Source organism: Opisthocomus hoazin, chromosome 11 (genome assembly GCF_030867145.1).
Source record: "Opisthocomus hoazin isolate bOpiHoa1 chromosome 11, bOpiHoa1.hap1, whole genome shotgun sequence".
Classification (NCBI taxonomy): domain Eukaryota; kingdom Metazoa; phylum Chordata; class Aves; order Opisthocomiformes; family Opisthocomidae; genus Opisthocomus; species Opisthocomus hoazin.
The window spans coordinates 849,284-918,794 of NC_134424.1; the positions used below are offsets into that span (position 1 = coordinate 849,284).

General features: G+C 49.5%; 1 protein-coding gene across 5 annotated transcripts; it reads left to right on the forward strand.

Moving 5' to 3' along the window:
• Positions 1-1,368: 1,368 nt before the first annotated feature.
• On the forward strand, positions 1,369-58,135 carry RAD18 (RAD18 E3 ubiquitin protein ligase). Of its 5 annotated transcripts, none has more exons than XM_075432990.1 (13): positions 1,369-1,475; positions 1,712-1,793; positions 6,143-6,204; positions 7,817-7,887; positions 16,488-16,843; positions 18,949-19,048; positions 21,775-21,959; positions 26,245-26,321; positions 27,014-27,074; positions 34,497-34,631; positions 37,833-37,989; positions 51,629-51,685; positions 57,580-58,135. In XM_075432990.1, exons 1-13 carry the CDS (start codon positions 1,416-1,418, stop codon positions 57,680-57,682), a joined length of 1,506 nt encoding a protein of 501 aa, XP_075289105.1. In that variant the 5' UTR covers positions 1,369-1,415; the 3' UTR covers positions 57,683-58,135. The 5 variants fall into 5 exon arrangements, with proteins under 5 accessions (XP_075289105.1, XP_075289101.1, XP_075289102.1 ...); XM_075432986.1 differs by having other exon boundaries at positions 1,371-1,475; positions 57,583-58,135; XM_075432987.1 differs by lacking the exon at positions 34,497-34,631 and having other exon boundaries at positions 1,371-1,475.
• The last annotated feature ends 11,376 nt before the right edge of the window (positions 58,136-69,511 follow it).

Below are 69,511 nucleotides of genomic sequence, written 5' to 3' on the forward strand. Positions count from 1 at the left end.
AAGTGCTTAAAGCAAACCTGGGAAATGAAGGAAGCCAAGTGAGGCATCACTGTTATGCAGGACGATATACAGAATAGTTAAATACACTTTGTGTGTGCAAGAACCTCTGCTGCAACAAGTTTAATGAACAGGAATACCGGTAAGAGCGTGGAGTGAAGCGTACCAGTGTGTTGCAGCGGGCCATCTGCGAGGGGACCGATGCCGTTCCCCTTCAGCGTGCCCAGGGTCCATGGGCCCTGCACGAGCACCTCGGCACAGCCTGGCTGAGGCCCCAGGGAATGGCTGGTGTCTGGAACCTGAACTGTGCCCAGACAGGGCCAGCTGTTCTGTGACTTTATCCCACGCGACTCTGGCAATGTGCTCATTCCCCGAACTCCCAGGCACTTCTTACACCTTCTCAGGCCACCCTGGCAGTACCCAGCCGCCATCGCTGCTACCCGCTTCTGTTTTTCCTCCGTGAGGCCACGTATTTTTAGCCTGGGTTTTGTGATGTCCCCTCTGCGGAAATCAAAGAGCCAGACCTGGCCATGCTGGGGACAGAGGTGATGGTGATGATGCCCGTTTCCACGGCAACCCCGCGCAGCCCTGTGCCCTGTGTCCCTGCAGAAGGTCGTTCCCATAGCAAAGGGCTGACGCACACCTGCACGGAGAAGCAGAGAAGGGGGCTGACGGTGAGCAGCGGGACAGGCTGGCTGCCGGAGGGGAGGGAGCCAGGGCTCCTGCTCCCCAAGCCTCACCGACGCGGGGCATGTGATGTTTTTTAAATGTACATCATCTGGGCGCTGCGGGCCTAGGCCCTCCCGTGCGGCCTGCGGGATCCCTCAGGGCCACATCTCCTTTGCCCCCCCCAGCGAACAGCTCGTCCCCGCGGCTGAGGACTGCGCCCGCGGGAGGCCGACCAGACCAGCGCCGCCATTCCGGGGGCTCTGGGGGTGCCTCTGCTGCGAGGCGGCTGCCGCGGGCGCGCTGAAACGGGCGGGAGGGCACCGCAAGTGCCTGGCGGCTGATGCCCTGCGTGCTGAAAAATCGCCTCACGCTGCCCTGGGTGATGAAAATTCGCTTCAGCCCACGCGCACCCTCGGGATTTTAGAATTTCCCAGGCGGGGGTTCGATGAAACGCCAGCGGGACAGGCAATGGCGCGTCCGCCAGCCGTCCCCCGGGCGGCTCGGAGGGCTCCTTGCTCGCTGGGGCTCGGCGCCCGTCAGCGGGGCCGCGCCTGAGGCGCCGCGGAGCCCGCGCGGCCCCGCGAGGCGGCAGGCCCCGCCCCCGCACTGCAGCTCCCGGCAGCCGCGGCGCCGCCGGAAGCGCGGCCCGGGCGCGGCGCGCGGGGCGCAGCGCGGGGGATTTGGAGTGGCCGCGGGCCGCGCCGGGCCGGGCCGGGCGTGAGGCGAGGCGGGGGTGGGGCCGTGCCGCCATGGCCCTGGCGCTGCCGCTGCCCGAGCCGCCGTGGCCGGCCAGCCTGTCCCCGCTGAAGGTGCGTGAGGCGAGGCGGGAGCCCGGGAGAGATGGCGGATGGGGTGTCGGCGGGGCGGGGGAGGCCCTGGGCGGCTCTTGCCGGCGGCGGGCCCGGGGCCCGGGCCGCTCCTCCGGGCCTCGTCGTGCGGCCCAGCCCGGCCCCGGTGCTGTCGGTCGTACCCCCCCCCGGCACCGCGGGCGGGACGCCCAGAGCTGGGCCGTGCCCCGCCGGCTGACCTGGGCTTCCCGTTGCAGGCGGTGGACGACTTGCTGCGCTGCGGGATCTGCTTCGACTACTTCAGCATCGCCGTGATGATTCCGCAGTGTTCGCACAACTGTGAGTACGGCTCGGAGCAGGGCCTCTGCTCGCGCTCGGCCTGCCGGGCTCTCGGGGCCCGTCCCCTGCCCCTGGCTGCCGGGCTGACTGCGCCAGCTCACCGCGGGCAGCGCAGCACTGCTGCTCCCTGCTCGTCGTGACGCTGTGCCGCCTGCCCCGGGGTGAACGTGTTTTGTGGGGTGTCAGCTAACGCGTCGCTATTGGCTCTAAACTAGAAGAGGGCAGATTTAGATGAGATATTAGGGAGAAATTCTTCCCCATGAGGGTGGTGAGGCCCTGGCCCAGGCTGCCCAGAGAAGCTGTGGCTGCCCCCTCCCTGGCAGGGTTCAAGGCCAGGTTGGATGGGGCTCTGAGCACCCTGGGCTGGTGGAAGGGGTCCCTGCTCATGGCAGGGGGGTTGGAACCAGATGAGCTTTCAGGTCCCTTCCAACCCAAACCATTCCGTGATTCTATGACTCGGTGGTTGCAGTTGAAATTTACTTGAGTTTTAGTAAAAGTTGCAGAGAAACAGCAGTTTTAATAAAAATTGCTGGAGTAGGAGCCGAGGTAAATGGGGTGTTTGTGGCAAGTCAGTAGAGGGGTGGTGAGGTCGTTCTGCCCTCTGTCCTGCGACTTTGTGGCATTTGGAATTAACATATTTCACCATGAGTGCACCTTGCTGCGCGTTCCAGGTGGCTGCAGTGGGAGTGTGCTTGGCCCTGTGGCTCCGTTTAAGCCTGACTTGTCATTCAGTTGAGAGGTGAAGGCAAGCAGGTAAGGCCGAAGGAGGTGAAATTTTGAGTGAATGATTTGGTCTTTGTACATCTTTCCGAGGAAGCATAAGACTGGAGAATTACCTCGTGGGCCCGATGGGCTGGCAAAATCCTCTTGCACCTTGGCCGAGTGACAGAAAACTATTGAAAAATGTCCTCAGAGAAGAGTCTTCTTCTTTAGTCCTTCAGAGACAAGTCATCATTTGAGCATTGATTATTTACTGGCATGTAGAGCAGAGATTACCAGTCCTTTACTTCCTTTAGCAAACATGTAGCTCTTCCACTCGCAGCTTAGCCAGCAAGGACGTTTGCCTCTGAGGAGCTGTGCTGAAAGCTGTGAAGCAGCCAGCAACCTTTCCTTGTGCAGCTGCAGAATCACAGGGGTTGGAAGGGACCTCTGTGCATCATCTAGTCCAACAACACAACAAGGCTGCAACCTTCTGACAACACAAACACGTGTCGTCTGGATTAAACCACTGAAACGCCACCTATTCCTATAATTCTTCATTTAAATATCTTTCCTAACATTTTGAGGGTGGAACAAAATGGAGAGCTGTATGGCAGAGAGCATTAAGTGTTATGAGCTAAAATTTTCTGTGCTGCTCTGTCTGCCTCGGGCTGATATGTGCAGGAATGTGGTAGCAAAGCAGTTTACTGGAAGTCAGATTCGGGGGAAGTACGTTGCCTTTTCTCACGTTAAAAATAAGTGCTTATAATTGTTTCGTTCAGAAACTATAGCACTTCCCCTTCCTTACATGAAGGAGGACGGTGTAGTCTGGCAGTGAAATTTAGTTTAGCTTGGCAAAACTCTCACCGTTGAAAACAGCATATTTCTGGTGGGACGCACTGGAAATTTTCTAGCATGGGTGGTGTTACAGCCTACCTGTGACACAGCTGGGTTCAGAGGCCCTTAACTTTGAAAGGAATCTGTCTACCAGCTTTTTGTAATGGCTTACACATTTAAATTCCCCTTGCAAACTGCAGAAAGCCTGTTTTCTACAATAAATCAGGATTTCTTGAAGTGTTTTCTGCTCGGTTGTCTCTGTGTAATCTCTTCAGTCCATTGAGACTGTACAATTGGAGCAAAAAGCCCTCTGCCACTAATGAGTGATTATCTGTGAAGAGATGAAAGTAAAATACATTCGCTTGCAAATTTTTTTTCTGTTTCTCTGAATGATCTATTACAGCTCTTCTAGACATCTCTGTAATCTGTTTGCACCTATAGCCACTTAAAATTCCTCCTCTGCTCATTCTTGGGTGACTGGTAGCATTCAGTAGCTCTCTTGACAGTAGCTGTTTAACTTTCACAGTGCTTCGGGTTGTATCTTTAGTGACAGAATAGATGTGCCATTCGTATTTCTTTCACATAATAAGAGCATCTGAAGATGAAGGTCTTCTCTAATCTGGACACCTCACCGGGACAGAGTGAGTGTGGCCCTGAGATTTATTGCTCTTTCAGTCTAAGAGGACAGACTCGGTCCGTTCACGCTGAGGTGGGTGAGAGACTGAGCTGCCAGCGCTGCTGCTCGTGGGCACGGCTGCTGGCCCGGGCCGTTACAGCGTGCCGCTCTCCCGGGGCACCCGGGCGCTGGAACTGGCCAGGGGCTGGCGGCAGGCGGTGGCTGAGCTCTGCACGCTGTGGCCTCTGCCACCCTCCAGCAAGGGACGGAGCCGGTGCTGGGAGCAGCCGCCAGCCCCGGTGACCCTGCAGCGTGCCACGGTCGGAGCCTGTATCCCAAGCACAGCTCAGTGAGTGCGGCTGTGCAGCCCTGGCCTGGGGCCAGCATAGCTTGGAAGGTGGGCACGGGAGCCTGGGTCCATTTGACTTATTCATACAGAAGTTGCTGTAGCTGTTGGAGGGAGATCTTTCTTGTCAGGCAGGATTTTCCTTTCTTTAAATCTGCATTGAAATCACTACTATGCTGCCAGCCTAGCAGGTTTCAGAGTGGCTTGCTCACTTGAAAAACCACCTGTGGTCTTCGATGTGTGGTGTGTCAGTTATGGCACTGCTGGCTTTTCTCGTGTCAAGCTTGTCTTATTCCTCTTTCTTATCACAACCTTGCTACCTCCAGTTTAAACCCAACAGAGATGGTTATTTGCTGGCAGAGACTTGTATACTTTTGTTGTGTCATTGTCATTAAGCATCCAGTCATGGTTGTCAGCCTAAATTCATACTTTGGGATTCTCTCCTGCATCCTGAAATACAGTGCTGCAGCTGAGTCTTATAATGAGTTGGGTAGACGTGGTTTTATGGGTGGGTTTGGTCTGTTGGTGCTGATGGAAGTGAACTTTGTGGCACCATTTAATTCTTGGTGTACGTGCCATCTACACCAGACAGAGACCTGTTTTGTTACCCCAGGGGTGGCAGGCTGAGACCTGAGCCATGGTGGGGCTGTTTCTCCCGTAGGAAGAGTAGGCGAGCGGGAGGGAAGGGGCTGGGGACAGAGAATGGTGAGGCTGTTGTCCTCTCTGCATGGGCCCAGAGCCACCCCTAGGCATGGACGTTAAGACTAAGGGCTTGTGTGATTTATTGTCCTTGAACATGCTTCAGCTGCCCTGGCTGTGAGTAGTGGAGGCTGCAAACATAGGTCGCGTTGCTCACTGAAGGTGACTGGCTGTCGGATGTTGGCAGGCTGGATCTGTAAGCTGATTCATGTTCATGCAGTTAAAATTTGTTTCTTTTTTTTTTTATGGATTCCTTCCCCCATATCATATCTTACTACATAATGTAATTTTTGAGTATTTGGATGGATTTGCAGTTTTAAGTGTTGAATGAGTGCATCAATGTTCCTGCTGCTTTTCGGACTCCCTCACAGAGAGTCTTTGAAACCCATCTGCTTAGGTAGCTGTTGCTGAATGGGTGAAGTGCTGAGACTGCCCGATAATGATCTCATAAGTGGATGTCTTTTGCTGGAGAGTGATGAAACTTTTTATATATTGAAGTGGTTATGAAAGCTTACAGATAAGTAGAGAAAGTAGGATAATTTCAGGGATTTACTGTGACAAAATGAAGCTCATGGCATATTTCAGCAAGGAGTCTACTGAAGCAGCCTGTGATGATGATACGTCTTGCTTTTCCTAGGAAACATTTAAGCTGCCTCTCGGTGTTCAGTGCTGTTTCCCGTCCTTTTTAGCCTTCTCTCCTCAAGGACAGGTTGGCATTGTTTTGGAAAGGGGAAGAAGCACCTGGGGAAAAAGAGGGGATAGAGAGTTTGTCTGGGGCTCTGCAGGAAGTTGAAAGCAATCTAACATTAGTCACCACAAAAAAAGCGGTGGTGGGGGAGCGAGCAGTGCAAACACATGGCGTTTAGTAGTGGTAGCAGACTAAGGTTTTCTTCTCTTGCATTAAAGAAGCAAAAGTAAACAACTGCTTTAGACAGAGGGACTGAGATTAAGTGTTGAAAGGTGCTTGCATAAAATACAGAACTGTTTTGCTACAGTGGTATTATTAATTCTGTGGAAAAAAGGTGTACTTTCAATATTGGTCTGTTGTGGAATAGTTTGCATACATTGCACAAAGCGAAAATATACTACTAAGGATGCTGAACTGCGGTTGGAAGAATGTCTGTCTAAAAATAACGTATTTCCTTTTTCCAGATTGTTCCCTTTGTATACGCAAGTTTTTGTCCTACAAAACTCAGTGTCCAACGTGCTGTGTGGTAAGTGTTTTGCTTTTCCTCAGCTTGTTTTTTTGTTTATTCTTTGGCGAATCTCAGGACTGTTTCCCTTTGGACTGTGCAAAATAATTAATTCAGGTCATATATTGCCACCTTTCCTCTTGGTCAGCAGCTCTTTGGGCAAAGTGGAGTGCTCTTACAACTGGAATTCTCCTATTTCAGAGCTACACTTCTGTCAGCATAGGCAGAAGTAGATGGAACATCAAACCTGGGTTTTGGCTCAGAGCTGTGTATATAATCTGTTGTGAAACATTGAACGTTGCCTCCTCATTTGTTAAAGCACACTGTCATTTCATAGAATCATGGAAAGGTTTGGGTTGGAGGGGACCTTAAAGATCATCTGGTTCCAACCCCCTGCCATGAGCAGGGACATCTTCCACCAGACCAGGCTGCTCAGAGCTCCATCCAACCTGGCCTTGAACACTGCCAGGGAGGTTATTTAAAACATGAGTGCTGAAATTTAAGCACTTAAATTTTCTGTGCTTGGGTGGTCTTGCTTCGTCTTTCAGGGAGTCTTTAGAAATGTCCCCAGACCAGCTAGTCCTGAAACTCCCTGACTCTACTGTGTAGCCTTTTTGGGGGTGAGGGGACTATGTTACGCACCAGGGAGAGGAGGTGTTTGCCATGAGAATTCAGCTGAATGTGAAAAGCACCAGAGGCAGGTTCAGCCTGCTCTGCAGGTGGGTGATTATTATGATCTGAGTTGAAGGTGTTTTTTGATTAAAGAACACAGAGTGCAGTTTATTCTAGGTCTTAATCTAACATTTAATCTTAAGCCTATTGGGCTTTATTGAACTCCTGAAAATGGTAGGCTGCCTAAAAACAATAAATGGTGCTTCAGGAATATTGGCAAAATGGAAGTGATTTTCCTCTGTGTTTCTAAAGCGTGAACCAGACTGGACTTTTCAAGACTGGAGAACAGATCTATTTGTAGCTTTGCCAGTTTTTAAACATTCAAACAAGTGCAGACTACTTGATGGAGTACATTTTACTGCTGCCTTCGTAAAAATCACAGGTATTGATATGAGCAAGACTAATAAAATCTTTGTAAAAAAGAAGAGCAGAGAGAGACAGCCAGCGAAATAAAAATCAGAGATTGTTTAAAAAGAATGACTTGAATGTACAAAGCCATCTCATAATTCCTATTTTCGTTCCATAATCATTCAAAAGATTAACATTTCCCTTCATCGGTTTTCATGCCTTGTTGCTTAAGGTTCTTATCACGTTCATGGGATCCTTGGTTTGGTTTTCAGAATAATGAGAACCGGGCTACAATAAAGCATTGTTGAAGACTGGGTACGCTGGATTTTGCTGCTTTAGCTTTATGCTTCATTTCTGTCTATTACCTATTATTTCCCAGATTTACAGTTCTTGGGCAGTTATTTTAGTTTGAGATATTTTTCATGAAAAAATGTTTACACTTTATGCATCTTCATTCACATAGCAATTTAGTGGGGGATGGCTGAGGCATTGATCCAAGAAATAAATTATTGATCACTTGAATGTTTTCTGGGTATTTGTTTTCACTGCATTTGAATGTGTGTTATTTTTCTTTCTTTTTTTCTCCCCTTGTCTGTCTTTCTTTTTTTAATAGGCAGTCTCGGAATCTGACCTGAAAAATAACCGGACATTAGATGAACTAGTAAAGAGCTTTAATTCTGCAAGGTATACTGTAATTTTATTAATACAATCTCTGGTTTGGAAAGGCAGATGTGACTTTGACCATGTCAGGAGTCCTTGTAGAGGAGTGGAGCAAGGAGCAGTGTGAGGACTGAGCAAAAAAAATTGTGGTGTCACAGAAATGTTGTCAGAAATGAACATTTACGTTTTTAGGAAGATCCTTCAAATTCCTGGCTGGAGGTTGCTGTGTGCTCAGGTGGTGTGTTGGGGTTGTGTAAGTTTATTTTGGTTTTGCTTCTGGTTAGCTGCTCTGTAAGTTACAGTCTCTTCCAACATGTAGGAAGTTAAGCGTATGTGTCAGGATTCTACAGGGAAAATAATGCTCATGAAGATTTTCTTCCAAGATCCTCCCTATGTGTGCAGGGGAAATTCTGAACAGAGATTTTGTCCAGTGGTAATGGTCAACTTGCAAGAGAATTATCTTGGTGAAGTCACTGGATGGGGAAAACGTAGGTATTGAGGGACCACAAATGTGAATTTTCCTGGATAAGAGAAGTAATGGAGTACTGTGCTTTCACCTGGATTTCTCATCTGCTTTTCTGTTCATTTTTAATTCATTTTTGATCTCCTCATCCTGTTGAAAGACAGGAACAACAGAATAAGCATGACTTGGTAAGCCCTTGCCACATTAGATGCATGAGATTTCTCGTGTTATCTCTCTGCTTTCTTTTGATTAGAAGCAGCTCAGTGGCTTGCTAGGTATTTTGTAGGTATTCCTGTGTCTATGGGAGACAAATACGCTATCATCTTTTTCTCTGAAATGAACTTGGAGCTTGAAGTCAATGAGATTCTTGGCTTCATAAGTGATAGGAAGCATAGTTCAGTTTACAGCTTTGTTTCTTGAGAGAGTTTTTGTGTGATGAAGATCTAATCTTCTGTATGTTCACTATTAGATTGAATTTATTTTATTTGAAGAATTGAAATTCTATGGTTCCATAATTTTAGCTTGAACTCTGTCTTTGGTGTTTCCTAGTGATAAATGGATTACTTTTTATTTGGTAATGTCTTAATTTTGTAGGGAACAAGTAGTGCTGACTTGGATCCATTATGATATTGAATCTTAGCGTTAATTTTTTTTGACTGCTTTAATGGATCAGTATAAATCTTACCAGTCAGAGCAGGTTAATGATCTTTCCTTTTGTGACTTGGAGTTCAGTCAATTTCCCAACATAAGTTAGATCAATAAGGCAAAAACTGTAGTGTCCTGTTCCGCACCGGGTCGGGGGTACGGTGGGAGAGAGCCAGTGCAGGCTGCTTTCTGGGTGTCGGTAGGGAAGGCACGATGACAAATGGCTAGGAGAACTGCTTTAATAAGGCAGAGGAGTAAGAGGAATACAGATAGCGAGTAAATCTTGTGTTGCTTCAGCTGCTGGGCAGCCGGCGTTCGTGCCTCTCTCAGCGTGGGATTGCGTTTACTCTGTGGTGGTCCTGAGTTCGAGGGGAACACCACTTGCCTGCAGAGTGTTACGAGCATCATGAAGTCGTAAGAGCATTGTTGGCTTCTGCCCTGGCGATGTTGGTGCAGGACAAGTTTTTGGTCTCCTTCCCCTGCTTCCGCAGGTTTCCTCCCCAAAACAAATCCAAAGTCCAGGCGCTGTTTTTGAAACCTGCTTAGCTCTTCAGGTCCGTCCTGCCTTGACTTTGAGCCTCGGGTAGTTTAGGGCTTAGGAAAATTGGGTCTTGAATCTTTTCAGTATTTCACAAAATGCGAACACTTCTTAAGTCAGGCCTGTAGGGAAGAAAAATGTTAATGTTGGTAGTACTTAGCAAAGTAAAAGCTGTGCTACAAGGTCAGTGCGTGCGTGGAATGGAAATCATTCTAAACAGCCCTGAGTGCTGATCCCATTGATATTTCTGCTCAGCATTTAGCTTGTGCACAAGTGTTTGCAGAATTGGAGCCTCCGTGATCGTTTGTGCTCAGTCACTGGTGTCCTGGGAGCAGTCCTGCAGAGGCGGTGGAGTCCGACGTTTCCCAGTAAAAGCGAAGATGATGTCGTTCGTTGCGGCCCAGTGACGTTATACCCTGTGTGGCAGGGCAGAGGAGCAGTTCTGAACAGGCCTCAGTCGGTCTGAATTCTGACTGCCCTGTGCTGAGGGGTGCAGGCAGCTCGGGAGCAGTGCAGGAGTCGAGGGAGTGCGTTGCTCCGGTCAGTTATGCCCGTGGGCTCCTGGCAGGGAGAGCGCAGCCTTCGCTCGGCTTGCTCGCTGCTGCTTGTGCTGTGCTTTGCAGGCAGAGTTGATCCCCTGGCCAGGTCAGGAGAGCCAGGCAGGGAGTGCCGTTTGTGCCATCGTCCCTTTATGGACTATATTTTTATCAGTTGCAGCGAGGCCAGTGTCCTCAAAAATAAATGTAAGGTTTTGGGGTTGTTTTGAAATCAATTTAGTTGTTCTCTAATAAAGACATTATTTTGGTAAATAAAGTCATTTTCTGCATCACCTAGTTAGGAAATTTAGCAATAGAAATGACAATTACACTTACACAGGTAGAAAACTAGTCCTTCCTGAAAGTGATCTGTGCTATTTTTGATACATAGGGAAGAAAAAAAAAATTTTACTTTCAAGTTTGTATCTTAGTTTTCTAATTGAGGTTACTTGACAGCTAGTGAGTCAGAGGAACAAACACATCCACTCCGAGTGCTTGAGAGAGGAGGTACTGTCATTTCTAACACACGGATTAAACTTCCAGGAGGAGTGCAGGAGGAATTTCAAGGAGAGAATTTGTCACTTAGTACAGCTAGGACTGTCCTGTGTGAGCTCTTCCTAGGAAGATTCACGACCCCGTCTCTTCTCCAGAATTTATTGATGTGGAAGCACTAGATTCCCACCTACTTTCTCTGCTTCATAGCTGCTTTGGCAAGGGAGAAGAAAACAGACCATAAAATGGCAACCAGGATGTTGATGAAGGAGGACTTCGAAATTTTTTTTGCAGGTCTGCAGGAAAAAAAGATCGCAAGATGTTTATACTGTTATTAAAGCATGCCTGGCAGAGAGAGGATGCTGTGCACAGTGTGTTAAGATGGCTGTCCATTTTTAGTTAAACTGAAAGAAGCGTAACTCCCTGCCCTAGCCCAAGCCAGGGATTAAAGAGGGTGGGTCTCAGAGGAGGATTTGGGTAGTGGTTATAGCAGTGGGTGCTGGGACTCACTAACACCTTGTTGATTCGTCTTTCAGCCTTTAGAGGCTGCTGCTTGTGCTCTTAAACTGAGGTCTGTCGGCTGTGTCTGCTAAAACCTTTCAGAGCTGACAGTAGTCTGTGGTAAATTCTTCAGAGTGTAACAGATAATGTTGAAAACCGCATCCAAAACGCAGAGTTTTTTGAAAATAGTGTTGTCCCGAGGTTTCCCAGTAGAATCCGTATCTAGGTGAGCTGGACAGTCTGTCTGGCAACGGGCACAAACTGAAGCAGAGGAAGCTCCAGCTGAACCCGAGGAAGAACTTCTTCCCTCTGAGGGTGCCGGAGCCCTGGCCCAGGCTGCCCAGGGAGGCTGTGGAGTCTCCTTCTCTGGAGATATTCCAGACCCCCCTGGACGCGGTGCTGTGCAGCCTGCTCTGGGTGACCCTGCTTGGGCAGGGGGTTGGGCTGGGTGACCCACAGAGGGCCCTGCCAACCCCTGCCATGCTGGGATTCTGGGATTCTGTGATGGTAGGGGGTGGAACTCTCCATCAGCTGCATGCTTTCTCTTGACTCTGCTGGCTGTCTTTGAATGACGGACGAATCTTCCAGTCTAGTCATGCTTGTCTGAACCGCTCCAATAACTATCATTTTCTGTGAATAACGAGAAGTTTGAGTAGTTTGCTCTGGGGTTGAGGGAGGGGAGCGGCAGTTGATAAAGGTACCGTTGGTGAGCCCAGGGCTGTGCGAGGAGTGCCCGTGGTGCTCCGGCTCTTCTGTCCCAGGGTGCCTGGCTTTGGGGTGCCCGGCTTTGGGGTGTCCATCTGGCAGGGCCACTAGATGTCATCACATGGCCAGTGAAGCTGCTCAGCGGGCCCAAAGTACCACGTTCTGGGAAAAGCCAGGCTGGGGCTGTTCTCTCCTCTTTTGAATTTAGTACTAGCATTTTCTGTATTTTCCCACCAAAAAAAAAGGCATACAGAGATTTCATGTGTGTTTTGGCAAACAAGTTCTCATATTCTCGTCCTAGTGTTCTTTCCATTGATTCTGTGCCAAAGTCAGATCCCTTCGGAAAGTCTGTTCATAAGTCTCTGTCCTTCAGTATGAGGAAAAACTCCGTGTGATTGTTTGTAGACCAATGGTGTGATTAAAGCAACCTTTCTTATCGAGTGATTGTTAGGGTAGATTTTGGGTTTTGTATTGCTTTTCCAGTTTCTCTCTCTGTTTCATACCAGATCATATTATATTGAGACAACTGCTATTACAGACCCTGAAATTTCTGTTCAGAAGATTTCTCTGTTCTCGCTGCCTTCCTGCAAATACAAACAACTTGTGTTTGAAGTGAGGTGGTCTTCTATGTCAGCAGTCCGCTCTGCCAGCTCCCGAGCAACCCTCCCGCGTTCAGCAGTCCGTCCTTCCGTACGGGATGCAGTGTGAAAATGCTGATCTCTGCACTCTGAGCCTTCTGCTGTGTGTCTGCCGCTGCTGGCCTCGGAGCTGCCTTCCTCCCTCCGCCTTCATCAGCATTCAGAATAGCTCTGCTGCCCCGTGCTCGGGTTTGCAGCCCGTCTCGGGTCCAGGCTCAGCTCCAAACACGCGCTCTGGCCTGGTCGCCTTGCTGAGGGGCAGATCGGACTACTGACGTCTCTGCGTCGGAGAGTTCGGGGCACTGTAAGCTGTGCTATTGTGGTACTTCTGAGAAAGCAGTGCTGAGAAAAAGGTACAGGAGGCAGTTGTAAGTCTGGTGAAAAGATCCAACTGACGTGAAGCCTGAATTTTAGGAGTGCTGTCAGCTAACGTGAACACACTGGGAAATACATTTTAGCTAGTGAGTGCATGTTGTGGAAAAATAAACAGACGTAATTGGTGGTTACAAATAGTAGAATGTGTTGCTTTGGCAAGAGGATGAGCTCTCAGAAGCAACAGAAAATACACTGAAAAGATGAGGGAGATCGGTTGTGTTCTCTAGATGAAGTCAATGAATATAGGCAACTGGCTGATTGTTCAGGTATTTTTGCGTTTTGGTGCGTCATTATTTTATGGGAGAACTGAACTGATATGATGCCAAATGATTGCATTAATGGATCTGTTTTATGTTATCTGAGCCATGCAGAATTTAGCTTGCTGGAGCATAGGATGCTGGGCTTTTGTGTAAGAATGGTTGCTTAACAGCCAAAAGAATAATATGATAATACTACGTGTTGACTTTGATTAGCTACTGTAATGGCAGGCTGCCTGTATGGAAATCTGGAGGAGTCTGAAGAAATAGATGTTTTTCACGTAACCAGAAAATAAATAGCTTGTTCAAAAAGGGGATAAAACATTAAAAAAAGGTACATCTCTGGTAGAACACCCAGCTGCATCCTTTTAAGGATTAAACTTTGCCTAAGTGTGTTAGGAATAAAAGGCAACTAGCTTGTTGGCTTTTGAACCCGACTGTGGAGTGTAACCATCTGCGGTGTGACAAGGCTTCTCAGCCTATGGTTTGTTACCTTTAAGCTGAAGAATGCTGGGCATTTATGGGCAGTAAGATGAGATACTTTGTCTGCCAGTTACTGCTGCTAACGGCGATGCGCTGTCAGACCTTTCCAGTAGTGCTGGGTGAAATATACCCCTTGTACCCAGCAAAGGTGAAGCCGCAGTGGGACAGGGCTGTGGGAAGGCCCCCTGTTTGTCCTCCCATCAGCTAGCTCCCGAGCTCCCCGTGAGGCCGGTCCTACGCCAGCAGCAGCTAGGCCACTGTGTCATGTCAGCCGGGGAGTTAACCTCCTGCGAAACTTCCAGTCCATATCTAGGCATGAGCAGACAGAAAAACATAGTTTTGCTGCCACGCTTAATTGCACTTGTTTGCAGAAAGTCGGAGAGTCTTGGGACAGATGTGAATTCCCACTGACAGATGTGGTCGTGACATCCAGTAATCCAGGAAACTTAAACCCCAAATGGGGCTCCTGAAACTGGGCTGGCTATAACCAGTGCGGAGCCGGTGGTTGTGGTGGGTCACCAAGAACGTATCTTAAACTGGGAGAACTGTGGGGTTACCTGGTGACTTGAATGAGCTTGTTTTTAAAAGATATATGTACAGATGGTTCTTAACTACTTGTTTTTCTTAGACACGAAAAATCTTTACCTTAAAAGACTGGAAAGTTTTCTAAGTAGTTACCCTACACTGAAACATCTTCAACTGTAAAACCTGAGAGCGTAGCTGCACTTTGGGCTTCTTACGGGCCTTAGGTTTGCCTGGAAGTGCTGTCAGGAATAATTCAGCGGCAGCGCGCATTCCGTAGCTACCTCACCCAGTGTCCGTCCCCCTCTCCCTCCCCTGGTTTTACAGAAAAGGGATAGTGACCCAAATTATTTCGGCTGTTCCTTATTCTTCCTGAGTTAAAAACTTTGCAGGTTGAAGACCCGCAGCTGTTCTGCTGTCACAGGCGTTGTCACCTCGGGTGCAGTGAGCTGCCCAGTCGAAGGTGTAAAGCCATGGCATGTAAATAAAGAGCGTGCACGTGCTGCGCAACGGCAGTAGCAAAAGTCCTAGCACTTGGAGAAGTCAGCGTGCTGCAGATGGGAAGGAGGAGGGCTCTCTGGTGTTACAGACTTGCTTGCAGTCTGCTGGGGCCAGGCCTTCGTGTCTGAGGGACGCTTGGTGTGAGCCAAGATCGGGCTTGTCTCTGGAAGGCGCTGGCACCATCGCCGTGCCCTGAGCGCAGAGCCGCGGCTCGGGGAGGTGGAGGGACAGCGTGCCTTGCCATCTGGAGGTGCTCGGACTCCTCGGCGTCCTCGAAAGCTACCGCTGTTGCCATCCCTCCCTCTCGTGTTACCCTGCTAGAGAGAGGGGCGAGGGGAAGGGGCTCCCCACCCCGCTCAGCACCGGGGGACAGGGTGTCTCTTGGGGGTGAACCTGCTCCCTCCGTTCGTCGCTAGAGAGATGTGGCCATTCCTTTTGGGATCTTGCATTTTTTGTAAGCTGTCCCAGTTTGTCAGAGCTTGTAGATGGTAGGTTTTTTTTTTTTAATTTGCGATTGCCTCTTTTTTTGGGTGGGGTGCTGGGGCTTGGCGAGTGGTGGTGGTGAGAGCGGCAGCAGGTCGGGGGGAGCCGGGGGGCTGCTGGGCAGGCCTTGCACTGCTGGAGGGCTCGCGAGGGAGCGCAGAGCAGGTTGCCAAGGGACGGCGGAGCCGTGAGTTCAAGGCAGGTGGGTTGATGGCCGCACGTGTGCGTCCGCTGGCCGCTTTTGGCTGGGCGACGCGGCCTTTGCTGCGATGTGAAGGGCTCTTGTCACAGCAGTAGTGGGTAAGAGTGGGACGTGCCGTTTGTTGTTGTTGGCGTTACCTGGGAAAGCCTTCCCTCTGCCTGTGACGACGCAGGGGTGGAAGTGGACCGCAGGGTCTGTGGGAAGGCGAGAGAGCTGCGCTGCTGTGCTGTCTCCCTGCCGAGGGTGCAGTCTCTGGCTTAATGTATCTTAGTTCAATCTGTGTAAAATACACAGTAAAATAAACAGGATTCTGCAAAAACCCATGGGGCAGGTGTAGGAATAAAACATGTCTTTAAGATCTTATGCAGTTGCCTGAGCAGGACAACTCTGAGTTTGTAATTCTTCCTATTACCTCAAAGCTAAAAGTACTAATGAGACAGACAGGAGAAAGAGCCTTCTGCTGCTACTGTGTTCCTACCGACAAAATACAAGTTTATCTCTTTGAAGAGACTTCTGCTTAGCTCATGTCTTGGCATTTGCTAGTCCTGAGGAGGGTAGGGAGTACCTTTGGGGGTAAAGCATGCGTAGATGGGTGCAGGGTGTTCCAGTGGAGGCTGAAGTGGGCTGCTCTTGAGGCAGTTATATTTTGCCCTTGTTTTATATGAGAAAAGAATGGAGGGCTTGGGCTCTCTGGCTGATCATCGACGAAGCATGACCGAAATAGTTCGGGTTACCTGACGCTAGATCTCCAGACCTGGCAGGCATGTAGGAACCCCCCCTTGGTGGGGCTGCACTCAGCTGGGTGGGCAGTGAGCAGCTGTGCTAAGGAGACCCGCTGTACGGAGGGCCAGGAGGAGAGTGGCAATGCTTGCTGCTAAGCTCTGTGGCTCAGGAGCCTCTGTCACAGCTGTGTGACACGGGGCTTGAAGTACTCTGGCTTGAAATGGTCATTACCATCTTCAAATAAGGGGGAAAAGTTTTCGTTCTTTACTGTGCTCCGTGTGATGTTTTGAGAGGCATTTTATTACATTTGCAAAACATAATTTACTTTGTTTGAAAATGGGGAAGATAATTCTTGGATTCTGCAGAGCGTGGTGAGGCTCAGCTGGCGTGCTCCTGGTTCGTGTGGGCTAGCCAATTCCCAAGTGCTGCATGTGAGCAGGGGGAGAGGGAGGAGGGAATGGAGGAAAAGGTCCATCTGTTTCTGTTCTGGTTTATTCTCGGAGAAAAAGTTAATCCTGTCCAATGTAGCTAACTGCATGGTGTCTTCTGGATGCTTCTAGACAACAGCTGTTCCAGTTGGTCTTGGATACTCCACTGATTTCATCTCCATTGGCCTGTAGCAGACATTCAGCTGGCAAAAGCCACGTTCGGAGTCCTGTTTCTTGTCCAGTTTTAAAAGAAGGGGTGCCAGTGATTGACAGTTTCTTGAAAAAGGAAAAAGTTTGCACCTCAGCAAAGGCAGACAGCCTGGCAGGAACAGAGCAGAAGATTTTCAAAACTGAGGAAGACCATAACCTTTACAGCAGTTCTGCAGAGGTTGATGGTAAAGACAATGAAGTGGGATCACGAGAGAGTCCCGAGTGCACCAAAAGTCACGAAAAGCCTTCTACATCTGTAATAAAAGTAGTCAGGAAAGGTGAGATGCTGAATTTTTGTTTTTGTCCTCTTCTCTTCCCCAAGTCCGTGGCTGTGGTTGGCTTCATGCATTAGAGTACCTCCGTACGTGGCATTCATCTCCTTTCTCCACGTTGTTCTGATCTGCACTGGCATGCCCAGATGCTTTGTGGTGAACTGGACTGTTCATGTGGGACAGCTCTGCTCCAAGCGTATTCATCTTGAAGCTTGGGCTGATGCCAAGTAATTAAATGGAGTTCAACACTTACAGATTCCTTTGCTTTGAGTAACAACTCCAGAAAAACAATAGTTGCACCAGACTTAGTAAAAAATGAGAGGTCCTTTGCTGTTCTCTTTCCCCTTAATGACTAGACAGACAGCATCACCGTTCATTCTGCTCTTGTATCCTCAAGGAACAAGAAGAGAAGCAAGGTATTTTGTGATGTGTTGGTTATTGGAGGGGTGCACCTGCGATCAGAATGATCGTGGCTTCAGTTTTGTTAATAGCCCTGTTCATACACTCTCCAGAGGAAAGAAATCTACTTTATTCTTCTGTAATTCTATAGCGTTCAGATTAATTTATTTTGAAGCCCGAAAATGCCCATTTATACTAATCAACTGCAATAAAGTGACAGAATCCTGTCAGTTTTGAGATGATGGCAGCCTTCCTATTGACCTAATTAAAAGCATAAATTAAAATAAAAGACCATGTAGAAGTACAATACTGATTCTTATTAGCTCATATTTATCTGTTCTTTTGTTTAACAATTTATTCAGCTGGAACTCTGAAGTTAATTTTTATTCATTAGCTGGGTAAATACTGCTTAAAGATGTAATACAGTCAGAAAAGTAGCCGTGAGAAAGTGGCATCAGCTTGGCCAGAAGTTACGTTTACTAGTTCTGTGCATCAGACTTGCTTGGTTGGTAGTTTAAAACTTGTATGAAATTTTACCACTCGTTTATTCCTGAGTGGTTTATTCTTGAAAATTGAAATTTTCACTTGCTTACCATTTAATGACCTTATTAAATCCCTGAACATGCATGACCTTGAAATTATTTCCACAAATGCAAAGTAGTTGGTCAAACAGTATAAATGAAAGACTGGACAAGAGGCAATGCTGAAGTGGTTTTGGTAAGTATTATTTGTTCCTGTGTTAAGAATTGAAATGTTAACTTCAAATACAATAATGGACTGCTCAGAACTGTGGTGCTATGTTACTCTCCCAACTTTTTTTTTTAACCTTTGATTAGAATATGATGTCATGGGAGTCAGGAATTGCAAAGCAGTGTTACTGGGTAACTCTCTATTCCCACAACATTTCACAGCATTTTTCATGGGTTGTTTTTTTGTTTTGTCTTTACCATCGTAACTGACTTCCCTCACCCTAATGCAGAGGGTGTCAGTTAAAGAATCTCGTGTTGTTCATTTGAAGTTAGCCTTTTGTTTTTGACATAAGGTGATTGCTAAAGACGAATATTTTAAGTCTGTGGTTTTTGACTGTCTTTACAGGTGATGTTTGTAGGTGCTTTTTGAAATATGGTGCAGGAAGAATTCTGAGTTGGGTGGGACCACATACAGAGTGTTTGAGCCTCTGAGCCCCAGTCACAGAATCTAGTTATCTGTACTGAGAAATGAGGCACGGTCGGATCGTAGGAGTTAACTCCTGTGGTGACAGTCCTGTTGACAGCCATAGATGGGGAATATCGTGTTAACATGAATAAAGGTGGTGCTGTGCTCTTCTATCAAAATGAAGCAGCTTCCTTTAACTTCTGCAGTATTTTGCTCCTAAATAAAAACATTAGCACGGAAATATGCTTATGGCTGTGTTAACCCCTTGGTTTCCACGTAGTATGTGTGTTATTCTAGGTTTTCAGACATTGCATTCCATCTGACTGCAGGGAAGATGAGAGCCATTCTGATATTGCTTACAGAGGGAAATAAGTTTTGTAGAATGAAAATGAGAGCTAAAAATGAAAATTCTGGATAGACATGCCATATCTTTTAAAAAAAGAAATCTGGAATTCTGGATTTTCATTTTTTTCAATTGACAGTTAGCTTTTCTGCTGAAAACGTTTGCTCTTTGCTGTAACATACACGCTAGTGAATTCCTTCTCCCTTGCTTTCAGTGGATTGTCCTGTTTGTGAGGTTGCTATTCCCGAGCAATATATAAACAAACATCTGGATAGCTGCTTGACCAGAGACAAGAAGAAGGACAGCCTCAGAAGGTAAGAAACAACTGTAAGAATTTTTATATGCATGTAGCTGGTTTTTTGCACTGCTGGAATAAGAAATATTGGTTGATGGGTTATAATACAGTGGGTTGTGTTTGTTTATTGGTTACCTATTGTAAAGATCACTCTAAAATCACTGTATAAATATGATAGTGGTGATTTTCCCCTCTCAAGAAAATACGTGGATCTCCAGCAGAATTACTTTTTGGCTTTTAGTGGCAAGAAAACACTGGACAGTGTTTTAAAAAATTCAACACAGGGAGTGAAACTTTGTCTGTACATTATTCTCGTGACATTTCTGCTTACTAGCATTAATATTCTATTCAGATAACACTGCTTCCCATTTTTCACTTGGTGAAGGAATTGTTTCCCTCCATTCAGATGGGCCAAAAGACAATTGCTTCGCTAGCTGTCAAGTTAACAAAATAAAAATTCCACCTTACTCTGCTTGCTGTCGTTCTGTTCAAGTTCCCCAGTCAAGGTTGTTTCTCTAAGATCTCAGTTCCCGTAGGATCAGTGCGTGCCTTTGCCTGTATGCCTCTGCCCTAGAATTTGTCACGGTCACCACATTCACATCAGAAGTGTAGATTTCAGTTTGTTTTACTTACTAGCATAAATTTAGGCCATTATTATTTTTAATGATCAGACTTAAGAACTGTGAGGGACTCTTACTGCATGCTTCTATTTCCAATTCCTCTGAACCCTGAATTAGAAAGTAATTTTATGTTAAAGCTCTTATTTTGCCCAGTCATGCGTAGAATGCGATCTATAAACTAAAGGACTTTGAAGATGAATAAATGGTAAATTAATACTGAAATCTGATGTTACATTTTAACTTTCATTTGAGATGTTTTTAGTGTTTTCTCAGTTCTTAATTAATGGAAATAAAAGCCAGACCTTCCTTTGGTGTCAAACATGTCGGACATGTCCCCAGCAGAATTTTAAACCGTGCTTATTTTATCTAGACTGCTTGGATCTTAAGAAAGTATCATACCAGATATTTCTCCCTAGGGACTGGCTGTTGTGTGTTAAACGCTGGCTTTTTGGCAATCTGTTTGTTTTGTGGCAGTGCTGTTCGGGTTCCAGTAGGAGCACATTTCTGGTTCTTCTTGGAGGAAGTTTAGCTCTGTTTCTTCTCAGATTAGGAGCGCAAGGCATGCTATGTTAACAGTTCAGCAGTATTTCAGCCAAACTGATACTTTAGTCCCCAAAACCTGCGCAGGAATGATTACAACAGGTAAGTGTATGTTCACAGAGAACAAAAATAAAAGGAAAAAACCCAAAAGAAACACTGCATTTCTCAAGGATGGGAAAACCCCCACCGCCATGAAGCTTCAAAACTGTTGTGAACTGTTATCACGTAGCTGTCTGCTCGCAAAGCTGTCATCACTCTTCTAGGTCATGCTGCTGGTGAGTTATAATGCAAAGCTTTTTTAGGACTTCCTGAAGATTTAATTACTCAGTGAAATTTTTTATATTTCCCAAAAGAATCTGAAAGAAGTTTTTTCCTGAAGAGTGTATTGTGGTAATGCATCTCTTTTTTTCCAGCTATGCTGTATGAGGGGCTATTTGAGAGTAAATAATTTTTTTTTTAACTTTGAATTTTATTTTCAACGTGGTAAATTGAAAGTGCTGAATACAGTTTTCAGATAAGTCTTTTGCTTTCACAATGGAAAACTGTTAACTTCTCTGTAATTTAGAGCAGTGCAGCTAAACTTTATTTTGCTGCAGGAAGAAAAGTGTCTAACTAACTAAATGCTGTTCTTCTGTAACTGATAAATTAAGTTGAAGACGAGCGAGGCAGTAGATGGATCTCGGTACCTTTGCTGGCTAGTTTGAGTGTATTTCACCAGGAGGCGTAGGGAAGACGGAGCTAATTTGTGCAGAAGGAAACTGTTCTGCTAATTTTAGATGACAAAAGTTTTAGTAGGACTTGGATATTCTACGGCAATTTCCTGTAGTTAAGATGTTTTCCTTAGCTGTGGCAGGAACGTTGAGTTCTTCTGACATAAGGCAGTGTGAAGGAGTAGATTTTGGTTTCAGATGTTACTGTTCCAAGAGCACTATTAATGCTCTTTAATGTCACTTTCTGTATTGCCAAGCCACCCTTCTGTTAGATGGGAGCTGCGTGTTGGCTTTCAGGTACATGGCTGACTATCTTGAAGTCATTTTCCCAGAAAGCTGTGAAAAACCTCCTAATTTAAATTTTGGCTTGCGGTTTTAGTCGTCTTAAAACTTCTCAAACCTGTTCAGGTTAGATATGGCGAGTGCTTGGGTGGCAAAGCTGTGTTTCAGCAGTCTGAACCCAGGACGCTTCCCTTGGACTTCAGAGCGAGCGTAGGTTTGATCCTGATGAAGAAGAGCAGTGCTGTGTTTGCTGATGTGAGTCTGAGGCCTTTGCTGCAATACTAAAACGGAACCACACTGCTTGTTACACGAGCAGTAGAGTTTGCATCGTTTCCTAAAGAAAATCAGACCTATTGCTTTCTGCACATTTGAAATATTCTTTGTGGTAGATGGAAAAAATGTTCTGGCTTCCTAGAGCTGTTGCCGTTGTGTCTGTGACGCCCTGTGTCGTTGGCTGTGTGTCTGTCATGGCTGCAATGGTTCTTTCAAGTATTTCTTACTCAGAGTGGGTGAAATGCCCTGTGAAATGTAAGTCAGTGCTTTGATTCTTACTAGATGTATTAATTAAAGTTTGTTTCTTTTTCCTCTTGCAGTTCTGCTCACAAAAGGAAGCCTATGTCTAAAGTTGTTTACAACTTGCTCTCTGATCGTGATTTGAAGAAGAAACTAAAGGAACACGGCCTGTCTACCCACGGGACCCGACAGCAGCTCATTAAAAGACACCAAGAATTTGTGCACATGTATAACGCTCAGTGTGATTCTCTAAATCCCAAATCGGGTAAGTTAGAAATTCTAGGAAAGTTGCTACCGTCGCAAACTATTTGTATGCATTTCTCCTTCTCTTCACTCTCAGGGCAGGAGTGAGGCTGGCTTGAGTGCTTGGGAAAACTGGAGCCGGAAGAATTTTTCTTACATAAATCAAGATTAATGCAAAAAAGGAAATTTAATGAAAACCAGAGATGTATGCTATACTCTGGAAGTATCCAGGAAGGATGTAAATTTGTGCTAAAATCCTTTGATACTGCCTGGTTTACTTACTCTTTTCTGAAACATGTTGTGTGTTTTTATTGACTTTGCATTTCAATGAGTGCCTCCAAATTAGACCCCGAGGCTTTTAGTCAAAAAATTGGAAATACCTGAGCTTCTTAGTAAGCGAACGGATTATTAATTTTTTTTTTTTGTTCTGAATTTGTTCTCTTCTTTCTAAACACTGAGACTTTTATGTTTTTATGGGATTTAATTTGAAAACTAGATTTCTTTCTGGAGATGACAGGTAAGGCTTGAATCAATAAAGTGTTAATGTTTGGCAATTTAGGTGTGTGACAGCAATTTTATACAATTCAACTCAGACTATATAATTAAACTCAGACTATGTATAGCATTAAACAGCTGTAGCAGATAAGGAGAATGTGTTTTAGTCTCTAATGTGAGTGCGACACAAAATTCCTTTAAACTGTGTTCTGTTTGCGTGTGCTCAGGCTTAATGCTTGGAAAATGCCGGGTCTGTCGCAGGCAGGGTGGGAGCCGCGTAGCGTGTTTGTGCTGCCTGTTTTGTAGGCAGTGTGGGCATTTTTAAAGTTTTGCACAGCGTGCATGAGCTAGAGGGAGAACTGTCTCAGCTCATCTTGGTATATTCTATTTTATACAAGATGAAAACATGCATGTTTCTTAAAGATGTCTCATTTATCATCTCTCAGTTCAGTTCTGCAAGTGATAGGAGTAACAGCACAAATACACTGATGTGTGTGGGTGAGAGACAGACATCAGACTTAGCGTTACATTATTTTTGTATTTGATTAGAAGCTTATGGCCAACAGTCCTTTTCAAGGAATTTCTAGCAGGATCATGTTCCGATAGGACTCTCCCGGGAGCTGCGCAGCCGTTAGCGTCCTGGAAACCCTCCTATAGCTGGCATTGCATGTTCTGCCCTGGTTTCAGGCTGGGGCTTGCTGCCTGCTAGCTCTGCAGCGTCGGCCAGTCCTGCTGCTGGCACGAGCTGGGCTCAGTTACTGCGGAGGTGGAGAGCTGAGAAACACTGTTCCTCTCCTCAGTTTGAGCTCTTTAATTTTCACATTTACAGAGAGACTGAAGTCCTGAAGCGCAATTCAACATTTCTTCCAGAAGCTGTAAACAGTTCTGGATGTTTTTGTGTTTGTTTAAACAAACCGACAGACCGGGTTTGGCCTGGCTGGCAGCGGGCTGCCAGGAGCTGCAGGAGCGCGCAGCGCAGCGCAGCCGGGAGCCGAGCCTGGTGCAGCCGGGAACTGGGCTTGTTCAGCTTCTTCAGCCTGAAGAAGAGAAGGCTGCGAGGGGACCTTAGAAATGCTTACAAATATCTGCGGGGTGGGTGTCAGGAGGATGGGGCCAGGCTCTTTTCAGTGGTGCCCAGTGACAGGACAAGGGGCAATGGGCACAAACTGGAGCAGAGGAAGCTCCAGCTGAAGATGAGGAAGAACTTCTTCCCTCTGAGGGTGACGGAGCCCTGGCCCAGGCTGCCCAGGGAGGCTGTGGAGTCTCCTTCTCTGGAGATATTCAAGCCCCGCCTGGACGCGGTGCTGTGCAGCCTGCTCTGGGTGACCCTGCTTGGGCAGGGGGTTGGGCTGGGTGACCCACAGAGGGCCCTGCCAACCCCTACTATTCTGTGATTCTGTGGGTTCCGCGGCTCCGTGGGCGAGCGGCGTTACCACGGCAGACGCACAGCGAAACTGTACCTTGGCCATTTAGTGCTGATGTATAACGGGAATACTCTGGGGCCGAGGGCGAGAGGTGCCCCTTGGGAAGGCTGCCAAATTTAAACACAGTAAAAACCACTTAATTCCTAAGGTCTGTTTTAACTAATTTGACAGTATAGGGGAGTTCTTATTTCAAGTGAGTATTAAAACTCATATGTTAACTCCATGTACATGTGGTCTTATATATGGTCAGATAGTTAGAAATGGTGAACATCTGCAACTTCTACTGTGGTGCTTCAAAAAGGAAGTATGTTTCTGGTGTTCAAATTCTTCATTAAACAGGCGGCACCACCAGCTGTGGAGTTTTTTGAGAAATAAGGTCAGTCACTGAGGAACATAAATATGAATTTAGCAGCCAAACTTTAGGCTCCTGCTTTTGGAAATCTTGATTTCACTTGCCAGCTCTTGGCTTGGATTGTGGGAGCAAGTGTATGAGAAAAGCACGTTTGCAACCAGCACTGTTTGCTTTTTTCATTTTGCTCCTTCAACCGCTTTAAGGACTTTACCAAGAAGGTTAAGTGCCTAAGTGATTTAGGTGCCAAGCGTCACTGCTTGGTTTATGTCTAAGAACTTCCCAAAATAAACATAAATGCTTTCAAAAATTGTTTTCTAGGACTTCAGGAAGTCTCTGGGATGAGAACCAGCACACAGAGTTAAGATTGTGTTTGACTTCAGCAACGGTAGAAGTTTAGGAATTTATTGTTTAAGCCTGTGAGAACAGCGCTTGTGTCAGAATTTCAATCAAGCTATGATTTTATGTTAATCTTGGAAATTTAACCGAGCCCTCTCAAAGCCCCTCTCCGAGGTCTCCGGGGCAGGAGTAGATGTAAAGCTGCTGTAGGTCGTGGAGGTGCGCCGTCGCCCGATGCCTAGCGAGGAGCCGAGCAGTTCTGAAGCCAAGTGCAGCGCGGGCCGGTCAGGAGCCGCGGCAGCTCTGGGCGCGGGGAGAGGGAGAGCTGCAGGGCTGGCCCACACTGCTGCCGGCACGGCACGCCGCAGCGGGCCAGGCTGGCGGGCCAGGCGGCCGCTGGTCCGACGGGAGCCCTGTGTCTGCCCCAGGCGTGCTGCGAATGGAGCTGTGCGGCGCAGGCGGCTCGCTGCTACCCTGCACGGCGCGGGGAGGTACTCGCCTCTCGGGGCGAGGGAAGCAGCACCAACTCTCTCTCGGCGTCCTTCATCCAGCCGAGCTAAATGAAGAGTTCCACAGTGTGCTACATTGTGCTTTAGCTAGTCTGCCCTAAATAGTGCAGAACTTCTCTGGAGTTCTGGCCCAATAACTAATTTTATAAAGGGTGAATTATTAAACTAGCACTTAAGATGCAGACGTGTGTTTTCAGTGGTAGCAGTGAACCGAAGGTCACTGTATAATATGAATATCTGAGCTGCTGAGGAAACAGAGGTGCCAAATTCCTGGGTTTTGCTTAAACCAAGTTTTGAACAGGTTTTGTTTCTCCACAGCCTAATAAGCTTCTTGTTCTCTGGTTACTTTACTGTCTAGTGAAAGTGTTTGCTTTAATAAGTACCCGTAGCTACCTCGTAGCTCTGTGGAAATGATTAAGTGTAGAAACAGATTTGTAAAAGCGAATGTCAAAACAAAACATGGCTGTAGTGCAAGTGTTGACACATGCAGTTGCGTCTGTTTATAGGCTTCCGAGGTGTCCGACTGAACCGTTGGAGTAGGCTGTAATTCATCTTTGGATTATGGGTTTTGGACGTAAGCCTGCGACAGTTTTGTGTTGCCTTGGTTGGAGGTAAAAGTTAGATAAACAGTAGATGTCATTATTTTATCTTCCCTTTAAAGATACATTATAAAATGGAAACTCTTTTTGTAAAAGACATGCCTGTGCACCACAGAAAATCTACAGTACGCTAGAGTAACATTCAAAAATGATTTGAAAAGACTAAATTTTCCCATGAATTTGATACAAAGATGAGAGCAGCAGCCCAGGAGGTGGCCAAGAGCCAGCTGCCGGCAAGCCCGGTGCGGCTTGCTGCGAGGCACCGAGGCCGATGGCTCCGGACTCTGCCGCCTGGTCCCCGGGCTGGGGCACGGCCTCTGCTGCTCAGCCGCTGCAGACCAGAGCGGTTCCTCCGCGAGCGCAGGCGCCCGCCGAGCGCTGGTGGGAAGCCACACCTGGTGGGAAGCCACACCTGGTGGGAAGCCACACCGCCTGGGTTCGCCCGCGGCTGGAGTCTGCGTTGCGCTGTTGGAGGGCTGACACCGGTTTGTCGCTTTGCGCTTTAAATTCATGGTAGTTTCATTCAGTGCCGTTACATCTTTTTCTTTAACAGCTCCTCTTTCAGTGATCCCTTCCTTGTGTTTTCAAACAGTTGCAGAGGTCGTTAAAGAGCTGGAAAAGAACGAGAAGATTCGGGTTCAACTTGAATGTAACAAAACTGGTGAAAATGTAAGCTAATTATCTCTGTTCTCAGAGGGGGGTGGCTAGGAGAAGTTGTCGGGTGGACACTGAACACGTGTGCCTGTCACTTTACTATGGGAATTCCCAGACTGCATGTTGGAATTCGCGTGTACCATCTTACAATCAAGATGATTTTCTTATACCACTCATTTGCATTGGGCAGTTCTTCGTGTACTGCTGATGTTTCTATGTCCAAACCATTGAAGTAGGAGCATTTTTTTGATTGCAATAAAAATTCTTGAGAAATGTTCCCCTTGGTCATGTTGGAGGATTTTGACCCTCCATGGCAGTGTGGGGAATATTTTGCTTCCTAGAATTCTCTAGGATTTAGCTAGCAAATTCCTTGCTTCCGTATCAGCAATAGCGCCAGTTCTTTTCCCATGACATATGATGCTTGTGTGACTTTCGGAGTGTGTGTGTTGCACAGTATTGGGAAATGTTTTATGGTCCACACATGCTGGGTGTTATATGGGGTGGCTTGGCTTAGTCCTGCTGGCTTTGTGAAAGCAAAGCAAGACGGCATGTGTACGTACTTTGAATATATATTACTGTCTGGGGGTAAGAGCTGATGGGGGGAAAACCAGCTCATCCTTCTCTCAGTTTTAAGTCTCTAGTTTTAAAATATGTAGCTTTTATCATCTTTCTGTTTCTGTAAATAAACATTTGTGTGATTTCTGTAGAGCTTGATCTTCACAAAGGACCAGACAGAGGAAGAAATAGATGAGATCCACACTGATTATCGTAAGTAAGATGCAAGTTTCACTTTGTTTTGCTTTTAAATTCACCTTCTTTTCCTTTGTACTAAAATACACACACAAAAGTGAGTTTTTAGTGTCTGTGCTTCCCCTGCCCCCATTTAATAAAATCAAATCTAGAAGTTCTCTGTTTGGGCTGAAACTTCCTCTTTGAAACTCCGTCTCTGTTAAGTACTGACGTTGGAGGAAACTCACTGCCAGGCTGGGCGAGACTGAGGTGGAAGCAGGTTGCCTCCTGAGCACCTCTCCGTTTATGCGCTTGCTGCTTACCTGCTTCGTGCTCCCCCCGTGTCTGCTGGACACAAACAAGAGCAGAGCAGAGTGTTTCTGTCTCCCACACTGGGTGTGCGATGCGTAGTCGTGCGGTTTCCATGGGAGGCCTCGGGTGGAAATAAGGAGCAGCACGTCTCTGAAGGGACCCCCTGAGAGCCAGCAGTGCTGGGGGTGCGTGCCCGCCGTGTCCCGTCGGGCTGCTGGCTGTCACAGGGAGGGCAGGCTCGGTTTCACTGCCCTGCTTGGCGCAAGACGCTCCATGCAGTTCTGACGATGCTGGTTTGGAAGAACAGCACGGCAGTTGTGACTGCTGCAGTGAAAGCTGATCGTGCTTTGCTTGTGAGATGTCACCCCTCCTTGCCCCATATTTGTTGGCACATTCCCTGAGAATAATCTGAATTACTCAGAGTTTCATGTAAATCGATTAATTATTTTGCCAGTTCTGCACTTTGTTAGAACCTGGGCTTGCAGTGTATGAATCTGGGTGTGTTAAGTCGCTCACTTGTAAGAAGTGATTCTAAGAGGAAAAAAAAAAAAGGCAGCTTATTACCTGCTGCGTGCCCCTGTGAAGAATGGCATGCACTCCTGAGGGCTGCAGAGATACAGAATTTTCTCAGCTTCAGGTCTGGTACTGCTTTCTCCCTTTTTTGAGGTTCTGGGCGCTGTATGACCTGTGCTCTGCAGACAGCTCTGCTGGCTGTGACCCCCCAGGAGCCGCAGCCTGGCTCGGGCGCAGCTGGGCTGCTCCAGGGCAGGCTCTCTGCTGGCAAGCTGGGCTCAACCAGGCTGCCTTGGCTCGCCAGCACACCCAGTGACACCAGCACTGGCGTCTTCCCATTACTCAGGACGTTCCCTCCTCCCCTGCACCCTTAGTGGCTGGACGGTGGCTTTATTTAAAATGCGCCTGCATTCTGGGGGGGGTTGGCTCTCCCAAGTCCGCTGCCTCCTCCCGTAGCAGAGAAGTTTGTACACATTTACTCTCTCTGTACCTCATTCTTCAAGGTTTGCTGTCCAGTGCAGAGTGACATTAACTGGCAAGTGATGTAGCCACAGCAGTTTATATTTAATGTGGCATTTCTAAAATACTTTATGGCTGCAATTTTTTTACACTTCTACAGTTGTCAACCAAAGTGGCCCTTACTGCTAAAAAGTGTTTTAACTGAGCAAAAACTGCATTTTCTGTGTTTTGTGTGCTGTGATTCTCAAATTGTCCAGCGTTTCAGTGCTGCTCACTCCCCTCCTTCATACCCCTCCCCACAAGCACTCGCGCGTTCCTGCCTGCTCCCTGCAGCCTTTGCTGCCTTCCCCTGCCACCCAGCGCTGTGATTTTGAAGTGATCTCTTACAAAGACTCCTCTGCTCCTTTGGGTGGCCCCCCCGCCCCGTGCAGGCAAGTGGGATTCAGTGCAAACTAGTGATTTTTTTTTTCTGGTTTTGTTGTTGCTGTTTGTTTCATTTTTTACACTGAATCCCCTCTGTTTGTGCAAGAGACCAGTGCTTGTGCTGGTTATTAAACCTGCTTCTGCCCTGCCAGGGTAACAGATGAGAAGAGACAAAAAATAAGAAAAATATCAGAGGGAGAGCTGTAGTTTAATGATACAATTTTGTCTGGGTTTTTTTGGTGGGTTTGGGGGATTTTTTGATGGGTTTTTTTGTTTGTTTGTTTGGTGGTAGGTTTTTTTTTGTTTTCAACAGAGAACTGATTCCTGCTTAACTTGACCATGGGAAGGCACAATATTTTAACCTGTCTTAAATTCTAAAGTGTTTTCTCTCTCCGTGGAACCGTTTAACCATCTTTATGGTTAGTTTAGAAGCAGACGTTCTTGTCAGAGTTAAAGCTGGCAGGACTTGCATCCTGTTGCAGTAATTTAGTACAGAAATGGCTACAGTAAATCAATTTTTACAGATTATTTCCTGACCCTGCTTTCTTGTGCTTGTAGATCAGGTTTTAAATAGCGTTACTCTGTACTTAGCTCTGTAGCGGTGATGTATTCTTCACAGTTTCTTCCCCGTTGTGTCCTGCTCATTTGGCTTCGCCTGCGCTCTGCTGGCACACTCAGACGTGGCAGTCAGCCGTGTAACGCTAGAACAACGTTCACTGAACATGGAACTTCTCTGCTTTCAGCCACAGAGGAGCAAAGCGATGGAGGGACAACTTGTTCTGCGTACATTTAAGGGTGCATTTAAATCTGCAATATGGTGATATTTCCTGTGTTTGCTTGCGTGGCTTCAGGCGTATAAATTATTCCATAATGCAGCTAGATTTAGCCTTGTTGATTTTAGCTGGGTTTCTGTGCAGGCTAAATAAGGGCCTCAAGCTTTAGCAAATTGTTCCCTTGCTGTCTGTTGCTGTTCCTGAGACTGTATTTTTCTAAGTGTACACGCACTGTTTGTGGTTTTGCATCTGAAGCGTTCTCCTCTAATTCCAAGTAACTGGTTAGGAATTCCTCTCTTGCCATGCACAAATCTCTAGCAGTACAGTGGAGGGGGGGAAAAAAAAAAGTACAATAACTTAAAACGTATTAATGGCACATTGGGTACTTCCCCCCGAGACTGCAGTGGCTCTGTGAAGGACACGTCCCGGGTCCCGGGCTGCAGGAGGGCCGGGGCGCAGAGCCCGTGCCTCGCGACTAGCGCTTAGCGCTCCGCTCCGCAGCGCTCGGCCGGGCAGAGCAGTCCCGGGAAGGTGCCCGAGCGAATTCGCGGGGAGCGGGTTCGCCCCGGTCCCCCTTCCCGCAGGCAGGGAGCACGGGGACGGCAGGGCTGGCGTGGAGGCACCCCGGTGCGAGGGAGCTGCCGAGGGGACGTGCCACTGCGGTGCGGTGCCCGCACGCCGCCTTGTCACCTGTCACCCGGGAGCTGATCCTGTGGAGAAGCCCCACAGCTCGCTGCTCAGACGCTCTGGAGGCGCACGGCTTCCTGGTGAAGCTGGGTCCCGGGCTGCTGCGTTGGCGTCGCAGCCCTGCGAGCCGCGGTCCGGCACGGCCGGGCTGGGGTGAGGACGCAGGAGCCCGTCTGCCCGTTCTGCGCCCAAACGCTGCGCGCTGCTGGCGGCCGCCGCGGGGTCTGGCGCTGCCGGGCTGTCCTTTGGTTTTCTTCATCTGCTGTGCACATTTTTGAACAAGAAGATATTAAATGCCATCTTGCTTTCGAAAGCCAGATATTTTATTGAGTTTATATTGTTAAAAGGATATGGTTTCAAAATTACCAACACTACGAAGTGAATAAATTAGCCTCAGGCAACTTAACATTTAAAAGTCGGAAAAAAAAGAAACCCAAAAGAGAAGATGGAAAAATACTTTAATGGGACCATATGGTTTTAAAGTGAATAAAAAGTGATGACCAAAGAGGTAAATGTTAACTAGTGTCAGCAAATTATTTGTCGTAAAAGCAATAGGGAAGAAATCACAAGCATGAAAAAGGAATTGTACATTAAAATTGGAGGACATGTAGAGATAAAAGAGCTTTTATAATTTTTTTCCACTGTAGCACAGATGGATTTTAAAAAGCTTTATTATACAATGCAGGTTGTTTTTTTCCTTGTAATTTACAACATTTGCACCCTAGGTCCCTAATTCACAGCTGAATTAATTAACTCTGGCATAAGTTCTGAATAAAAAAACCCCAACCATATACTGTTGCTTTGTATTTCCGTGCGAAACACAAGACAGCGGAGCTAGGTAACAGCCTCCTTGAAAAGCAAGAGAAAACAGCTCTGATAAAACCCTTTTTTTTTTTTTCTACTTCGTATCTTCTTTAGAATTTCTTATGCTCTTGGAAAATTGCAAATGACACTGTTGGTTTTTTTTTTTTGCTTTATTTGTGTCTGAAGTGTGCTTGAAATACCAGGTAGCGTTCTGACTTGCTGGGCCTGCGGACGGTGTGTGTGCCAGCTGGGAGCTCTGCTTGAGCAGCCGCCGGCCTCGGCGCCTGGCGGGTGCCGGGACACGCGCTGTGCCCTGCAGCGGCTCCCGTCTGCTCCTCGGCAGCTCCGTGACACCCTCAGCCGGGCTCAGCCTCGGGCTGCTTTTTGCACGGACAGGCCTTGATTTAAAGAGTTAAAAAAGGGAAAAGAGTGAATTTGGTCAAAAAAGTTGTTCTATTGCTTTATTTTTATAAACCTTCTAATTTGCAGGGTTATTCAGAGGTTTACTGATTTTTGTTTTGTGTTTTAAGTATTTGTAATTGTATCTGCAGTTGTTTTATTAGTGAAACGCCTGTAGTTTTCTGAAGTGTGCGTGGTGTGTCGTTTCAGTGTAGTGGTGACTTACAGTGCAGCTGACTAGTGCCTGGTTTTGCCAGGACATGTTGTCTTCACGTGAAAAGCTTTGTCGTTACACCATAAAACAAACCAACAGCAAACAGTAATCCTGGAAAAACTGAAGCTCCAAAGGAGTTGCATAATACACGTGCAGCGGCTCAGACACGAGCATCTGGGGCCAGAACTTTCCTTTTACTAAAGGAGTTGTTGACCTTCTGTGGTGTTTCCAGCTACGCAGGGAGAGGGAGACAGTTTTAAATGTGTTTTTTTGTGGGGCAGAACTTGATAGGATTCTATCTTGGCTTTTCCCCCCTCCTGTCACCGCAGCAGGACGTCGATCTGGGCTAGGTGCAGCGGTGATTTAAATGTGCCGTGCTCCATGCAGTGCCTGGCAAGGGGTGCCCGCTCCTCCGGGTGCCGAGGCCAGGCGGTGCTGTGAGAAGATGAGTCGTGGTCAAGGAGGAGGTCATAGAATCATAGAATGGTTTGGGTTGGAAGGGACCTCAAAGATCATCCTGTTCCAACCCCTCTGCCATGAGCAGGGACACCTTCCACCAGCCCAGGGTGCTCAGAGCTCCATCCAGCCTGGCCTTGAACCCTGCCAGGGAGGGGGCAGCCACAGCTTCTCTGGGCAGCCTGGGCCAGGGCCTCACCACCCTCATGGGGAAGAATTTCTTCCTAATATCTAATCTAAATCTGCCCTCTTTTAGCTTAGAGCCATTCCCCCTTGTCCTATCACTGCACACCCTTGTGAAAAGCCCCTCTCCATCCTTCCTGTCGGCCCCTCCAGGCACTGGCAGATGCTCTGAGGTCACCCCGGAGCCTTCTCTTCTCCAGGCTGAACAGCCCCAGCTCCCTCAGCCTGTCCTCGGAGGAGAGGTCGGAGTGCCTGTGGGGGAAGGCAGCCCCTGCTGCTGACCCGGGATGGGAGAGCGTGGTGGGCCAGAAGGGAAGGAGATGGAGCACTGCCGGTGCAGGCGCCCGCGGGGTGGAAACCCGGGGAGTGCCCGTGCTGCAGCTACGGGGAAGGTCGGGGTTGTTCTGCCTCTCCCCTCTCCCTGCCCTGCCGAGCAAGAAGAAGGTGGTTTGGAGACTGATCTGGAAAAAGAAAACAGCAGCAAACAAAGAAAACAGAAAAGTTACCAGGGAGTTCTTTGTTTCAGCTGGGCTCGAGGTTGATTTCTACGTACCCGATTCAGCGGGGCGTGTGCTTTGCTGCCAGGGGACGGACGTCGCTCGGCTCTGGTGCGTGGAGCTTGTGCGTGCACCCCCAGCCCGAGGGGTGCCCGGGCTCTCGTTCGTCCCCAGGGCTCCCGTTCGCTTTTCTGCCCGTCCTCTCTGCTGGGGTTCAGCTTAGTCTTTCCTGCAGGCAGTAACCTGGGCAGCGTGTGTGTGGCTTCTGCAGAGCAGAGGCTGCGCACAACCTTCAGCTCTGTGTGTGCAAAGAAGGGAGGAGGGCGGTGTGCGCGCGGTGGTGCGTACAAGACAAGGTGTCCCCTTTTCCTCGGGAGCTGCTTTGTTCCGTCCGTCGGTCGCTCTGTTGCTGTAGCTGGGAAGCTTCCCTTGGGGATGGCGTGGGCGAGCTGCCAGCCTGGTGGGGTCCTGCGCCCTGCGAGGGTGCATCGGAAAGCTCTCCAGCTGGGAGCTGGGCTTTTGTTGCGTGTTGGACTGCTGAAGTCTCCATGAGCTGGTTTTCTGGACGCCGTTGGGACAGGCAGTTTGGAGCCCAGAGGAAGGGCTGCGTGTGCTTCACCTTCTCGTGCCATTATGAATGGTTGTTTTGCCCCAGGGACAGTTAGGTTGGACTCTGAGCCTTCCTGCCTCTGCCATGGAGAACATCTTGAATGCTTTTTCCGTAGGCTAAAAATTAGGCTAAAGGTTTTAGCTGAAATACTTTATTTGTCTGAAAAAGATAAGTCTGTTTCTCAGAGTTACTTTTTGTTGAAAGTCCTTCCAAAGAAAGAAGATTTGCTGCCTTCACCATAACATACCAGTATGAAGCCATGTGTATGGACTGGTAGGCTGTCGTGCTGTGCTAGCTGTGGGTAGCCACAGTCAAATGTGCTGTTTCGGCAGGAATTGGTGCGTTCTGTAGGGAAAACAACGAGTTTCCTTCGTGCCCAGAGAGGATTAGGTGATTGGCATCGTCTGAGGAGACCAGGTATTTTCCCGGACTCTGAGTAAAGGATTTGAAGTATCTAGATTAAAGAACAACATTGCTTTGACTGAATACCAGAGGACTGCTTAAAACACACTAAGTGATTGAAAGGGCAGAGTATGCCAGAGAGCAATTAACTACGATTTAGAGGATCTGAATCAAAACGGTACGGTGCAATAAACAGGGCACAAAGGCATTCGGCATTGCTGTACTGCAGAAACGGGGGAAAACCAAAGCAACTTCAAGGCCATTCACAGAGCAGTCGTGAGATTTTCCTTCCTCTCTAGCAGAGTGCTCCTCGCAGGACTGCCTGGAACTAAACCGTACGACTGAGAGCATCGTCCAGGTGCTCCTCGAACTCGGGCAGGCTTGGTGCCGTGGCTGCAGTATGAAATGGTGTCACAATGGTAACTGCAATACTGAACAAGCTTAGGGGAAGAAAAAGATAATATAAAGAAGCACACACAGTTCTTCAGTGCAAAATACATCATCTGTGCAAGTGTTCTTGACTGCTGGGTAACTGTAAAAGCATAGGCACAGATTTGGATCATTAGTGGAATGTGGAACATTGCAGTGATGAGTGGGTGTTCATTTGCTGTAACTATAATGTTTTTAATTCAGTATTTTGCACTGATTTCTGTTCACATCCTTCTCTCTTTTTCTGGCATACCTGAAGAGTCCTGTGGCAATGATCAGTAATGCACTGTTACATTTCAGGAAACAAACACAGAACTGAATTTCAATTTTTGGTGGATCAAGTAAATAATCGGTGGAAGAAAAGTGGTAAGAGGAAAACAGAAAGTGCTCAAAACAGAGAAGAAATCATTGTCCAAGAATTGCCAGCGGCCACAGGTTAGTAATGTTGTTTAATACGGTCTCCCTCTTTGATCCACACTAATAAGTTGGAGGTTTCCCAAAGAAATGTCCTTTCCTCCCATTATTCTTCTCCTGCAGTCCTTAAGGGGAAAAAAAATGCGTAAGAATCAAACGGACCCTGAAAAGATTGCCATGGATTTTAGTGTGCTGCATAAGCAAACTAGTGCCAGTGCTTTTAGTGGGACTGTGTACACGTGTACTTGCTATAGGTGCATGTTTGAATTAGCCTGGTTGAACTGGGATCTTGGGTACTAGACCAAACCTACGAAGTTGCTGAGAGTGGACATGTGACAGTCTGCACGTTGAGATGAAGGTGAGCCTGGGCTTGGCTTGCTTTTCTGTATCATTGATGAGACAGGGAGTCGGTAACTGGGATCTGCAAGGACATTGGTGTGGATTGGAAGAAGTATTTATTTGCCCTGAGGGTGCAGCAGTAAAGTACTTTGGCTTCCTTTAGACTGTTTATACCCTATGTTGCCTCTCTTTTTTTAAACTTGCTTCATTTTGGTTTTATATAGTTCAACACAGTGAAAAGTGGGAATGCACAACTGCAGTTACTCAGTTCTTTACGAGTTAGGAACAACATCCAGTGTATGTTTATGATCCTCACTACCCCCAATGTCAGATAAATACCCACGTGTGCTCTTAACTTGTTCCCTAGAGCTTTGTTCAGTTTGTTTTGTGTTGCTGGTTGCTTTGGCAGTGTACGTGTGTTACCTTTGAATGTGAGATTTAGAAGAGTGCTCCTCAACCTAGTATGACTTGGGGAGTTACAGTCTGTTACAGATACCAACTTTTGGAGAGAGTTCCACTGGCCAGAACTGGGTGTGCTGCTGTCTGTGTCCCTGGGAACATACAGCAGTTCAGTTTGCATCAGCTCTCACAAATCCCGGCTCTTCCTCAGTTGAACAGAATTAATCTTTGGCTGTCTCCTGTGCTGTCTCCTCTAGCAGAGCTCTCAAGAGTAAAAAGAAATGAAAATACCAATATAATGGTATGAATTTTGTCCTTATCATTTCATGCAGACCTCGATGCTATGCATAAATCCTTTCCATGTGAAGGGTAAAAATTAAGGAATCTGAAGGATAAAGTTTATCGTGTTTGACATAATTTACAGTGATGTTCCTCTTCTGTGGCAGAGACAGAAGCAATGTGTTGTTAGATAATGGGATCACAAACTTTGAAGTATTCATTTCTAGCTATGCTCTGTGGAGAGATCGGCTACTGTGCAGTACCGGGTTTCTGTCTTCTGTGTAAGCTTTTGCTTTGTGCACTGACCACGGGCTTTGAGAAGCTCACGTAAAGCCCCAGTTTTTCCAAGAGTGCTCAGGTAGAAAATGACTTGTATCAGGTGTATCAACCTCTGCCGTGTGGGCTGAAGTACACGGTGCCACCTCGCCTGCTTCTGACAAACCTGCGCAATATTCGTTCTGCTGCTTGTGCCCAGGGTGTTCAATCATCTTTGAAATTTCAGCTCCTACTTTTATGCCAAGCATCTGCACCTGGTTGACTGTTTGTAAGCCATTTGGAGAACAAAGCAAAAAGATTATTTGTGGGTGAAGGACAAATGCCTGAAGCCTGTTTCTTCAGTGTTCCTCGTTAACAGTAATTACCTTTATTAAACTAGAAATTATAATATGTGGAAGGAAGAACACCAGCAGTGGTCTGATGACTTGCTGTCTGAAAGCACAACTGCGAAGAAGAGCAAAGGCTTTGTATGCTTTCCTTACCCACTTCCTTCGGATTCTCAGGGAAGCACTGGAATTGTACAGATTAAAACATACTTTTTTTTTTAACCCCCTGCATGTCCCCCGTTGCCCTCTGCTATAGTGTTGGTTGGTGTAACGTAAACCTCTCTGGAGGTCTCACTCTGGCTTGGGTGGTGTTTTAATCGTACCCTCCTGATTTACATCGTCTTGTTTTGTCTTTAAACTTAAAATGTTCAATTTCCAGTCTTTCCATTTTACGATTCTCATCATAGGTTTTTGCTTTGCCTAAGGACAAGCGCCAGCAGAATGTGATGAATACTTGTGATACCCCTCTTCTGGGCTGCATTACTGCCAGGGCCTGGCTATTTTTAACCTGTTCATTTCAGCGCTAGGTTTCATTAGTTGGACAACTGACTCACTGTAATCTGCCGGCTGTTTTCAGCAGACAAAACCAGCTCCTGATATTTAATTATGCATTTTAATGGAAGGGAAAGGGCAAACTGTAGCCAAATTCAAAGATTGTATAGCTCTTCCCCACTCTAATGACATTCTGTTTGGCAATTTCGGTCGCAGTCGTTTCTGGAGGGGCAGCAAGGTCAAAGTGGCTTGAGCAGGAGTATGGCTTGGTTGGTGAGGGTGGACACAGCACTGCTGTCAATGGCTGTAATAAGGATTATTAATGAGCTGAGTTTCGGTATGGTTCCCATTCCCCGTGCAACTTTCTAGTTAAATAACTCAAATATTTGAAAATAGTTGTGGGTGTGGCATAAGAGCAGTTTATCTTTACATACTCTACTTTCTAGTCTGCCTTTCCTTTCTCTTTGGAGAGGTGGAAGGTATCTTTTCAGAGAACTGTTCATCTTTTTGTAGATAAAAATATTTGACACAATATCAATTTATGATATTTCTTGTCTAGAAATGATTTCTCCTATTAAAAAAAGGAAATGTCAATTATCTAGATTGACATTCTCTTTCTTGGATGCATAAGGAAATAAATTGTAATGCTTCTCTTATTGAAAACAAGCCTGTTAACGTGATCTGTAAAACTTTAAAGCTGTCAAGCTGTCTCATGCAGCAGATGAAGTGAGCTCGTAGCAAGAAGCAGAGAACAGCCCTGTCTCATTAAGTGTTTGCTAATTTCTGAAAGAAAGTTTCATCTTAGGGACTGTGACAAATCTCCTTACCCTTTATTTCTCTCCTCCTTGGTGTTTGAAACTCACAGCAACGGAACGTTCCTGTTTCAGCCTCCGGCTCTTGGAGGGGGGGGTTCTTCTTACTGTGCAGGAAAAGAAAGGAAACCTTTGAAACGGTGAGAGTTTCGGGAAGCAAAGTAGTGGGAATGAGGCGCTGGTATTTTAATATTTTAAAGCTTTGCTTTTTTCTTAAAATCCGTCTCCAAGCTGCAAAAATTTAGACAATAGTGTTTTGCTTTGTCATCCTTGCTAATCTCTGCCTTTCGCCTTGGTAGAACATGCGGAAGAGCATCACACCGCTGCCGTCCTTGGAAAGGCCCAGGTACTCAAACCAGACACTCCCGATGGCAAAAGAAGTGAAGCTCGTTCCTTGGAGGAAGGCCAGAGATCAGTCTCTCCTGCGTTCTCACTGTCATCTGGATCAACAAGCAGGTCAGTGGAGAAGTCATCTGTGCTCCTTGGTCTGTATCAGTTTAGACCAAACACGGCAAAACGTTACCAGTAACCTCGAGCTTTACGTGTAGCCTACTTCATGGGCTGGGATCCTAAGCTGGGGTTACTGTTTCATTCTCCTCCTTGTTTCTGGCTGTTCAGTTGCTTGATGGATGGAGTTGAAATAGGTTTAGAATTCACTTAATAGTTTTGTAATGACTTGATACAGGGGTGATAGTGTAAACGTTCCTTTGATACAGAAACAGCAAGTAGATGCCTGTGGAACCAGGAGAATGTTTGGTGTTTCTCTTCCACTGCATCATCCTCCCTTCTGTTTGAGGTTTTATTTAGAGAGGTCCAAAAGTTGATACAGCCTAAGTCTTTTATTAGCTCTTTATGTTGAATATTGCTGTAAGAAATAGAGTTTAAATGACCCATTATTTGCAGTCAGTGGTAGAATGCCCTGAACCTTGAAGTCCTGGCAGCCATTCACTTCTCTTTCTTCATGCAATTAGTTTTGCTTCCTGAAATTGCCTCATTTGGTTTCAGAAAATGAAGGATCAAGGAAGGCTTTATAAATAATGTAAGATTTTGTGCTTTTGATAGTTCAATGATAATTGTATCAGGAGGAGACTCAGCTGTTGGTGCTGATAAGATCTACCTAGTTTTTGAAGGTAGTGTTTGTATCTGTTGAAAATATTTACTTCAGGGATCATAATTTGCTGTCTGCTACTGATCAATTGTCAAAGATGATGACTATGAATACTTAGATAAATACCCTACTGCAGTGTTGTTTTATGTGGCCCAAATTTCCGGAGGAAAGGTGAAAAAGTCATTGAAAACCAGTACAGAAGAACTGTTTTTTGGTATGTGTCTAAAAGCAAGTGAGCTAATCTTGATAATAACCGTGCTATCTTGTTGATAACAGAAATAAGAGGAGAAGGCACCTTTGCAGGTCTGCATTACTAGGAAGAAAAAGGCTGCTAATGTTTAGAAGATGGAGATAATCAGAGGAAGCAGCTGAAGGTCAGGCAGCAGATCAACAGCTGAGCTAGGAGTAATGTTTCTTAATTTCCCACCGATTACACCCACAGTATGTGCCTCTTCCTCCTTATTAAGAATAATATAATGCTTGGCTTCATCATTGTTTATTAAAAGAACAATTCAGTTGTTGGAAAGTTGTAACAGAATAAAATTTTTCTAAATTAATTTTGCCACACAAAGAGTTTTTAAAAGTCAGCATGGGCATTAAAGATGTTGCCTTAAACAGAGGTAACCATTAAATGGTGAATGAAAGCCTGGGAAGACACAGGAAAGAGGAGATCCACTCGGGGATTAGAGAGCATCAAATGTTAAATGTCTTCGTTTTTATGTGATCAGGTTTTGCTGCCTGTATCCATTTACTTGAACTAAATGGAAGCATACAGTAAATATTTGTGTGTAAACAGCAGTATGCTGGCTGGGCAGGTTACTTATGTGGAGGCAGAAAGGGTCTTTGTTGCTGTTTTAAAATACCATTACTTTTTCCTTTGGCTTCAAACTGGTGTTATATACCAGTAAAGACATTCCCCTCCTGGTGGCCTTTACCCTCTTCAGTGCATGTTTCTTTCTGTCTTTCTGCCTGAATTGTTGCTGTAAGATTGATAAACATAACATATCATTGTATTTGCTGTTTAATGTGTAACAAACCTATGAGGATTACTGATGTACGACTCTCGGGATGTTATGCAAATGATGATAGTTTGTCCTTCCTTGTGATGCAGATGCAGGTAACTTATCTCAGTAATTTCTTTACTTTCAAAATAGGGTCCAGTGCCCTGGACTCATGAAGAGATTTGCACAATGTAATACTTGATATTTGAGTATCTTGTGTTCGGGTCTGTGGTCTTCGGAGCAGAACCCACGGGTCTCGGCAGGAGCCGGTGAACCACAGAGGCTGGGCGACCCTCTGGAGATCGCCCCGCGCTGCGCAGAGCAGAGCTGGAGCCGGCTGCTCAGGGCCTTGGCCCGTCGGCGTTCGGCATCACCAGGGATGGAGACGCCCTACCCTCTCTGGGCAACCTGCTGCAGCGTTTGGCCACCCCCGCAGTACAAAGGCTTTTTCTGATGTTTGGGGAGAATTTCCTGCATTTCAGGTCATGCCCGTTGTCTCTTGTGCTGTCGCTCTGTACCGCTGAGAACAGCCTCTGGTCTTCGCTCCCTCCCAGCAGGCATTGCTACGCGTTGATGAGATTCCCTGGAGCCTTCTCTTCTGAAGGCTGGGCAGTCCCTGCTCTCTCTCAGCCTCTCCTCTTAAATCTTAATAGAATGAAGAGTTCAGAAGAATTCAGGGCATCAGAACGGGCGTTGTGTGAAGCAGCGTGCTGAGCAGGGGGTCGTAAGGACTTAGCGGTGGACACCGCAGGTCGGAGTGTCTTTGAACTCTGCCCTTGGCAGTGTCAGGGTGCCTGGCTTCGCAGCGTTGCCTTGTGATTCGCGGCTGGAGCCCTCCTGATTTTAAGCCCTGAAGCCCTTTTAGAAATGGACTAAGAACTAAGCCCTAAACTGGAGGGGGAGATGCACCTCCTGAAAGGCTCTTGCAGGCGTGCACTGTTCGGGGTTGTGACTGTCTCCTCTTCTTGAAGCTGCTCCATGCAGGATCTGCGCTTGAAGATGAAGTGGGCTGGGGTAAACAACTCCAGCGCTCGCTGGGGAGCGAAGACGTTCGCCCTGTGGCTTTGTTTCAGAGGCTGGTTTTATGTGCCTGGAGCATCAGCTTTCCACTTTGCAGCGTGGGCCACGGCTGCTGTGCTAACAGGCAGTGCTGGGGAGAGCACGGCAGCGCGCTTGGTTTGGGTGGGGGTGGCAGGCAGAAGCCAGGCAGAAGCTCTGCCCAGGAATAAGCCGGGCCAGCTCTCCCAGGTTTGTGTGCGATGGCACTTTCGGCAGGTACGGAGGTGATCGATGGAGCTGCTGCATCCTCACTGTGCCTGCTGGGGCGGCTGTTGTTTTAGCTGCACAAAATAAATGCCTTTGGCTTGGCTCTTCATCCAGAATTTAAACCAAGTGTTCCTGTTCTTCCCTGTTTCACTTTTTTTTTTTTTCTTTTTTTGATTGCAAATTAACCTTTTGGCATTAAAGACCTTGGAAAATTTGGAATTTTAATCTTATAGAGTGAGGTCTTGGGAGCTAGAAAGGGCTTGTATTAGCTCATCCAAGGTATCATTAAATCTCTGTTTCACTGCCAATTTGGTGTGTGAATGATGTTGTGAATGATTCCACCCATGGCCTTTGGCATCAAAGTTAAACTTGTATTCTGTACCTTTTTCTCTCTGCAGACTTGTATATCAACTTAAAGTCTGCATGAGGGTGTGTCTGAGACTGCAAGAAAGTTTGCTAAAGGTTATTAGCATGTGGCAGTTACCAATGGTCTGAATGTGCTTTCAGGAACCAAGCTGGCAGATTGTGTGGGGCAGCGTTTGTCTGCGTTAGGTCTGGCTCCAGGCAGAGTTGTTTATTCCGTCTTTTTCTGCATTCACTCTCTCCAGATGAAATATTCCCATAGACCTCTGGAATCAAACATGGAATCTCTCAGTTGTACGGACCAGAGGGTATGCTTCACAGATATTTGGATTTTCTAAGAAGAAAGAAACATGCTTAATAGCTCCCTGTGGTTCACTCTTAAATCCAGCTCCTGTGGAACAGGAGCAGAATTACTGGAGTCTGCGCAGAATTGTTTTTTCAGACTCTCTCTGGGATTTTCACTTTCCTACTTTGTGCATATCCCCTGGTTTGTATGTGTGGTGTGCTTTTTATTTATTTTTCTTTAAATGTAGGGCAGTTTGCTTAACCTTAAAAGCTAGCTACTGCACTGCTCAAGAAGTTCAAAGAAGTGGTGGTTTGGGGTTTTTGGTTTTTTTGTCCTCCCACCCCCGTTACATCGCGTATTCAGCTCGCTGCTTGGCGGCTGGGCTCCGAGGGCGTTACACACTGTAGATTCTCGTCCTTTACACCCCAAGCCCTGTCTGTACCCTCTGCTCACGCAGAGGTGAAAGCGGCAGCGGTGGTACAGTGGGAGCTCAGCTGAGGTGCCACCGGGCGCCTCGAGCTGCGTGGATGGTGAAGTGGATAGAGAACTGGCTGAATGGCAGAACTCAGAGGGTTGTCATCAGCGGCGCTGAGTCTAGTTGGAGGCTGGTGACAAGTGGTGTCCCCCAGGGGTCAGTACTGGGCCCAGTCTTGTTTAACTTCTTCATCAACGACCTGGATGAAGAGTTAGAATGTACCCTCAGCAAGTTTGCTGACGACACCAAACTGGGAGGTGTGGTAGATACACCAGCAGGCTGTGCTGCCATTCAGCGTGACCTGGATAGGCTGGAAAGCTGGGCAGAGAGGAACCTGATGAGGTTCAACAAGGGCAAGTGCAGGGTCCTGCACCTGGGGAGGAACAACCTCATGCACCAGTACAGGCTTGGGGTGGACCTGCTGGAGAGCAGCTCTGCGGAGAGGGACCTGGGTGTCCTGGTGGACGACAAGGTGACCATGAGCCAGCAGTGTGCCCTGGCTGCCAAGAAAGCCAATGGGATCCTGGGGTGCATCAAGAAGAGTGTGGCTAGCAGGAGGAGGGAGGTTCTCCTTCCCCTCTACACTGCCCTGGTGAGGCCTCATCTGGAGTACTGTGTCCAGTTCTGGGCTCCCCAGTTCAAGAAAGATGAAGAGCTACTGGAGAGAGTCCAGCGGAGGGTTACAAGGATGGTGAGGGGACTGGAGCATCTCCCCTACGAGGAGAGGCTGAGGGAGCTGGGCTTGTTCAGCCTGAAGAAGAGAAGGCTGCGAGGGGACCTTAGAAATGCCTACAAATATCTGCAGGGTGGGTGTCAGGAGGATGGGGCCAAGCTCTTTCCAGTGGTGCCCAGTGACAGGACAAGGGGCAATGGGCACAAACTGAGGCACAGGAAGCTCCAGCTGAACATGAGGAAGAACTTCTTCCCTCTGAGGGTGACGGAGCCCTGGCCCAGGCTGCCCAGGGAGGCTGTGGAGTCTCCTTCTCTGGAGATATTCAAGACCCGCCTGGACAAGGTCCTGTGCGGCCTGCTGTAGGTGACCCTGCTTCGGCAGGGGGGTTGGACTAGATGACCCACAGAGGTCCCTTCCAACCCCTACTATTCTGTGATGGCCCCTCTCGCGTGGGCACCGTGTCCTCGTGCCAGGCTGTCCCTTCCCGAAGAGCGCTGGGTGCGTGTCCCTCTGCCCTCTGGGTAACAGCCAACCAAAGGGTGCAGGGATCGCCCCTCTCCACACCCTGACGGGGGGGAATGCTGACGAAAGAATTAAAAATGCTTTTCATCCGTATTGTTTCTGTTCCTGGTAGGTGCTCTGCAGAGCCAGCGGGCCTGGGGTGCGCGGGCAGCAGGCAGGTCCGTGGCCCTGCCGGTTGGCCGGGCTCTGCCGTGGCTGCAGGGCAGCTCTGGGCTGGGAGCGCTGCGTGCTGGGCTCTGCCTCCGGCCCCGGCACGCTGCGTGCCCCTGAACTGTGGCAGGGCTTTCAGGGGCTGTGAACACTGGGTGTAGGCATGCAGAAACCGCGTGGAATCGAGTGCTGTGTGTTGTCGCTCTCTGGTTACCATGGGGTTACTGTTCTAAGTCTGGTGGAATAAAACCAGCACAAATCAAAAAAGAATGATTTAGATTTGAGGCTGTAAGTAGCATTGTGCTATTGTACCAAGTAATGATTTTTCTGAGACTTGCATTTCATTTCTGATAATAAGAGGATATCCTTTGACAAGGGTAAATGTTTTTCACATTGAGATGTCAAAACTTGAAATATATTTGGAAGTCCAAATCTGCATGTTTTGTTTCTGTGAATAGAGCACTTCTAAATGGAGGGCTGATGTTATGATGAAAATCAGGATTTTGAGCAGCGTATAGAATAGAACAAAACAATCTTGAAGTCAGAGAGTTGAAATGTTTGCTCTGTAAAAAGATGCTGCAAATAAATGAACGATTCTTATGTTTCCTCCTTCATAAGACCTTCTGCCTTTGGTCAATATTAGAAATTCTTACATCGTACAACAGTCACTGGTGTACTGATATTATCCAAAAGTTGATACTAATTGAGAAAATGTAAATTTTACACCTGCTGGAAAAAGATCCAGGCCATGCATGGAGGTTATAGCATTGACCCAAACGTGCTTGGTCCTTTCCTGAATTGATGATCCCACCGAAGAGCAAAGTGTGCATGACAGAATCGCCAAGACGAAACCGTGGCTTTTAAAGGGTAATTTTTCCAAGCTATGAAGTCATACATGGAGCTTTCATAGAACTTCAGTGCTCTGTATAGATAGTCCCATTGTGTTTTTTACTTCTTGGGATGGAAGCCAAATTTTATGCAACTACTTAAATAATAGGAAAATTAGAAAAGAAATTAGGTGGGACAATCATAAGCCAATTAATGAACTATGTAGAGGAAATACTCTATTAAAAGTATTTTACGTAATAGGGATAAATTCAGGTTTTTTAAACAAATTATTTCCCTTTTAAATCTTAGAAGCAGAAATGTCAGTTCTCGATGACTAGAGTCAAAGACTTGTGGCAGTGGACAATATATATTGTTGGCCTCACCTGAGATACTGAGGTGTGCACCGAAACACAGGGACTTAATGTTGAAATGCTGGTGGGAAGGTGCTCTATCCGCAGCTCGTAGCAGTCTCTGCCGCTGGCGTACACAGGGTGACTGCAGCGTCTGCCAGGGGAGATTCCTGCCCAAGCAAGGGGCCTCGCTTGCAATAAGCAGGGCTTTTTGGCATGAAGTTTGGGAACTATCGATCAGGATCTAAGATCTGGGTTTAGCTGTCACTTATTCTTGGATTTATGTGCTTCGCAGAATTTGGGCTTTAGTTCATCAGCTGTAGACAAGGTAGAAATAGGGACCTGTGCTTCAGTGAGTCCGGAGTTCACTGGATGGCAGCAATCCTCTGAAAACCTCTCAGTGGGCATCAGTTTGTCGGAGAGGCCGTTGGCAGGACGGGACGGCCGAACACGCCGCGCAAGCCCTGCCCTGGCGGTTGCTGCAGTCTGAGTTCCAGGAAGGCGTTGGTTGTCCTGATCCCCAGGCTGGCCACCGCCGTCACGTGGAGAAGTGTATGAACATGTGTGGATCAGAGGAATAACTGCCTTTTTCTGTTCTCTAGTACACTTTTGACTTCATAAATCTTGAACTACTTTGTCTCGGAGCTGGTGTATATTACAGTGTTAGCTAGGAGCGTTTTATCTTTGATTTTTGGCCTCAAGTATGGGTTCACTGTGGGAGGATGATGACACTTCTCTGCTATGTTGTTGATTCATACCTTTCTTCCAAAAGCTGTTGAGCTGTAACAGATGGCTGAGAACTGTGAGGCGTGGTGGACAGAGTCCTGGAGAAGTCATCGCGAGCAGTAACAGCTGATGAGCTCCGATGTTTATGGGGAGAAGTGAGCATATATGGCATGCATCCAGAAGGACGTAGTCCCTAGTCTAGAGCCGTGGGGTCTGACGTTGCTGAGCCCTGAACACAGGAGTGGTCGTGAACCTGTGCTCCTCAGGGCTTTAGCCTGCACGATGTCCCAGCTGGTGCCAGACTCCCAAGGCAAAGAGTTAGGATGGATCCAGCAGATCTTTTCCTTTCCTGGAGGCAGAGCCTCAGAGGTGTGCGCTTGAGCTGCTGGGGAGGCCACTGAAAGCCAAGACAGCCTGGAAAGGGTCGAGAAAACCAGTGAAACAGTGGAGGCTGTGTAAGGTTTCATATAGACGAGAGCCCTCTGTGAGGAGTCCGGGGGAAGGTCCAAGGCTGCTGTCCTCCAAAGACGGGGAGGTGAAGCCATGCCCCGTGGTGCCAGGGCGCTGGTTTGGAGGAGGGGTGCTGGGAAGCAGGGAGGGCTTGCTGGAAACCGTTATCTTGGATGTTACGTGGGACTTGAGGTCGCTCCAGCAGCAAGCTTGTAGGATTTGACAGGCAGGTCGAAGTGGAAGTGGGATTGCAAGGTGGGGAAAACCATTTTCCCTCACCCCGTGTGACTGGGCATTCACCTTCAAATGACCTTGGTAAAGTGAGGCAGGCTGTAGCTCATTTCTCATGCCAGCACTGAGGAAAAAAATGCGCGCTGCACGTGCCAGAGCACGGTACATAAGGCACAGCAAGATGGACTGGCTAAAGGGCACGGGCTGCTCACCGTGGAGCCAAGCAGGAACTTAATCTGCCTTAAAATAAACAAATTCGAAGAGGCATTCGCTGCTTTCATCTTTAGACCGAGACATGTTCTTCACACTTAGGGCAGCTGTTTTCTGTCTGTTTTAAGGTAATGAGTTTATCTAAAAACAAAACAAAAACAAGCTAGGGGAGGGAAGTAAAATCTAATTGATGGTCAAGAAGGAATGGTTTACTCCTGGTTGATGATCTGTAAGTGCCCAGAAGAAACGAATCCTGCAGACAAGTGAGGCACGCGGGGAATTGCCTGAGTCACCAGAGCTGCTCTTTTCGCAACCTGGAGACGTGAGCGAGTCCAGGAGATGAAACCTCTCGTCCCCTTGTCCGTCCGCCTGTTGCATCTCGAGCAGTTAAGCTGCAGAACTTTAATGGTTTTGCTATAAAATTTTTCTCATCTGGCACTGATACGTAAAATCTTAGGCTAGAATAATGGCCTTGATTAAAGAAAAGGGCAGAAAACCTCTGGTGGGGAATAGTCTTGAATGTGGAGTCTGCATAAAGTCTGAAGGTGTGTCTGGCTTTGTCTGGCCCCAGTGTAGGTAGACAGCCATGGGGTATTTAAAAAGCAGAAAATATTGAAGAAATTAATTCCAAATTCTGTGATCTCTTTGGGCCCCCTAGGCTAAAATGTATAGAAACAACATAAATATTGAGGTAGCTGTTTCCTTTTTTATTTGATTCATTTTCTTCAGTTTAGGTGAATTTATTCAGTGATAAAAAGAGCTTAGGAGTTTTCAGGGGGAAAAGGGAGAATTAGTTTAAAATATGAATTCAGTTGGTGGTCAAAATTTCTTTTGCTTAGTTGAAAATGTTTTTTGATAATTGTTTGTCAACTGTCTGGCGTATTTAAGGAGTTTTTAATTTGCAAATATTTTTTTTTCCCCCCTACATGTGGGAAAAAGTGCATAAGTATTTCAACTCATAATCAAGCAACTGCTCAGTCTTTGTAGAAGAACGTGATGCTTAAGAAAGCCTAGATGCAGAGAGCTGTGTCATCGGGTGGCTGGCTGGAACTACGGGTTGCTTGAAGTTCCGAAGCAAAGGGCCGGAACATTGGTCACCCCGCGGCGTGGCTCCGTGCGGGTGCGGACGTGATCCTCGGTGTGCCGATGCCGTTAGAGCGTGAGGGTGGCTTCGGTTCGCTGGGGGACTCCGACTGCTCTGCAGCCGATAGCCCGGGCGCTTCTCCACGTATAGGCTGAGGTGGGAGCTCACTCGGTACGTTTTGTGCTCAGTTTTAAAATAATTTGGTCGGCATTGAGTGAATTACACATGCAAATTGTGAACTTGCATTATTGTTCTGAGTGTCAGCCAGGCTTTTTCACTTTCATTGTTTTGCTTGTGACAAACACAGTTGGTGATAAATGGTGATAACGCTGCGGTTTTCAAGGCAAGGAAGTACATCGTGTTCGGGCGTCAAACCTGTTCTTTTTTGATTTTAGGGGACTAAAAGCACAAAAATAGCCCCTTGTCCTCCACCCTCTTTTTTTTTTTTTTTAAATGTAACAGGAACATGAGGATAGGATTTAGAAGTATGATAATAACTCACTCCTCGGGCATCCAGTTCGTGTACCAAAAATGAGATTTTGATGCATTTCCAGTTTTGAGAGTAAAAAAAAAATGCTGGGCTTCAAAACTTTCTCCATCCACCATTGCTTTTACAGCATGTTTCGGCATGTTTTTCATTTGAGCGTTTCATCTTGGCTTTGGTGCTGACCTAAGAACTTTAAACGCTTGCCTGAGCCCGGGCTGGGGGAAGAGGCAAGGCTGGTGACCGAGGAGCGCGGTGCGGTGCGGTGCGAGGGGTCCCGCAGGCAGTGGCCTTACCAAGACGTAGCCCTCTTTGGCTCTCGCTTTGAGGAGCGACGGGGAGGATGCGGTCACCCTCTTCTTCTGCTGACCGTGTCCTGGGGCTCCCTGGCCTCCACCCGAGCACTTGTGCGTGGGGCTGGGCTGCGGGCTCTGCCCGCTCCCCTGCCAGGCACTGTGAGCGCTGGTATTGCTAACTGCTGCGGGGAGAAAACATTTTTTCCATATAAATGCCATCACTGCTCTTAATTTCAGGTGACTTTGCTTCCATATTAAACCTGCTCTGTCGGGTGATGTTTGTAGTTCGACAGATTTATTCAGCAGTCGATGAAAGTTCCTGGGGAGTCATTGAAGGGTTTCCAAAATGGCTTGTAAAACTTTTAAATCTATTTTGTTTCAAAATAGTTTTCTCCATATGGCAGCAGTGCTTTGTCTGTATTTTTGGTGTCTCTATGACTCTCTGTGACTAAATGTGCATGTGTTAAAGGTTTCTCTGGTCTAATCCGGTGGTGTTTTTCTCCCGTGAAAGCCTGTGGGTGGTTCTATAGTTACCCCCGCGGTAACATCTGATGAATCTCGCTTCAGCGGGGAGAACAGGCAGCAGGAGGAGACAGAATCGTCATGGGTGAAAAAAATCCTGCCACCTTACAGGAGTTGCATGCTGTTTATTAATTTATATAAGAAAAGCTAAAAAAAAAAAAAGTAGTAGATTTGCATGTTGTTTCCCCCAGTGCATCCTAGGAGCAGGTGTTTCCTCATGCACTGGAGGCTGTGGAGTCTCCTTCTCTGGAGATATTCCAGACCCCCCTGGACGCGGTGCTGTGCCCCCTGCTCTGGGTGACCCTGCTTGGGCAGGGGGTTGGGCTGGGTGACCCACAGAGGGCCCTTCCAGCCCCACCGTTCTGTGATTCTGTGACTGCACTGAGGGTCTGCAGATCGCTGGGGCTGAAGCCCAGCTCGGTGCAGGACATGTTCAGATGGTGGAGGCGATGCTCGGGGCTCCTGCTGCGAGCACACGCTGGCGGCTGTCTCTGGGAGAGATCTGGGCGGATGGAAGCACGGGGGTCACGCCGTGGGCGCGGGGAGCCCGTGCTGCGGGCTGCCGAAGGCGTGCGTGGTGCGGAGAGCCCGGGGAGATGGTGGGGGACCATGCGGGTGGGCAGGAGCTGCCCGGCCCCGCACCCTGCTGCGGGCTGCCCGGCAGAGACGGCGTACCCCGGGCTCTCCCTGAACGCTCCGGCTGCTCCACGCACCCGGAGCCCCGTCGGCTGCCCGCCGGCGTGCTTTGGGTTTGACCTCCTCCTGTTGGAATCACTGTCTTCTCTCGAACGACGCCATGTGTTGGGAATACCAAGTGTTTTGGGGAACTGCTGACTCCGGTTCTCAAACATCTGTGAAGCAGGTGATGAGCTGCGACGCTGCGCTGCTGTCCTGCGCCCGGGCATGGAGGTAGCGCACGGGGCAGCGCTTGCTTTTGAATGGGTCGCTCTCCGGCAGAGACAGTGCAAAGACAGTCATCTGTGCTGCCTGGCACGGCGTGCTGCCTCTGCCTGGCACGGCGTGCTGCCTGCCGGCGTGTGCTCAGCGTGGTCCTCACCCGGCCGAGCGTGGTCCCTGCCCGGGCAGGCGTGCCGAGGCTCCCGGCGCTGGAGCGGGCAGCGAGCGGCTCTCGGCCTCCGCCGTCCCCGGAGCGCAGACGGGGCTGCAGCTCTGCGCGGTGCCCGCCGGAGTGGCTGCACGGGCCTGCTGCCCGGCCCGGGGACGGGCGCTGCCCTGTCGCGCGGCGGCTTGGTGAGAGCGGCTCCTGGTGAAGTGCCCTGGGTAACCTTCAGCCGGTGTCCGTGCTGCCGGGACGCTGCTTTGCCGTGCTGGGGTCTGTCCTGCGGGAAGGGGTGTTTCTGGCCGGTTTTCCTTCGGGTGTGTTCTGAACAAACATAGCAACGCACTCGTATCTGTGTATAAAGTTAGAACTTCAGGCGTGTATTTTTATGATTTATGTCTGCTGTCTTCTAACAAACAGGGGATGAGTTTTGTTGCAAAACCTTTACAGTGAATCCAGGAGAACTGGTATCCAGCTGCTGTGCCGTGGTTTACACTAAGACCTCCCAACTGCTGGGTAACGCCGCTAGTCACGTAATTTCTGCAACAACCCACAGGCTGTTAGAGCTGCCAGGCCTCTTTTGGAGAGATCGTTTCCAGAAAACAACGTTTTCCAATTTGTTGGTTGATTTTTACATGTTTTTTAAATTTTAAATTTAAATTTTATGTAGGTCTTAGTGTTTAAAAAAAACCAAAATAACCATAAAGACTTTATGCATTTATGTGCTTGCTCTTACAAAAGCACTCTGGGATGACGTTTTGGGCTTTTATTGTGGCAACAGCTTGAGGCTTGCTGGGCAGTGACAGGAGTTGCTCGATTCCCTCGTTAGCCAGGTTGGTAGCTTATTGCCATTAAACTCATGATGGGGGGTGGGTCTTTGTTTGTGTATTTAGAGTTACCGTCTTAAATCCTTCACCTTCAGGCTTCGCAGCTGTCCAGCACTGGTACTGAGTTTGACTTGTTGTGTTCTGTATGGTAAGCATATAAACACTGACTTAGAAAATAAATATTCCCTTGTCATGTTAGAATGTAAAATTATGTGTGAAGATGAAAAATGAAATCATCTTCTCAAGCAAGTTTAGGGGAAGAAAAAGTTGTGACACATCTAGCTGTATTCAGTCCTCATTCACCTCAATTTCAGTATCCAAGGCAATGAGATGCTTTTTTTCCTTTGTCTAAGAAAAGCATCCATTAAAGTTTTAAATTAATTATTTTAATTAAGAAATAAATAGCGTTACGAAATACATCTTTCCATAGTCAGTTGTATTCTTCTCAGAATATGTGATCAAACCCCAGGGCAAACCCACTGTACCTCGGGGGCAGATAGCAGCTGGAGCTTGGGACGGCCCTGGGTAGCGTGTGCTGGGTGCCTTCCCCCGCGCGGCGGTCCCGCCGAGGTGGGTGTGCAGCTCGGCGCCAGCCGCCCCCGCCCCGCCGGTGGGTCACCGTGGTGGCTGCCACAGCGCCTGGCGCGTGGCTCGTCTCGGGATGTGCCGACAGGCTTTCGGCAGCTTGGAGTTTGGTCGCTAACGATTCCGATGTTAAGGCGTTTTCCTTGATGTTGATTCTTTTGTTTTGTTAGGGTCAGTGTGTAAGCTTACGCCTAAGCCTTGAGTTTTGAGGTTGAAAGCAGCTTCACCCTTTGAAATGTTCTGCTTTACCCACCCAAGTGTCTTGCCAGTCCTCTCCAGAGCAATTGCCTGGTGTCTGTGAAGATCAAGCTGTCGTAGTTACCAGGAAGCAGACATGAACAGAGAGAGTTGTCTTCTGTGTTAAATAATGAAAATGAGACCCAGTAATAACTCTGAAAACTGTGTGATGCAGAGCCAGAACTTTCTGGACTGTGCTGTTGATGGAAATTATTTTTCACTGATTGTTAATTAGTTCTCGTTGCCAGTGCTGTGGGGAGAGGTCTGTCTCATCTACGGGTTCTGCTGTCTTTGTGAAGCAGAGCTCTACTTTGCTGTAGGTGTGGTGAAGATAATTTATGTCTCTTATTTTCCCCTTCAGCTCCAGTTCAGACATCCTGAGAGATCTGCAAGAGCCCGAGACGTGCAACTCTGACAAGTGAGTAGAATGTATGGGTGGGAGAGTCCTGGCGACTGGTTTAGGTCAGTAGCTTCCAGCTTGTGGAGCGCTGTACGTTTTCTGCAGGGGAGGCCCATGTCCCCTGAAGGGTGCTTGGTGCCTCTCCACAGCTGTGGGAGATACAACTTGGTCAGTGTTTTTGGATCCTTGGAAGTAATACCTGAGTGCTCCAAGGATCCACAGGTGACCAGTTGAAAGTCATTGTTCTAAGGTATATTTGAGTATGAATATATATTTAAAAAAAAAAAAAAAGAAAAAAATGAGGGACCTGATTTTTATGGAAAATTAAGAGAATCTGGTTTTCTATTGTATTTAAAGTTATGTTGTTGTCAGTCTCGCATCTGTCAAGGTGAATGTGCTGGATTTGCAGCATGTTTTCATTTACTTCTGTTTGAAGAGAGAAGAGCACTTATTCTTAAAACCAAAAATCTCCTTCTATTAAATAGTGATAGTATTTAAAATTTAGGTCTAGCTGTGCAAGGTGTTGTACAAAGAAATACTCAGAAACCATCCAAGGATTCCTGAAGTAACCCAGTGAAGTAGGTGAAGATGGAGAAGAAATAGAGGGATGTGCGGAGCGTTGAAGGTGTGCACGTGTAGTGATATTTGGAATAGCGTAGTGCTGGATCAGGTGAAGAGCTCGGTGGCTGGTATACAAATAAACAGGAGTGAAGACTGTTGGAGGCTGCAAAAGCAGTACAGTTTAGCCTTGCAGCTGAAAAAATTGGCTGGATCTGGGGTCGCTCTTCAAATACCACGTCCGCTTTGGTACTTGATCTCAGGGTCATGATGAGAACCACGTTGCATTTAATTCTCCTAGTCTGCTTTTCAAAGAGTATTTATGACACAGTTTTGTCTGTTATCCAGTACATGCATATGTGGCCAATAGATTGTGGAAGCTCTTAAAATTAATGATTAACGACAGAACTAACATTTGAAACTCGCTTAAAATGTGTGTTTAGATAATCTAACAGATCTTAAGGAGCTGTGAGGGAAGCACTGCTGAGACCTGGATTACAGTGGCGTCGGAGGCCAGTGGGGAGTGCACCCCTGGAAAAACAGAGGGTGCTCGTAAAGCCTTGCTTGTAGACTGAGGCGTCACGTTGGGAAGGTGAGCGGTGGTCACGGGGAGGACACTCACAAGCCCACTTTGTTTTGTAGTACCTGCGAGTGGCTCGTTGAGACGGGCAGTGAAGTAAAAAATACTTGGTTGTACGCGTTGCAGGTGCTGGTCTCTGTTCCCCTGGGGATGTTCTGCTGGGGCTGCTGCCGTGTAGCAGAGTAAGCAGCCACAGCTGGCTTTCCCAGATGTTTGTAGATCTGCTACAAGGTTTGTGCAAGACTCTGATATACAGGGCTCAGGGATCGGTCATGAGGTCAGGAATCATCCTTGGTAACCACCTCGTTGTGTAATTATCGATGACCTGTGAAGTGTTACATCTCGGCTGGCTCTTTCTCGGTGAATTGGATCGCTGGGAGCTGGGCTCCTGAATAAAAGCCAGTCCGTAAGGATTTGTGGCTCTGAATTGTGATCAGAAGAGGAAGGTGGAACTGGACTAGAAGAGCTGGAGGGCTCATGAGCGAGGGAGCCAGCCAGCAGCCGGCAGCTCCCCGCAGTGTCTTGATTAGATGCTTGAGGCATCAAAATACACAGCAAGAGATGGAGAAAATGAGCATCTATCCTTTTGAGTACATCTTCTGTTTGGAGAAGAGTGAAGGACGTGAGCGAAGAAGCCGAGACGACTGAGAGCTGCCGCTGCCAGCTGCGTGAGAGCAGTTCTCACGGGTGTGCTTCCCCGTCCCTGGCAGTGCGCACGCTGCTGCTGCTACCGCAGCTGCCTCTGGCGTACGGGGTGGGAAACCGGGGCAGGGAGGGACGGTAGCTGGACAGAAGAGAGGAGATCAGGGTGAGGACAGAAGAAGTTAGGAAGTTTCTTGATTTCCTCCTCTTGGATGCTGTGAGGAAGTTACAGAGTATGTGGAGCTTGGTAACATCTGTCTCATCAGTGGCTGCAAATGCTTCTGAGCTCATTCTGACCTCTCGCAGTCTGCTAGCACTTTGAGGCTATGTCTGGGTTGCGGGACAGGTGCTTTTTGCCGTGTTTCCTGTGGTCCTGGTTCCTTGCTGATTGTGACCGCGCTCGCTCCTGCTGAGGAGGACCACAGGAGGATGCACAGCCGGGACGCGGTGCTCCAGGAGTCGGCAGCGTGGCTCCTTCCGCGGGGCTGGCAGACGGCTACCCGGCAGGGAAGGGATGGCATTGCTGTTCCTGGCTATCCAGTAGAATATTGTTTGGTTTTTTAATAAATGCTTTACTTTCATTGTACTTCTATACCTTCTGTGAGTTTAGGATATTAGGATATTAATTTTTATTGTCCATGTAATGCCTGGAGTATGTGTTTGCTAGATCTAGCTGTAATTTTGATCTAGCTAGTATTCTGTTTGCTAGATCTAGCTGTAATTTTGTAGGTAGTAGCTAGTCGATCATACATGTTAACAACAGCCAGTTTAAAAGTATTTTTGAGAAATTTTGTAAAAGGGAACGGCAAGGCTAACAATCTTCGCCTTCCCAGTCATATTTTCCATGTCTTTGGAGCCTGCCGTCTCCAAACTTGCAGGTGGTGGACTATGGTTTCTTTATCAGCTGTCAGTGCCTTGCAATCAGTTTGGGTGATGATACAATCAGATTATCTTGTATCCTTTCTTTTGTACTCCCTGACCTCTGTTCTGGAGATGCCAACTGGCAGAGCTGTTCTCTGCAGCACAGGAGGCAATACGCTGTGTCGTGAACGTTTGGCATCTGCGCCTTCTTGCAGGAGTTGGAAAAACGTGTTCCTTAGTGGAAGCAGCAGTAGGAATGTCAATAACGAAAGCAGTACTGGTGCTTGTTCATGGAGCACTTCTACCTAGCAGCAATGGATGGTAACATTAGTTATGATACGTAGCCGTAGCAGAATCATTTGCTCCTTTGATTTCCTTCACTGAGGACACTTCTCGGGCATGTGGTGGGTTTGAGTTGAGCACGACGAGGTTTGGGCGGGTTGAGAAGTGCAGCAGAACGCTCAGTCAAGCAGAGCGGCCGCCTGCGCTGGGGCTGTGCCGCCTGTCGCCGTGCGGTGTCCGGCAGGGCGCGGTACGTCGGCGCGGGGCTCGGCTCGGGCAGGCGTGCCAGGGAACGGACGGGTGGTGTGTTTCATAACCAGCCCCGGTTTTTTAAAGGTTGTTGTGCCAGAAAGACATCATCTCTCTTACTTTATTATTGCAAGAGTTAACAGCCAGGTATTTGCAAATCAAGAGAATCGAGTGATATAGAAGCTCCATTTTTTTGGCTTTGTGTTTTAATACACTTCTGAACATAAGGTAATTACCGTTCTGCTCTGGAAAAATGTAGGCATCAAAGCCAGAAATGGGCAGAATATAAAACAGTAAAGCTAGCCTTGAACTAAATGAGATTTCTGCTTCATTCTCTGTCCTAAGTGATTTGTTCTGACAAGGGTAGTAGTATTTTGCCAATTTTCAAAAACAAAAACCCCAAAATTAGAGGGCAGGTGCGGCTGCTGGTGGGTGCTCTTTGTGAATTGACACGTTAGCGAAATGGGTAGTTTGAGTGTTGTTCATCCTTGGCCTATGTTGTGATACTTGAACTATTAGCTTTGAGTTGTATTGCTGTCTTGCCTCTGGAGTATATGAAACATTTGCCAGCGGGTGAGTATCAGCAGAAGTAAGGTTTTTCCATGTAGAACAAAAACCTGTAGCTAATGGCCAGCTGGAGTTCCTGTGCTAGGTACGCCTGTTCAGTAGCTGCTTGAAGTCTCTTGCTGAAGCCGGAGGGATGTCGTGATGGTCTGCGTGTAGCTTAGGCTCAAGTGCACATTTTGTCCTGGTGAGAATACTTTTCAGTAGTCGATATTCAGACTTCTGCATCTTCTAATATCTGGAAGTCCTAGGTGGCGTTGTTTGGGCACGAGGACTGAGCATTTCAAAGCCTTGCTGTGTGCTGCCCTACAGAAACTCTCACTTCTGAGGTCAGCGTGTGCCACCGTCTCGCTGGCAGGTCTGGCTGTGGAGCTCGCTGAGGCTCTCTGCAGAGCAAGGCCAAGGGAAAGGCTCTGCACGTAGATACAGGTGTGATCAGGGAGGGTACATTTCTTTATACTCTCTTAGGATTTTAGATACAAATCCTTATTATTGTCTCATTTTGACACAAAGAGATTGGAAAAAGGTACTAAAAAATAAGCCCGAGTCCTTGTATGTGACATCCTTGCTGTTCGTCTGTGGAAGCGCTCAGACGGAGCAGCGCAGGGATGTTCCAGTGGCAGTCTGGAGCGTGGTGTCAGCCCCCCCTGGGGGGGCATTCCCTGGAAAACGAGTGTCTGCTCTGGTGTGTGTCCCGTCCCCGTGCCCAGCTGCCGACGGATGCCTTGCATCCTCCGTGAGCTTGCCGTGTGATGGGTACAAAGAACAACAGCTCCCTTGGGTTTGGGTGAGAATGGCTACTTTAGAGCTTAATTTAAAGGAAGAAAATAATGTGTATCGTGGCACTCTGAAAGCGTCTGTGCACCCATTTGTGACTGCTCTCACCAGTTAGCCTGTGCGCTGGAGTTCGGCGAGGGCCTGCCCCTGGCAGCGCGTTACTGAGCCGAGGGACCTCACAACACTCGGCCTCGGCGTCTGCATTGAATTTAAATCACGCAAAACTGGGAGCTGCAGCAGAGATGAAGGTGTGGCGTAGGTAACGAGGCTTTGTCGATACCCAGTTTCACTAACTGTTAAAACCTGAGCTGCTTCCAGGCTGGAATTAGTGATCCTGCACTGAGTGAGCGCAGGGGCTGGGCGTCGGGGAGCGGAGGCACAGCGGGGAGGGAAGGGCCTTCGCCTCGGCCGCCGTGCGGCGCAGAAACCCCGCGCGCCATGCTTGCCACGCTGAGGGCTGCGTGGGGAGGGTGGGACCTGCGGCGGCCCCGGCCCGGGGGTCTCGCGGGGCTCGGGCTGGCAGGGGCAGGAGCTCGGCTTCCAGCACGGTGCCGCGCTGAGCTCCGAGGTACGAGCCCGTCCCGCTGCGCTCTGCTGGCGCGGATCTTGCAGCAGCCAACAGAGCCACGGACGTCAGCGTCGGGGCGTTTTCTGCTGCTGTTTTCAGTTGTGAATTCCCAGGTTAAGCCAAATGAATCGTCCTTGCGGGATGGATTATTCCTAGCAACTGTTTAATAACAGAGTGCATTTAGGAGGAATGTTCAGTTAGTAACAGCTCTTGATGGGTGAGCGGCATCTTTCACGGCAGCACTGTGCGGAATTTTAAGCTCTGAGGCTGAATGATGAGAATTAGGTGCTTAATTTAAATATGGCTAGTTTAACTTTTTCTTTAAAATTAACTCTGTGACTAAAAAGAAAACACTTCTTTGGGTTTCCAGTGGAAAATTCTTTGTGCGTAAATGAGAAGAGCCCCTGGCAAGGCGAGCCTGTTTAAAGATGGAAGTCCCACGTGCTTTCCTTCTGGGGTAACCGTGACCAAAACCGCTTCTCCTTTTCCTCGGTGGCTGTGCCGAGGGTGACTCCGTTTCAGGCTGACCTTTTCTGATACAACGCAGTCAGGGTTTTGTCAGCGCCCGTGGCTCTTCTCATTTGTGGACAAGGAGTCTGAGGGTTGCTGCTGCCCCGTCCCAGTGTCTGCAGGGTGACGGGCGCGGGCCGTGGGCGCTGCCGCCTGCTCCCAGCAAGGAGGAGGAGCAGTGTTTCTCTTTGCCATCACCAGGAACACGTACGTGTGTGTGTGTGTGTGTGCCCACACGCTGCTGTAACGCTGCCTGCAGTACCGCTGTGTTTAGAGCATCTTCCAAACTGTCTTTTCCTTTTTCTTTTTTTTTTTTTCCAGCAGCAGCTGTCTGGGTCTGAGAGTCACCAAAAGAAAGTCGCGTCAGCCCCGGGTGCCAGGAAGTGACCGGCTCCTTCCCAAGAGTAAGCGGAAGAGGAGCTAGCGCGGCAGGGGGGCGAAGCTTCGGGCCGCGCAGAAGGCTAAACGCTGAGAAATACTTCGTGTTTTCCAGTTTTCAGTGTATCTGGGCACTTAATAAAATGCTGAATTTTCACAGAACTGTCATTCCGACTGCCTTAAAATATCCAGATCAATGTGCTGCTGTTTTTCTCTTACGGCCCTGCGAGCCGTGTAGCCATAAGACTGGGTGCCAGCCGCGGGCGGGCGGGCGCGGGTCTCGCGGTGCCGCGGGTCCTGCCTGCGCTGCCCTCTCGGAAGCCATCGGGGGATGGCATTTTGCTTGGCGTCGGGCCGATGCTGCGCTCCCCTTGCCTGGCTCGGGGAGCAGGGAGGCGTCGGGGAGGCTGAGGGATGGGGCGGACTTCCGTGCTATGGGAGTGTGCTTTTTTTTTTTATATATATATATATATATATCTCTCTGTGTAAACTTACTCATTAGGATGTGTCATTATTTCAGTTTAAAGTCATTAAATTTGAAAGAAATTGGAAGGTTGTTGGACATTGTGTTCTAGCTTTAAAAGAAATATTAGCATTAAAGGTCTTGTCTTAGAAGGTGATGGAGCTTTGTAGCGAAATAAAGCAGTGCCAGAAAAAGTAAACCTGAACAACGGGGTAGGTTTGCTTGTAAGCAAAGTATGTACCACGCAAAACAATATTCCAGGATGTTCTTACTGAGCCCCGCAGCTCCGGCCGTAGCCTTTCATCGGGAACTTGGCGAAGAAAGCACAAGACCTGTGTAGGATGCGGGGTGTGCGTCTCGGCGTTGGGCCATAGCTGCCCTTGGGACTGGACATTTTGCTCTCAGAAATATTCCTCCTCAAACCGCGGTAGCGGGCAATGTTTTTGTTTAGAACAGGCTCCATCTCTGGCCAATGCAAACTGTAATAAGGCCACCGAGGGAAGCAGATGCAGAGGAAAAAGAGGTGGCTGATGTTGTTTGGTTGGTTTTTTGCTAAAAGCGAAGCTTTTGAATGAGAGTGATTACTGACTGCTGCTTTCAGGTCTGCCTTTTAATCACAGCAATTAATACAAGGCAGATGTGAATTTTGTGCTGTTAGCCAGAGAAGAAGAAAAATGTTTGTGTGCGGAATGGTCCACGAGATTCACGCAGAAGGGGTTGCATCAGCTGCGGAGCGTCCCGTGGAGGTCCTTCCTGCTGCGTTTTAACGCCATTGGAGTTAGCAGCACCTCGAGCTCTTCAGCGAGGTGACGGTATCCGCTGTCAGACGCAGCAGACGGCTCGGACCCACTCTGTGCTGCGGGAACGCGGGCGGTGAGACGTGGCCGTGCGCGGCGCGGTGCCGTCCCGGCGTTGCTCCGTGTGCCGCGGGGTGACACTGGGCCGGGTCGCGGGGTGACGCTGGGCCGGGTCGCGGAGCAGCCCAGGCCGCCAGCACCGAGCCGTCCCAGGGCTGCTGTCGGGGCTGTAAAGCGCGGTGAGCCGTGGGAGCGGGGTCTGGCAGCCCTCGGCACAGCGGTTCGTTGTGTCCTGGTCAATGGGGTAGAGCTCAGCCTGGGAGCCGCGGCCCCGGAGCCCCCTGCGGACCCCGCTGTGGGAGCTCTGTCGCTGCGGTGAGCCGGCTGTCAGCGCGCTCGTGCCAGCAGCAGAGCCTTCTTGGGTAGCTTTGGAACCGCACACCGCTTGCCGAGTTCAATCTGTGGTTAATGAGAGTAACTACTGATGTGCGATGGGAACGTATTTCAACACCCAATAAGGAGACGTAGTCAATTTATTAAGTATGGGCTAGAAAGTACTTAGAAAAAAATCAATATAGAAGGTGAATAAATCCCTGTGAAACGTGAAGCGTGCGCTCCGTTGGTGTTAGTGCTGGAAAGGCTGGTGCCAGCCCTCGTGCCCGTCGTCCCGGGTGGCTGGAAGGAGACCCCCTGGGCACCCCCCGGCGCGGAGCGGGGCTGCTGGAGCCGCGGGGTCCCGCGGGGCGGCCCTGCCTCTCGCGCTGACGCCGGAGCGTGTCCCCGATACTCGAGGAACGCAAGAACAAGCATCGCCCTTGAAGCTGCGGCCTTCAAGGTGTGAAACGTTGCAGGCTTTGGAAATGGCAGTCTTCCTTCCCTTCGCGCGATCGAAGCGTCGTTGCTCCGAGCAGCGCGGCAGAGCGTGGTCCCGCTCCGGTGCGCCTGCCGCAGGGTTCCCTTCCTGCCGGCCTGGGCAGAGGCGCGGAGGCAGTAACCTTCCTAACGACATCTTCAGCTTTTGCAAACGGTTTGAATTTAAACCCTGCTGTTGTCGTTTGCGGTGAAGCACCGAGTGACCCGCTGGCTTGGACCTGTGGCGAGCTTTCCCCAAAAACACAAGTTCCAGGATATTGACTGTGATGTGCGACAGACTCCGCTGTGAGATGATCATCCTGCAATTCTGATGTGATTTTACTTTTGTTCTCTGTGAGCGCTGTTATTTTAGGTGTCTGTTAGGATCATAAAGGAGCGAAACCTTTTCTGGGCTTCTGTTGACCCATCCACCACAAAACCAAACCGTATTTTCTGTCCTGGCTTGCGTTTCTCGCTGCGAGTCGGCGCGGCATGGCTCGGTCTCCCTGGGCAGCTCCCGAGGCGGCTGCCGGGCAGGAGGAGCTGGGATGCGGTGCGGCTGGGACGCCAGCTCACGGGCGCGGGAAGCGAGACTGGCACGCGCTGCCAGCCTTTCCCTCGGGAACGGGGCTGCTGTGATCTCGGGCTGTTTGGATCCGCGTCTGAACCGGCTGTGGAGCCGCTGCTTCGGGCGCAGGGTGGCCGTGGCGGGCGGCCGCGGGCCGATGCCGCCGGTCCCGGCTGCTGGCGCGACGTACAGCCGCAGGGCCACGGCCGGTAGCGAGGTGCTGAGGGGCAATAACGGAATATTGTTCGGGTTTAGCGAGCTGGGATTCTGGGATTCTGTGTGCTGCAGCTCTGGAACTTGTCCCGCTGGGATAACTTGATCGTTTGTAAATACTTCAAGTGGGTTTGAAATCTCCCAGATTCGAGCCTTGCTGGAGAAATCTCTGCGCCTTTCATTGTGCCGCGGTTTTATCGCTGGGAAATTTAAAAGTTGAAAATTCCAGCAAATAGTAGTGTGTCAGTGCAATGCTGTGAACAAGGAAAATTCTTTGCACAAAGTTGTATGAAGGCAGATCTGTGAAGAAAGCTAGACTACAAACCAGAAAAAATGGGGAAGGTTTTAAAAAGTGGAAGGAAATTTTCAGACTGTACGAAGAAAGCGGCAGTCAGGGTTGTCACTGGAGAACGGCGAAGGTCTCCAGCTACAGCACAGTCCGCTTGGCTTGCTACAAATATAAGTGAATAAAGCGACCGCTTCTGCGTGGTAAAGGTGTTTATGGGCACGTATGAGCACGCACACCCCGAAAGGCCCCGAGGAATCTGCTCTTTTCAGTTGGAGTGTGAGACTAAATGAGCTCCTAATTGGCAATTGGTTTCTCAGTTTCACCTTATGATTGCTTCTTGCTGCCAACTGTGTTTGCACGTGCGCTGGTGTCGGATGAAGAGCTCTGCAGTGCTCCCATTGCTCCGTGACTGCACATCACCGGTACGGTTCTGCACCCAGCCGGAGGCCGTTCCAGGAGCCGGCCTGGGCTGTGGGGTGGAACCGGAGTTTGGCGTTCGCACGCAGGGATGATGACAGAATCCCAGCATGGCAGGGGTTGGCAGGGCCCTCTGTGGGTCACCCAGCCCAACCCCCTGCCCAAGCAGGGTCACCCAGAGCAGGGGGCACAGCACCGTGTCCAGGCGGGGCTGGAATATCCCCAGAGAAGGAGACTCCACAGCCTCCCTGGGCAGCCTGGGCCAGGGCTCCGTCACCCTCAGAGGGAAGAAGTTCTTCCTCGGGTTCAGCTGGAGCTTCCTCTGCCTCAGTTTGTGCCCGTTGCCCCTTGTCCTGTCACTGGGCACCACTGGAAAGAGCCTGGCTGAGCAAGCAGAGCTCAGGACGGCATCTGCTGGCTCTGTCCCTGCCCGGCACGCGAAGCTGTCGCTGCGTGAGGTGGGCGAGCGCCGGCCGACCCTGCAGTGAGAGCCCCTGTCGGGAAAGGAGCCCTTTGGAAAGGCGTTTGAAACCATTGGGCTGATATTCCCTGCGGGCAGCTGGCGATCAGCGGCGCGGAACCCTTCTCTGCGCGGGGAGGCTGGAGAGCGCTGCGCTCGTAAAGCGACCTCATGAAAAAGAACGGTTCCTGCAGCCGGTGCGGAACGGCCTGGCCGCCCTCCTCCCTGGCCACCGGAATCCCTGCTCACGTGGGAAATCTTCACTAAAGCCTTTTAAAATCTTTTTCAGATAATTGCGTTATTACGGACTTCAGGCACCTCCTGGTTACAGCTGAGCCAGTAATTCAGGGAGTATTTAGAGAGGATCTCCGGGGAGGTTTAACCGTGCTTTTCTCGCTGAACTTCCATGTCTACCCCGTAAGTAATTAGCAGTTATTTATTGTTGATGCTGGTTCGCTGGGTTTTTAAACATCGTGTTAGCTTTTGCTGTGATGGTCAATCCTGAGCGAGGTCCTCGAAGCCGGTTCAGTGCGATGCTGAGACCTGAGGTCTGCTTCTGCGCCCCGGGAGAGGCACCTCCGCCTGTAGCTACTGTCAACAGCGAATTTACAGTTCCTCTGCCGGAGGTGTGTGTTTGCTCCCCCCGAACAGCATCTGCTGCTCTCCAGGAGTGAGAGTGCGAGACCCTGACTGCCGCTGCAGGGGCTCTGGGGGGCCTGGAGCGTGGCGGGGATGCAGCAGAAGGACCCGCAGGGCTTCCCGTCGGGGCAGCATCGCTGGCGGAGCAGCAGGTTGGTTCGTGGGGCTTCCCCTGCCCTGGCGCGATGGCACCTGCTCGGCAGGAGGGAGAAAACGCGGGAAAACGCATCCCAACGCTTCCGAGGGTCTGCGCTTTGGAGGGCTGGCCGGGCCCCGCGACGAGCGGTGACAATTACTGCTTTTACGTGGCAGCCGTCCTCCCGGGCTTCGGAATAGCTGCAGCGTGCTTTGGCTGCTGCAGACAGCGCAATTTGTAATAGCAATTACTGAAAATTACAGCAAAATGGCCCATTTGCAGCAGCGGGGCATGGCTCAGAGCTGCAGCCGCGGCAGGTTGTTTTTACCAGGAGCAAGTGGAGCCCTCCCAAGCTGCCAGGGCGTCATCCCCGCGGGCGCTGCCGGCGGGGCACCCGGGAGCCGCGTGAGCAGACGGCGCCGGCGCACACGCGTCGGGGTGTGTTTTCCCGTCGGTGCGGCAAACGTCGGTGCGAGGAAGCTGCAGAGATTGGATTTTTCCCCCAGCTGGCTGGGCGTGATCAGCCCCGCCTGGACAAGGTCCTGTGCAGCCAGCTCTGGGTGACCCTGCTTGGGCAGGGGGTTGGGCTGGGTGACCCACAGAGGGCCCTGCCAACCCCTGCCATGCTGGGATTCTGGGATTCGCTTCCCCCTCGCCACGGCTCGCTCTCCCCGGAGCGGAGTGGGCAGCGTGCCCGCGGCCGGGGGCCCGCGCCGCGGCGACGGTCGTTCTCCCGGCAGGTCTGGCTCTGAGACGGAGCGACGCTGACGGTCGGAGGGTTCCTGTCTGCGTTCTGATCATCAGAGGGAATGGAGTGGCAGCTGTGTTCTGCAGATACTTTCGGGTCTGAGCAAGATGAAGAATGGTTTAATTTTCTGAAAATTGGTGCGGGATCGGGTGATTTGAAAATTTTCCATCTCAACTTTTACCACAGAGGAAAATTCATTTTCCTGGTCCGTGAAAGCTTTTACAGAAAGTATTTGCTTTCTTTAACTAATGCTGACTTTTTTTTTACATTGGCTTTCCAGCTCTAATGTCTGGTTGAATTATTTATGTTTTGGTGGTTCGCATTTTTTAAGCCGAAAAGGCATTTTTTTTCTGTGGCAAAAGCATATTTATTCACTAGTGCTATAGTGGGCCTTTCACCAAGGGTCTGGAATGCCTGAGTTAAGTGTTAAAGCAGTGAATATTTGTCCTGCTTCTTGCGACGGGCGCATGGCGAAAGCCTGGGTCAAACGCAGGCTCCTCTTTAGCTGACTCGTCGGGCAGAGCGCTAAAAATCCCGGACATTCGTTTGTTTCCTGGGAAAAAAAATAGCCTGCAGCTGCAGTAGAAACAGTTTGGCTGCAGGGAAGGGGGTCTGGCAGCACGTACCCAGGAGAGGAGGAACTGCAAAGGGGCAAACGAGTGTCCGTGTGTGGACACGGCTCCTTCCTCCTCCTCGCTCAGCTGAAATAGCTGAAAGTGATAGGATGGCGTTAAAATGCTAATGAGGAAAGCAGCTGGATAAATTACAGCACTAAGCACCACATCGCTTGCGTTAAATCAAAACTCAGCAAACCAAACTTATAAAAACAAGTATTTTGACTCAACCACTGTGCGTTGGTCGGCGCTGCCGGGAAGCTGCTGCGGGAGTGGTGGGGAGAGGGGACAGCAGAGCGCGGGGACACCCAGCCCGAGCCCGGCGCAGCGAGCGCGGGCTGCGGGCTCCAGCACCGCTGCTCCCGGGGAGGGCGAGAGCGCGGCAGGCGCAACGGGAAAAGCACCGGCTTGGGCTGGGGGGCCAGGTCTGGCCGCTGCCTCTGCTCCGCGTTGGAGATCCGTCACCTCGGGGAAGCTCTCGCAGTTTCTCCGTGAAACTCCGTAACCCCCCGAAAACAGCTTCCCCGCCTGGGCGGCACGACGGGCGCGCAGGAGCCACGGGGCTGCCGGTGGGAGGGCAGGAAAGGGAATTATTTCACAATAATTGCCCTGCAAACAGAGACTCTGTGCCCGCCGGTGCGTCCGTGCACCCTGAAAGCAAGCCTTCCGCTCCCCGAGGTTTCCCGGTGCTGCTGCGGGTCTCTGTCCTCCATGGCGGGTCTCCGTCCTCCATGGCGGGTCTCCGTCCTCCATGGCAGGTCTCCGTCCTCCGTGGCGGGTCTCCATCCTCCGTGGCGGGTCTCCATCCTCCATGGCGGGTCTCCGTCCTCCGGACTCAGCACTGCGTTTTCTTCGCCAGTTGCTGGCGCACCGAGTCCTGCCCCTGCCCGCAAGCCCCGGCTCAAGGGGGGAGCGAGCGGGTTCGCAGCCCGGGGGGGTCTGCCCGGGGGGCGAGCGCAGGGGCTGCTCCGCTCGGACGCCCGCTGCGTGGCCGTGCCCTTCGCCAGGCGGGCAGCGTGCCGCCGCGCCGCAGGGGCTGCGGGCTTGGGGCAGGGTCTCATGCGGGAGCAGACCAAGCCAGAAGGGCGGCTTCCGACGCCGGCAGCAGAATCCCAGCATGGTGGGGTTGGCGGGGACCTCTGTGGGTCACCCAGCCCAACCCCCTGCCCAAGCAGGGTCACCCAGAGCAGGGGGCACAGCACCGCGGCCAGGCGGGGCTGGAATATCTCCAGAGAAGGAGACTCCACAGCCTCCCTGGGCAGCCTGGGCCAGGGCTCCGTCACCCTCAGAGGGAAGAAGTTCTTCCTCGGGTTCAGCTGGAGCTTCCTCTGCTCCAGTTTGTGGCTGTTGCCCCTTGTCCTGTCGCTGGGCACCACTGGAAAGAGTCTGGCCCCATCCTCCTGACTCCCACCCTGCAGATATTTAGAGGCATTTCTAAGGTCCCCTCTCAGCCTTCTCTTCTCCAGGCTGAACAAGCCCAGCTCCCTCAGCCTCTCCTCGGAGGAGAGATGCTCCAGGCCCCTCACCATCCTCCGGCAGAGCTCAGCACATGTCTGACGGGCGAAGCCCACCCTCGCGCGCTCGCTGCGGGGCGAAGCTGCCCTCAGCCTGTCCCCGTGGCCCCGGGCAGGGCATGGCCGGGCGCCGGCCAGCGCTGCGCTCCTGCGGTTGTGTCACGTCCGAGAGGTGACATCAGTTCCAATGACGCGCTCTGCCCTGGAATTGGAAAGGCTTCTGGTCACGCTTGGTCCAACCTTCTGCAAGTGGCACCTGACTGCTCACTTTGCCCTCCCTTGCTCTGGAAGGTCCGGTTCCCCGTTAGGAGGTGCAGCCACGCAGAGCGGAAGCTGTGCCCGTAGCAAGGCTTTCGGGCAAAACCTCGGGTTCCCCCGGCACCGTAACTGGGGAAAGAGGCCGCAGCTGGGCAGCGCTGAGGGCTGGCACTGGAGATTTCAGCACGTGTGGTCTTCTTGTTCCGGTTCATCTCGTTATTCTGGGTGACCCCCCTTCGGCTGGACGTGTCAGGCAGTTGCTTCTATGCCTATGAGGAGGCTTGATGGAATTTCAGTGAAGCATCTTTGTTAGGAAGTCATTTTCCATTAAAGGAGATAGCAACAAAAATCTGTTTTGATTCTCCGTCAGCTGTGGGTGGACGGGTCACAGGTAGATCTCTCCCCGGCAGTGGGGCCAGAGGGGGGGGTTCGAGGCGGCCGGTGGCAATGAGTGCACTGGACCTGGCGTCCCGAAACCAGGCTGCGATCCCAGCCGACCCACCCAGGCGTGGGCACACCAGGATCCCCACGCGTGGAACTGGGCTGCCCCGGGGCAGAGGCTGTCGGTGTCCCAGAGCTGGGCTGAGACTTTGGCTGCTTCCAAGCCAGGGGTCTGTGGTCTGCAGGTCAGGCTGGCACTCCGGTTCCCCCTGCTCTCGTCACCGGGGCGATGTGGAAATGCTCTGGTAGCGCTGTGAGCGCAGTCAGGGAGCTGTGCCTGGCTGTGGTTGGAAGGAACCTTTTTTTTCGGCCGACATCTGAATCACGTCTCTTTTTATAGCCAGGCGGTTGGGTTGCTGTGATCGCGGCTCCCAGCCCAAACCCAGCGCCTGCTTGGGTTAACGACCATCGTCACGCGGGCCACCAGAGGACATATTTTGCTCCTTTCCCAGAAAAGCGAGCCTGTCTCTGGGGATGCTCTCTGCGCGCTGGCTCTTCTCTCCCAAGGGGCTCCTGCGAGCAGCCCTCGCTGCCGGCCGCAGACGGGCTCGTCCTCGCAGGGCGGCACCGGCCGGGCTCGGGCCTGCGCCCGTGCTGTGCCGCAGCCGCACCGCGCGCCCGGGGCCGCAGCTTCACCGGCGGATGCCCGAGGAAAGGTGGCAAGGAAGAGACATTGCACAGCTGCGTCTTAGAATCATGGAATCACAGAATGGGTTGGGTTGGAAGGGACCTCAAAGATCATCTGGTTCCAGCCCCCCTGCCATGAGCAGGGACATCTTCCACCAGCCCAGGGTGCTCAGAGCTCCATCCAACCTGGCCTTGAACCCTGCCAGGGAGGGGGCAGCCACAGCTTCTCTGGGCAGCCTGGGCCAGGGCCTCACCACCCTCGTGGGGAAGAATTTCTTCCTAATATCTCATCTAAATCTGCCCTGTTTTAGTTTAGAGCCGTTCCCCCTTGTCCTATGACTACACCCCCTTGTGAAAAGCCCCTCTCCATCCTTCCTGTCGGCCCCTCCAGGCACTGGCAGCTGCTCTAAGGTCACCCCGGAGCCTTCTCTTCTCCAGGCTGAACAGCCCCAGCTCCCTCAGCCTGTCCTCGTAGGAGAGGTGCTCCAGCCCTTGGATCATCGTCATGGCCTCCTCTGGACCCGCTCCAACACATCCATGTCCTTCTTATGTCGGGGGCTCCAGAGCTGGCTACGTCCCCGCCACTCGCAGCAGCTCGTGAAGCTCAGGAGGATCAGGCTGGGGCTTCAACTGGGTCTCGACGGCCCTGCTGCCCCGTGAGTGAGGGGTTCCATGGCTTGGGTCTGCGTGGCAAACCCACGCACGACTCTCCCCAGGGGCTGTCACTGCCAGTCAAGGTCCCAATTCCCGTGTTTCGTGGTGGGTCGGCCATTCCTTGTCGCCTGTGCTCTGGAAAGCCTTTGGCAGGGGACTGCACCGTGCTGGGCTCCTGGTCGCACTTAGTGACAGTTAATTAACGAGCTGGCTGATTTCCCTTTAGCTTGATAATGGACAACAAATCACAGCTTGGTTTTCCTGGTTTGCTCATTAATTGCTGCTCCTGTTTGTTTAGTTTTCATTTGTGCCTATGAAGACATCTTTGGCTGCTAGCTCGTTGTACCAGTGATGGGCTGGATTCACCTGAGGACAACCCATTGCTGACCCTGATGGAAAGGCTGTGAGGATTGAAAAGCCAGCCAGGGTATGTCTAGATGCATAAGGAATGATCGATATTTTACAAAATTATTTCATTTGGACTTGGTTTGCGTGAGCGAAGATTGCTCTACATGCAACATCAGGGCTTTTCAGAAAAATTGCTGGGAACTTGTACCCCATTGTGTTGGCTTTCAAAGTGATGGTCACACATGCGAAAATTTAATTTGAGGTTTTAAAAAAAAACAAACCAACACATAAAACAGGGTGAAAAAACTGTGCTTACGTAGCTTGCTGTGTTGGAAGGCCCATAGTGACCGGACCCATTTGTTCGCACAAGCTGTGGTGGCTCTGTGGGAATCCGCATGAGGAGCATCCCACCCGCCGCAGGCCTGGGGCACCGGGCTCCAGCGCCTAGCTCAAGGTCAACACGCGTTTTAAACTGAAATGCTTAGTCAGCAGAAGTATTAATTTTGGTATCAGGAATTTTTCCAGTCAGTGCCTTTCTTTACAGAGCAGCTATTTAAGCTCCGATGTTAAGAAAAAGTCTGGGTGAAAGTAGCCTGTGGCGGTTTCAGTGCGACCGTTCCCCTTGGCCACGTTCGGTGTGGCCGGCTGAGTGCAGGAGTGCGTGCCGGTACCGGCATCCCAACGGCCACAGCGCTGCATGCCCGTGCCGGTACCGGCGTCCCAATGGCCGCAGCGCTGCGTGCCCGTGCCGGTACCGGCGTCCCAACGGCCGCAGCGCTGCGTGCCCGTGCCGGTACCGGCATCCCAACGGCCGCAGCGCTGCGTGCCCGTGCCGGTACCGGCGTCCCAATGGCCGCAGCGCTGCGTGCCCGTGCCGGTACCGGCGTCCCAACGACCGCAGCGCTGCGTGCCCGTGCCGGTACCGGCGTCCCAATGGCCGCAGCGCTGCATGCCCATGCCGGTACCGGCGTCCCAACGGCCGCAGCGCTGCGCGAGGCAGGGCTCAGCCCCGCGGACCAGGGCAGGCGCGGAGGGCGAGCGGGCAGCTGCTCCCAGGCCTTGCTGCTGGAGCCACGAACAAACGACCCTTTGGTTCCAGGGAGTCCGTTCCGACGGAGGAGCAGATACTCTGGAATTTGAATGCCTTGCCCAGGTGCAGGGCTGAAGCTGAATCATCGCCGCTGCCGGCTGGGCGAGCCTCGCACCGGTCGTCTTCCGCTGAGGAGCAGGTAAATAACCGCGTCTTCACACCGCAGCGGCGGAGCAGTCGCCGCGGTGCTCGGAAGGAGAGGACCCGAATTCAAAACACTTCTAACAAATCGGTGAGCTGGCTCAAAATCAACCACCTGAAATTAAATGACATGGAGGACAGGTTGCTGACTTTGGGAAGGAGAAGGTAAACACATTACTGCAGGTGGGGAACAATTAGCAAGGCAGTGCCCTGGTTAATTATTTGGCCCCACAGATGCGTTGCTGGAGCCTGGGCTGGTGGCTGCGAGGCGGGTACTCGGCGTGAGAGAAACGGCGTGTGAGCCGCAGGGTGGGCAGCGTAGCCGGACCCGCACCCGCTCGCTGCCCCCGTACGCCAGTCCCGGGCAGACGCGGCTGCTGCTCTCGCACACGCGTAGGTGTGCGTACACGTGTACACGCTCCGTTAGCCTGGGAAGGGCTGCGGCCCCTTCTGGATCACTCCGCGCAGGTTTTATTAAAGTAGTGATGAACAACAAAGCTGATTCACTTTCCTTTAGATATATATTAATTCTATAATTTGCATATGAATAGGTATTAAAATAAGCAGACGTATCTATTTCACTTTCGTTCTGGCTCGCCTGCCTTT

What these genes read in the sequence shown, in the direction of transcription:
- RAD18 (XM_075432990.1), top strand. Translation starts at nt 1,416, where the DNA reads ATGGCCCTGGCGCTGCCGCTGCCCGAGCCGCCGTGGCCGGCCAGCCTG. An exon ending in AGTGTCCAACGTGCTGTGTG is followed by an intron (nt 6,205 to 7,816) that starts GTAAGTGTTTTG and finishes TTTTTTTAATAG; the next exon opens with GCAGTCTCGGAATCTGACCT. An exon ending in AAGAAGGACAGCCTCAGAAG is followed by an intron (nt 19,049 to 21,774) that starts GTAAGAAACAAC and finishes TTCCTCTTGCAG; the next exon opens with TTCTGCTCACAAAAGGAAGC.